Source organism: Dipteris shenzhenensis, chromosome 7 (assembly GCF_047967505.1).
Source record: "Dipteris shenzhenensis isolate YYH24624 ecotype China chromosome 7, Dip_SZ_1.0, whole genome shotgun sequence".
Lineage (NCBI taxonomy): Eukaryota > Viridiplantae > Streptophyta > Polypodiopsida > Gleicheniales > Dipteridaceae > Dipteris > Dipteris shenzhenensis.
The window spans coordinates 46743380-46815468 of NC_141602.1; the positions used below are offsets into that span (position 1 = coordinate 46743380).

General features: G+C 41.1%; 1 protein-coding gene across 1 annotated transcript; it reads left to right on the forward strand.

Annotated features, from left to right (window-relative positions):
- The first annotated feature begins 10828 nt into the window (after positions 1–10828).
- Positions 10829–41228, forward strand: LOC147900427 (uncharacterized). The gene is made up of 9 exons (XM_087376645.1): positions 10829–10897; positions 11280–12131; positions 12229–12348; positions 12471–12545; positions 12712–12813; positions 39978–40043; positions 40149–40191; positions 40474–40919; positions 41005–41228. Exons 1-9 carry the CDS (start codon positions 10829–10831, stop codon positions 41047–41049), a joined length of 1818 nt encoding a protein of 605 aa, XP_087232771.1. The 3' UTR covers positions 41050–41228.
- Positions 41229–72089: the final 30861 nt, after the last annotated feature.

Genomic DNA, 72089 nt, shown 5'->3' on the forward strand with positions numbered 1-72089 from the left:
TGGGTTTCTCTATAAAAAAATACTCTTCTTCATCTTCTTCAAGCTCGATAACCATGTTAACTCCTTTGGCCTCTGGAGTGGCTACAACGTTCTAGGGATTAAATGCTTGTGTACCAATGGAATCTTGTATTTCCTCTTACCTTTTTGGATTGTAATCTGATCTACTCCCCAGTCTTAGTAGCTTTGAGCCATGGTCGTCCGAGCAGCATTGGGTAGGGGCCGTCTTCTCCTTCTATTATGAGTACTACAAAACTTACTGGAAAAGTTAGTCTATGGACTGTGATTTCTTGATTTCTCACAATTCCAAAGGTTGGATCCTTTGCTGATTTGCCATTTTAACTTGAAATGGTGCTGGGACGAGTTCACGATAGCAAAATTTTTTGTATAAAGATTTAGATAAGATATTGACACCTGATCCCCCATCCAAAAGGACGTTGGGGATCTTCTCTCTCTTGTACTCCTCTTGGATAGTGGGCACTTTGTAATCCACCTCTTCTACCATGGAAACATAAGTCTCAGGATCTTTTTGCTCAAGTGAGCTGGCAGGCTGCTCATCAATTGTGAGAGGTACTGGTTTTTCCTGCAGCCTGGATATTAAATCATCTCTGAAGGCTGGTACCAAGTTGAGAAGTTGATCTAGCGTCATGCTAAGTTGGGATTCTAGCAAGGCTTGAAACAATGCATCAAATAAACCTTTGCTATTGTGGGAGTCATGTTTGGCCATGGTACCTTCAAGGTGTGCCTCAGTTTGAGAGGGTATGTCCAGCGCCCTTTTTGTTGCTTTTGGTATCCTAGTCAGATGGGGTTCCCATTTGTTCCAATCATCATCAACCTATGACTAGACATCAGCATTCTGGCTTGTTGGCTTGTTCATCAGGGCTGTACTTGTTGGTAGGAGTTAAGGGGTAAGGTATCTGCCATCTTTTCTTTTCCATGCATGGCTGCTTTGGCTGCATTAATCTCTTGGATGTGTCCAAGTGCTTGTTGTCAGACTTTCTACTGCTGTACCCAATCAATGGGGTGATTTGAATTGCTTGGGGGTTTATATTTTTGGTTAGGATCCTCTGGAACTTTTCCCTTTGATCGGGTCATGACCATAGCTTCGACCGTAGGTGGGTCGGTATGACCTATCATTGGTGGAGTTCTCATGTCTTCAGGCTCTTCCCGGATTGTTTTGAGGAGGATTGCATTGATTTTGGTTGTTGGTGGATCTTGCTGCTCCTGCCCTAGTCTTTGGTTGTATTGCACTATCGGTATACCCCGTTCTCCTCTGTGTTTTTCGCCACAATTCACATAGAGGTCCCTGCCGGCGTCCTGCAACTCCACAATAAGTGCAAGGCTCATTGGCATTGGGTCTTGCTGGTGGTCCCCAATTCTGATTTTGTGGTCTTCCTTTGTTATTGCAGCTAACAAGTCGGTGACATAAATGCACAATGGTCACCCTAGCATATCACGAGTGGAGCTCAATATCTCAACACTCCCCCGCGAGCTCAATCCCAATTCCTGCACACCAAGCAGGTCTCTGAACTTGCGCAGCTTCTCTGCGCCCAATGCCTTTGTGAATATGTTAGCCACCTGATCCTCTGTGCTGACATAAACTAGATCAATAAGACCTAGTAAAACCTTCTCCCACATAGTGATAATGCACCTCAATGTGTTTTGTTCTAGCATAATAGACTGGGTTATTTGCCAAGTGTATGCTGCTCATGTTGTCACAATAAATGACAACTGGCCCATCTGTAGACTAATGCATATCATAAAGTAGCTTATGCAACCAAGGTACCTCACATGCAGCCATTGCTGCACCCCTGTACTCAGCCTCTGTGCTCGACAAGGCAACTGTAGGCTGTTTATTACTGCTCCAAGTGACTGCAGCACTCCCAAAAGAGAACACATATCCACTGGTAGATCGTCTATTAGAAGTACTACCAGCCCAATCAACATCAATGTATCCATACAATTGTATCAGAACCCCAGTCTCATAAAACAGTCCATACTACAATGTGGACTTCACATACCTCAGTATGCATCTAGCCGCATCCAAATGCGGTTTCCTTGGAGCCTCATAAACTGACTTACCAATCCAACAGCATAGCTCAAATCTGGCTTGGTAATAGTAATATAAATCAAAACTTCCTACTATGCATCTGTACATAGTAGGCTCTTCCAGAAGCTCACCTGCATTTGCGCTCAGCTTCACATTCTACTCCAAAGAAACTGAAATAGGCTTACAGCCTGTCTTCCTATATTTGGATAACATGTCCAATCCATACTGCCTTTGCAAGAGCCATATCCCACTTGGTGATCTAATCACCTCAATGCCCAAGAAGTAATGCAGCTCTCCCAAATCCTTCATCTCAAACTTCTGCTTCAATAGCATTTTCACATGAAGGATATCTTCATCACTATCACCTGTGATGATCGAATCATCAACATAAATGACAAGCAGCATAATACCTTTCTCTGTTTTTCTCACATAAAGTGAGAAATCTGCCTTGAAAATCTGAAAGCCAATAGTGACAAGATACTATCCTATCTTGTCAGACCATGCTCTTGGTGCTTGTTTCAAGCATACAAGGCTTTCTTCAACCTGCAAACAAACTCAGGATGAACAACATGAACATAACCTGATGGCTGCTCCATATAGACCTCTTCTTGCAAATCACCATGCAAGAAAGCATTCTTTACATCCATATGATGTAAAGACCATCCCTTTGACGCAGCCATAGCAATGACTGCTCTTACGGTTGCCATCCTTGCAACCGGACTAAATGTTTCTTCATAATCAATGCCATATGTCTGTGCATACCCCTTGACAACTAATCTTGCCTTGTATCTGTTCACAGAACCATCTGCATTGTGCTTCACCTTATAAACCCACTTGCAGCCAATTGCATTCTTGTCTTTAGGCAAAGGCACCAATTCCCATGTATCATTTGCTTCCAAGGCATCCATTTCTTCATCCATGGCTTTCTCCCATTTTTCTTTTCCCATGGCTTGCTCAAAAGAAGTGGGTTCTAGTTCCTATATCACTTTGACCATATAGGCATGGTGAATGGCTGTAAATCCATCATATTTCAGCCTATCCACAGGATACCTAGCTCTAGTAGACCTACGCAAAATAGGCTCACTACCAGGTGCTCTTAAAACATCCCTTGTCTTCCTTACTCCAGGTGTAACAACAGAAGGAATACCCAACTCATCATCAATGCTCTGTTCTGAGCCACTGGATTCACCATCCACATAAGAGTGACCTGCATTCACATCAACCATGGGCTGATCTACTTTCTCTTTTCCTTTTGGTGATACCTTCATACCACTATCTGCATTGCTTTGAGGAGATTCTCCTGATCTCAATTTGCCTATCCATGGCGAAGTATGTGAACCACTCCTAGAGGACACTAAAGGTCCACTAATATTTTGTGATTGATGCTGTGAATTCTGTGCAGCATTACCACTTTGTGCATCTACATCATCAATCACATTTATTGGTTTATACCAACTGCTTATCTCATAAAAAACATCTCTGCTCACTGTAAACTCACGAGTAGAAGGGTTATAGAATCTATACCCTTTCTACTGCAGAGAATAACCAATAAAGATGCACTTCTCAGCTTTTGGATCCAACTTGGATCTCAACTCATCTAGCACATGAACATAGGCAATGCAACCAAAAACTTTCAAATGAGAAATATCTGGTTTCCTACCAGTATACCTCTCCTCTGGTGTCATGCCATGTATTGCTGTAGTGGGAGTCCTGTTCATTATGTAGACTACTGTAGCAATTGCTTCAACCCAATAATAATCTGGTAGGTCTTTTTCATTGAGCATGGCACGAGATACGTCTCCAATATGCCTGTTTTTCCTTTCTGCAAGTCCATTTTGTTGTGGGGTATGACTGCATGAATATTGCTGCTTTACGCCATGCTCCTACAGGAAACTTGCAAACTCATTTGAGAGGTGCTCTCCCCCTTCATCTGACCTTAGGCATTTTATTTGCAGGCCTATTTCTTTTTCAACCATAGCTTTAAAAGCTTTGAAATGCCCAAACATTTTCCTGGCTTGAGTTGCATTTTCCTGGCTTGCGTATTTGTGCTATCACTCCTCACATCAAATTTGCATTAATGCTCATACTCCTCACACCAAATCTGAAACAATGCTCTACCATCTTTATCATAAACCACAAACCCCAAATTGTAAACCATAAATCCTACCATAATCGCCTTTATCTCTTAATGCTCACACTCCTCACACCAAATCTAAAACAATGCTCTACCATCTTTATCCTAAACCACGCACCTAAATTTGAATTAATGCTCACACTCCTCACACTAAATCTGAAACAATGATTTACCATCTTTATCCTAAACCACATAGCCCAAATTGTAAACCCTAAATCCTACCATAATGGCCTTTATGTCTTAAATTTTCCTTAGCCATATTAATTTACATCTCCCATTTTCTAACTATAGATTATGTGGCAAGGTGACTCTTAACTCGATTCTTTAAACTATTATGAATGACTCTCAAGTCATTCACTATGGAAATTTTCATAATCTCTAATAGAGTTAGACATGTGAAGTTCACTTGCTGTCTCTTTGGACACCCTAGAACTTGGGTCCATTTGGTTGCTATTCCACTCTATATCATTGTTTTAGTTTTGCCTCATAGATTATATTTAGCCTAAATTTGGATGGTCACTTCTACAACATCAAATATCCATGTCTCTTGTTGTTTTGTCCTTATTGAGATCATCCTAGATCCTCCTAGAAATATTAATTCATTAGTTATAAGGTCATTAAGAATAATCTCCTCCCTTAGATCTTTGCAAGTACCATCAATCTTTAGATTAATAGATCCCAATACACACTATGCAACCTCATATAAGCAAATCACAATCTCATGCATTGCCATACTGCCTTCAAAATTTAACTTTTGTTCAAACATCAAAGAAACTAGAAAAATGAGTCTTAAATTTGATTTAAAAGTACATGAAACTCCTCTCTTTGACAAGAGCTTGATGATAAGGATAAGGTTAATGGATGATAAAAGGCATTGCCTTGTTGATTGTGTTGTGAACTTGTCTCCTTCAATGCGTGTGATGATCTAAAACAAGGAAAGGTATAGTGGACATTTAATCTTAATGATGTATTTATTGCTAATAGTGAGGGATGGTGCCAAAGATAGGTTTTTAATAGGAATATGTCAAGTGTGAGCCACGAGATCATGCTCCTATGTATTAAAAAAGGGTATGCAGGCCATGAATGATGGGCTATTAGCATAGAAAGTTGGGCGCTAAAGAAAAGAGTGACAAAGGTAAAGCAACAATGAATGGAAGAAGCTCTAGAGAATGATAAGTCTAGGTGGAAGAGTAAACATTACCAATGGCACGAAACAAGGAAGAGCTAAAATGGAGGTCATCACAACTTGCTTCTCTCTTCAACAACCAACTCCTCTTCTCCTATCTCCACTTGGACCATAGCATGGTGAGAGATTTAAATATATATATCCTTGACATTGATAAACGGGCCTTCAAAGGAAGCTTTTGGAGATCTCCAAGCAAGAGAAATATCTTAAGTCCATACCAATGAGGCTTGAGCTACATTTGCAAAGCATGAGGCATCCATGTTTTGCCATGAGGAAGCTTCCCAATTGTAAAAGTATGCTGGGATTTTTACAAACATCAAAGTTTCTTTCTCATCTTCAATAGTGCTAAACCTCTACCATTTCAAACCCCTTCCCCCCAAAATTGAGGATTACCAAAACGCAAAGCAAACAAAATTGAGGAAGGCTAAAAAGGTGACTGAAGAAAACTAAGCAAAGTTCTACTGGATCAAAATAATTTACTTTTATGTTATATATATTATACTTAAAATTCATTAATGTCATTAGATAGAGCATAAAAGATGACACTCTTTTGCTTTTTATAGCTCCTCAATCCATGCTACAAATCACAAATTATCACCATGTGGAGGGGTCGAATGTCTGAACCTTTTAAAATGTTGTCCCTTTTACTATTTAGAAGGCCCAATAATTTAATTTTACATACAGGTATCATACTTGGAATTCTTTAAAATGCTTTTGCTTTTTATAGCTCCTTGATCCAAGCTATAGATCACAAGTTATGGCCATGGGAAGGGCCAGATATGTGAAACACAAAACGTTTTGAAAAGCTATTCTAGTAGGTTAGACACGTGAAACACAAAACGTTTTAAAACACTACTCATGATAGGCCTTGTAAATAGTAAAAGGGACAACATTTTTAAAGTGATGTGTATTTCACACATTTGACCCCCTCCCCATGGCCATAAATTCTAATCTGTAGCTTGGGTTGAGGAGTTGTAAAAGCAAAAGTGTGTCTTTTTTATGATCTCCCAAATAGATCTATTTCATATTGGATTTATGAAACACTTAAATTTTAAAAACGAGGTCTCTTTTATTGTTTCTAAGGCCTAGATGGTAGGCTTGAAAAAATCCCCTTCCCATCGCAATAACTTGTGCTAGTGATTATAGCCGGGGAAAATCTTTTGGTGAGCTTTTTAATGTGAGCTTTTCTACCATTTCCTTTGTTTTTGCGAGCTTTTCTTAGAAATCCATACGTGTTTTTGTTATAAGAAAGATGGGGAGGTTAGAAAGAGGGGGAGAGGATGTAGGATATGTTCATTTTCATAGCATGTGGGAGGGGTGGAAGAGTGTATACTATGCACAAGGGGGGGCGAATATGAGTGGCAGTAGGAGGCAATAAATTATGGAAGATATGTCCATATTCAAAGTAGAAGGGAGGAACTATGGGAGATATGTTCATTTTAAAAGTGTATAATTTGAAACTTTTGACCTCAGATTTGGATTCCTCGTTGAATTCCGATCATTTTGAGTACCAACATGACTATATTCCGATAAAAATTGAAAAAATGGTGTTTTTGTCATTTTGGCCTGTTTTGGGCCTATTTTGAGTCTGCGCTAGAGCAGACTCAAAGTAGGCCCAAAACAGGCCAAAACTGAATTCATGACAAAAACATCATTTTTTCAATTTTTATCGGAATATGGTCATGTTGGTACTCAAAATGACCAGAATTCGACGAGGAATCCAAATATGAGGTCAAACCTGTCAAAGTATATACTTTTAAAATGAACATATCTCCCATAGTTCCTCCCTTCCCCTTTGCATTTAGTAGATGAACATAACTTTCACATTCCTCATCCTCTCTCTCCTCTTTACACTCCTCTTTGCATACCTTATAAGTTCCCCCTCTACGTTCTCCACTATGATAACAAATATATGTTCCAACTCCCCTCCCCTCCCTTCTCCATGCCACCTTACCCGCGTGCCCATCCCTCCCCCTTTCCTTTATCTCCCCTCCCCCCCCTCTCTCGTCTTAACTGCAACCACAACCCAAATTTTCAACCCACCCTACTCCATGAACCCCCCCCCCCCCCCCTCTCTCTCTCTCTCTCTCTCTCTCTCTCGTGAATGAAAAGCTCGCAATATTCATGAAAATTGAAAAAAAGCTCATGACAAAAAGCTCACCAAAAAATCACACCCATTATAGCCTAGATCACTATAACAAGGCAAATTGTATCATTTTTTATGTTCTACCCAATGGATCTATTTAATTTCAAAAAAAGTATTTGAATCCATATAAATATGTGTTCATATTACAATTTCCATCTACTAAGGTGTTTACTATCCTTATACAAATGATGTACTACTAAGTTGTCAACATAATGGTTATGAGGTGTATAAAAAATTATAGTCAAAATTTGTTTTCTTTAGAATCTAACCTCTCAATTTAACCATGTAGATGTAGGTATAAAATTATAAATTGGTTGTAAATTTAGGATGCCAATACAATTGCTAAAAGTATTAGTAGCTTGTGAATCCTCTTTTAGGACTCATAGAATTATATATTGGGAGAAAGCTAGACATCATGATACAACAAAAGCATGCTAGTATCACTTCTCCCTAGCTAATGTAGACCTAGATACTTTTCTCCTTTATCAATAAAATAATGCTTTTTGTAGCATTATCATTAAAATATAATAAATTTATTGATGATCTATTTCAAAAAGTTCTATCCTTGCACAATTTTCTTCACTTGCTTTCCTAGCTTTCTTGTTTTATTAACTCACCTTTTTTTCTCCCTCCCAGATCGTGCTTACTCCCTCACTTCTATATAATTTTAATATTAAAATAAAACAAGTTTAAACCCGATAAGTTCACTAACAATTATGTAAGATAGCACATGCAATCAACAGAAAGGGTATTATTTTCTTTTGGAGTTACACAAAATATACAAAATGTAGGGGTTGTAAGGGGTATATAAATATACCTTGAGTGATCACACATGCTACTACATGGTGAGCCCCTCAAGGGGTTTTCCCCTAATGTATTAACTTGTTTTCCCCTTCCAAAAAAACCCTCATGTATACTCTGATGTTACCATAAGCAAGTCATTGTGAATCACTCAAGAATTTATTTAAAACACATTCTTTTTTAATGTGTCATGATTGCAAAAAATTACCATGATATCTTTGAATTTGATTGTCGTGAGGGCACACATCTTATTAAGGCTGCCTTTCCATTATGATTTGGACTATGCCCTAAAGTGAATGGTTTTGAAATGCTACTTAGAGGCTTGTGTGTCTCTCACCCTCCATCTTGATTAGCTCATCCCTTCAATGATCTTGAGAATTTAAGTGCATGTGGACCCTCCCTGCAATGCACTCACTATTAGCACTATATGTCGATGTGTTGGAGACTCCCTTGCAACCTTGAGAATATCCAAGTGCGAAAGGCATCCTTAACTACATCTAAAAGCCATGCATATAATGAAAGGTACGACATAAAGTCCTTGACAATTTAACTATAAATGTAGCGAGTGAGAGAGAGAGAGAGAGAGAGAGAGAGAGAGAGTTTCTACATTTCTTATTCACCTAACATTGTATGTGCATTCTTTGTTTCATTTGCAGAGAGTGCATACTCTATGTAGTTTCAATGAGGGTGGACATTTTCAATTATGGTATTGTATTGTATGTAGTCTTGACGGTGATCAGCGTGTCATGGGGAAGTTCACCAATGTGCCAAGGGCACTCCCTCCTTCACTCTCATGGTAAGGAGCAATGTGAAGGCTCATCATCCACTTGTTCATGCAAGCAGCTTCTAGATTGTTACGGTGTGACTCCACGAGAGGAAGAGGGAGGGAGTGGCAATCACAAAGGCACTGTGACAGGCAACAAGAGAACACTCAAGACAACTCATGGAAGAGAAAGAGAGCTTGTATTCCCATATATGTGCATACAACAATGAAGACCAAAGTCAAACCTTTTGCCTTTTATACATTTCACCTTTTGAAGGGAGCACCAACTCTATTCTTTCTGACCTCTCTCTCTCTTTCTTATCAAGGCATTTGGGTCCATATGCCTCCAAGGTGGATTTCTATTATTTTCCTTTCATCCTCTCCCTATTCTCCACACTATCTTACAAACCATATCATTTTAAACCATGTGGCACATGCCCCTCTTCCTATACATGATCCATCTCTGGATTGGAAGCGGTGCATAATGTTAGACTTGAGGGCATTGTTCATTATCTTGTGGTGGTCGAAGAGTCCTTGGAAGCTGTGGAAAAACGGATTAAGAGGCAGCCAAAAGTGTGTGTCATACATGTTTTCGAGGGTCTGGAATTGGTGACCATGAAGAATTTTGATACGTAAGTATAGTGCATAACTTGGGGGAATTGAGGGCTGGTGTTGAGGTCAAAGACTATTTTTAAATGGAGGCATTAAAGTTTTTATTCCTTTGTGTGCTCATTTTTAGGGATGGACCATAGTAGCAAAATGATCAGCAACTGGAAAAAGTGCATGGTTGCCACGAGATGGCTAGCTCAAGCACTACAGCAAAAGTGGTATTGAACTCCTCCATCTATGTGACCAGAGTATAGGAGGTAGCCACCTTTGGAAAACATGGGGAGGTTGTAGACAATTTTAGGATCCAAGGCCTTCAGGTAAGATAAGTCATTCCAGATCTAGCATCTTTGAACAGGCATGTAAACAGGGTTGACTTGTTGGTCATGCCCCGCCAAAGCAGTACGTCCTCCAAAACACCTCGTGCTTAAAAAATGGGAGCCTCCATTAGGTTGGACCCCCGCTTTGTTGTCTATAATTGGCACCTTGCCAATATTCAGGATGATGTAGCCACCGTGTGTCTCCTGAGGGTTGGAGCTGCACCATTTGTGGAGGCTTTTTGTAGGATTTTGGTGAGGGTGGAGACTTCATTAAATCCTTCCTCTTGAGTTGGAAACTTTGCAGCTTTCCCTGCCACCTAATGACATCGGAGATGTCTTCAAACACCTGGAAGGACGTGATCGCCTAGTACCAAGTGTTGTGGTCAGGTGGGAGTTCGTGTGTTAAGGTGTCATCTTCTTCTATTGGATTCTTGTTCACCTCCTTGGTATCTTCTTTGTCATCGGGACCCTTAACATCCATGAAGAGCATGGGCTTTAAGGTCTAGTAGATCTTCTAAATCATTTGAACCAATAGACTCTTGTAGCGTCATGCCTTGTGAGTGTATTGATATGCAAACAATGGCCTTTGGAATGCTCCAAGAGGCATTTGTGCAGCAAAGAAAATGTGGGCCAGCTTCGCCATGCTGGGTTCTGGGCTCTCAGGGCTCTCAATGACTTGAGGGCAGACCAAATAATCTGATGTGGAGTCCACATCTTGCCCTCTCCAAGCCCTTTTCATGGGCAGCCAAGCTTGGCTACCCAACGATAATGGTTGAAATCCTCTTGGTCCCTCAGCTCCAATCAGAGCTTCATGTCCGGGCGACGATGGGCCCACTCTTTGCGGAAAAAGCCCATGTTCTCAAAGGACATGTTTGCGACACATATTGCAAACATGTAAGAAACTTCGCAGAATCGAGAAACGGATCTATGAGCTCGCATCAGTAGCAGAAATGGAGGACGTTGATCGAGCATTCGGGAGCAAACACAAAAATCTGAGGGGATTTGAGGGCAGAACCGCATTCATCTCGATCGAACCCGAGAAGAGCAGGATCGGAGAAGGACCAGAAGCTAACAAGTGAAGCACTTTTGGCTACCAGAAGACACCGATTCTGAAAAAAACAACTTGAGATCGCCCTTCGTTCGACCGTTTGCGGTTCGTGAGTCAAGCTTGAAACTTGGTCGGAGATGTCTTCCTGGGAAGATGAGCTCGATATCGACGACTCCGACATCCTTGGAGTGCTAAGAGGCCTTGCAATTTCCCTCAGCGGGCTCTCAGCCACGCCGCCCCATACCTGTGGCAAATCGCTTCCCCCTTGCGATACCGCAGCACGAACTAGCATCGGGCGTTCTCAGACGCTTTCAAAAGCCTCGACCGTCGCAGCTTGCATCTCGCCATCTGGAAGCCGACTTACCAGAGGCCTTTGAAGCGCTCGACGAGTTTGATCTTGACGCCGTGAGGAAGCGGAAAATCGACGGGATGACTAGTTTCTGCTCAAGTAAAGCAGCTCGCAGGGAATTAAGTACGCTCGGAGAGCTTCGTGATGTCCAGGAGGCAAGGGACGATATAGAGACACCCTCTACATCAGGACGTCGTCCATCTGAACGAGCAGCTGATCTTTTCCAGCAGAGCCAGGTCGCTCTTCATCGAATTGAGCCAAGCTCGAATCGATTCCCAGGGTTCGCAGGTGCTTCTTCTCGAATGGACGGTACACAACGTCTTGAGCAACCCTCTCAAATCCGCCCGGAACAGCCGTCTGGCAGGGATTTCATGAAAAGGGCTCAGTTGCCACTTTCACAGCGCGTTTCTCACGGAAATGAGGGCACAAGTTCGCTTCCACACGCCGAAGTTTCCCCCCCAGACCTGAACAACGAAGAGGAACGTGAAGGTCCCGAGTCTCATAACGCTCGGCCTATGTCGTTGCAGAAAGACCTACCTTATCAGATTCCTGGTCCTGCAGTAGCAATTCAGAGGGCTTTAGCTAAAACAGCTCGTCACTCTCTGGTAATGAACAGTGATAGAGGAGAGCAGTCAGCACCTCGAAATGGAGCTGAACCAAGAGGAGCCGTCCCAGACGATGCTGACTTACGGTGCGGGCCTTGGCTAAAAGCCATGGACTACGTTAAGAAGGTAGATCAAATTTACCAGTGTACTGTTGTATCTCGCCCCCTGGATGGGTAACCTTACTTAATGCGTGTCATGAATGTGGACCTGGCTCAGGAAATAGGTGTCTCTGAGTGCATTGAGATTAAAGACAAGTCTCTCGTTCTGTATAGGGCAGGCTTCTTTTTCAGTATCCAGTATAAGCGCGATAAAGACATCTAGGACTGATAACCGGATACCCAAGGTAACTTCCAAGTGTCATTTTCTTTTTTACTTATGTAGATGGATTTTGTGGAGCATTAAAGATGGCCTCTTTTTATCTTCTCTCTGAAGAATTTCTTATTTGTGTTTGTTTGTTTCATATAGCTTGTAGCTGTCATTAAAACCTGCACACCCAATGGTTGTGGAGACGTGTTCGTGAATCTAAAGGTTGGTTTTCGGGTTTATATTAAACTGACCTTCGCTAGCTATTCTCCAGTGACAGAAGAACTGTTAGCAGTTTGTATGTCTCATTAACACCGAAATGCTCTGTTAGAGTGACCAGTAGTTAGTTTGCCCTTACGGCCTTTTTTGGTATGTGCTTTTGCCACTGGGCTCGCTATTGCAGGATCATTCTGATGCGATTGGAGGTACCATAAATAGACGGGTGATGACAGAGACGGAGTTTGGAAGACATGTAGAACCTGGAGCTGTAATTTTGTTACACCAGGTAATTTTATTTTTCTGGGTCTGTATACTTCTAAGGGGAGTTTTTTTTGCTGAAGACTAATCTACAGAAATAGACTGGACCTATGTCATGGTCTGTGATATAGCCCTAAGCCACTGTCTCTCTTACTAAGCATTATGCTGGATTTCTGAATAATTTCAATGGTTTACTAACTTTGTAGCAGAATAGTTCTTCGAACACTTGAAAATAAGTGGTTGTCTTCTTTAGATTGACTGCAAAATGCACATATTCAGCAGCTTTTGATCGCTGTTAGCTGTGCAAGGGACTCCATAATAGGGCTTCCCTGTTGCAGTTTGGCTACAGTCTAATCCACATTCAGGGCATCAACGTGCATGTGACGTTGTGCATCAATTGATCATTTTAGTGAGCTGTGGGTGTGTCAAGGTTTTCAGAAAAAGAGACAGGGCCAAGGAAGGCTGCAAGTTTGGCCTAAGAATAATGTGACATCAAAAGGTCCTGTTTGTTAAGGAATTTACAAGAATTTTGACATAGATCGCCCTCATGGAAATCCATGAAATCTGAACTATTTGTTGCTTGGCCTTGCATCGCTCAATCTATACTGAGGGCCTGCATTTACTCATGGTCCTCACCTTTCTAAGCTAAGCTATGATAAAGCTTACGAATGTCAAACATGACTGGAAAAAATAGATGTACACCATGTACATTTTGGGTCTCTGTAGACAGTTTGTCATCTTGTGATATGAAAGTATGATAATTGGGGTGGAGCCTTTCTTATCTAGGGCTGAGGTAACAGAGGCTGCAGGCTGCTGCAGAGGACCCCTTATGGTTGGCTTGGATGAGGTCTGTTGCTGCTCCACAAGGTGCTCCAAGGTGGGCTGGACTGCACAAGGAGCATGTCATAGTAGCTAGTCCCTACTATGTGTGATGGAGTTTATGGTTTTCAATCTTATGAGTGACTATTGTGAGATTGAAACTGCACTATGTTGTGTTTTAAGAGGATGAGTTTGGGAATGTTCCTGGATTCATCTAGGTATATGTCCATGTGACACATGGCACCATTCTGTAGCATAATCGACCTCCCTTCCAAGTTCAAAAGCCCACCTGCATGTGCTGTAATACCAGTGTTCTGAACCCAAGTAAAAAATGTATTGAAACCACAACAATCCATTAACAATTAAAAATCAGGACCCCTGTGTCTTGCAAATTTGAAGATGCTTGTTGCCCTGAAATTCTGCATTTTCCGAATTCCATGCACCCAGTGGTCATAATGAAAGAGATAGCAAATAATGACGTTTTATGGTTGCACTGATGGAGAGATGGCCAGCATTGGCTATAAATGTGCTTCCTTTAGAATGTTCTGCTTCAAAGGCCATAACCCTATGTATTTCATGAATCCTGTCAACTGGTTTGTGTCTTACGGCTCCCTCCTTGACATGCATGATGTTTTTGCTGGAGAAATCATAGTCATAGAGTGTGTTCTAGTGTGTATTAGAAACTAGTTTTATGAGTCTTTGTGTGAGAGTGCCATGTGGCATATTGGGAGTTATCCCATATACATATGGTACTTGAGTGTGTTTCTCCACTCTATATGAGTGTTGTACCTTCACTTGTCACATCAATCAACTCAGTGGAGCTTTTGGTCATGTAAGTGATTTCATTTTGGTTCTTGCCTTTCCTTCCATTTCATTTCATTTCCAGTTCAAGTTACGCTTCCTTCCTTCTAGCTCCATTGTCTCCTTTCCTCCTCCTTCCAGTTCCTTCATGTGGTATCAGAGCCATGTGCCCTTTGTAGCTTTCCCTTCCTTGGGCAAACCTTAGGAGTGAGGTAGCCCGGAAATGGAAGCTATCTTCTCCCAAAGGGCAGCCCTTCCCTCTCTTCCCTTAGTGTCATGTGCACGGATCGGTATCTGACGTGTACTAGGTACACAGAACTAGCTCAGGTTAGCCTGGGGAGGCTTAGAGCTAGGCAGGCTTGATTCTCGGGTTGAGTGGCAAGGGTACGAACTATTTATAGGTCTTCGCTATTTTTGGCGCTCGGGGCCCGAGTCTATAAAAGGGGCCCAGGGGGTTTAGTTCTCAGTGTGCAGTTGGGAGCAAGTCTCGTTCCCAGGTGCTAGGTCTGATCCTGGATTGTGTCGCGGACGCGCGCCTGCATCTTAGCGTAGCCCAAGGCCCAGTGGCAGATCCAGGGCTTCACAGCGCCACCTGGTGGTATGGGACACCAGGCTGGTTGGGATCTGATTGGGAGTTCGTGCCAGTAGCTCAGCTCGTGGCTCGGGGGGACATCTTCTGATTCGGGATCACATCCCGTAGATGTCACGGTTGGGTGGTGAGCAGCCTGCTCAGTTCTGATGTTGTGTGTGGTTATTTTGCAGATCAGGGGTTTCAGGAGTGCTGGGATGTGTCAGTTGGTATCAACAGGCTGTGGACAGCCTGCGCCTAGGGCCTGCGCCTAGGGCTGCGTGCAGCCTGCGCAGGAGGAAGGGCAGGAGGAAGGTGCTTTTTTGCGAAAAAAGCACCCCTCCAAAGTTGGAGGGGCTCAGGTGCTTTTTTCGCAAAAGCACCCCTCCAAAGCTGGAGGGGCTCAGCCTTCTTTGGAAGCCTAGCTTCCAAATTAGGCCGCCCTGCACCCTATATAGGTGGGGGCTGGGTGCTAGGCAACCCACAAGCAGCCCCAGATTCGAGATCTTACCTCGAGATCTGTGCCAGCCGCCTCGCCCTTCAGCAGCGCCTCGTTCGAGCAGTTTCCCTGCATCCGCCTTGCTTGCGTCAGCCCTGCACAGCTCCCAAAGTTCCGTACCAGCCCGTACAGCTGCAGCGACAGCCGTACAGCCTGTACGGACTGTACCGACTGCTTCTGTACCTGCTGCTGCTCCGTACAGCAGCTGCGCCTACACCTGCAGCCACCGTACGGACTGCGTCAGCAGCCGTACAGGCCACGTCAGCAGTCCGTACAGCCTCTATCGTTGACTGCGCATCCGGTTGCAGATTCGGGGAGGCACTAGGGCTCGTGGTCTTCCAGATTTCAGCATCCTTTCTGTCAGATTTATCTGGGACGGTTTTCTTCTACTCCATCTCCCTCCGTGCTCCGTTTCAGTTATTTATTTCTCTCCGTTTGTAATCGAATCAGTATTCAGCCATGTCTGATGCTCCGAATCCCGAGTTCACTATGGGGGAGCAGGAATTAGACTACACTCCAGTGGGGGAGGATGATCAGGGTCTCTATGACGACCTGATCACTAAGAAAGCCTTCAGTGAGTTCACGACTGCTCTAGATGGTAAATTTGAGCAGGTCAACGCTAATCAATCGGGGTTGACACAGCAACTCCAAGGGATACAAGCTACTTTGACTCTTCTGGCTAGCACGGTTCAGGCACTCACGCATGTGGATGCCATGGCCTCCGTGCTAGGCCCGAATATCACTCCGGATCCCTTTCCAGGTGACCAGAAATCAAGAACAAAGGAGGTGGTTGACACTTGGTTGCACAAGTGGCAAGTACACTTCCAATTTCACCCCTATCCAGACGAGAAAAAGATTCAGCTAGCAGCAGGGTTTATGTCAGGTAAAGCCTTGCTTTGGTGGAAAGAACTCCAGCCTAAGCCTGACACTTGGACAGAATTTGAGGGTATCTTCAGGAAGGAGTTCCTGAAGAAGGAAGATGACTACGATATCGTCGGCAAGCTCAAAGCCCTCGATATGTCAAAATTGAACTTAACTTTTGAAGTCTATCTTCAGAGATTTAGGGATCTGCAAACCAGGGCCACCAAAATGGATCCTGTAACCTTGTTAGGTTTTTTCGTGGATGGTTTGCCAGACTCCTATAAGTTACAGATTAAAAATAACAAGTGCACAACATTGCAGGAGGCCATGACATATGCGCGCATATATGATGATACCATCGCCGGAACCAAGGCAACCACAGTTACCGAGACCAGCGGAAAGAACAAACGCAAGTTCTTTCAGCATGCAACTGGTATTGGGGAGACGAAGTCTACGGACAACGCCTCCAGGAAAAGCTTAACTCCTGCGAAGAATGGTAAGGCCCGTTTCCTTCGCACTCTCCGGCTCAAGAAAGAGGGCCGGTGTTTTTATTGCGAGGAGCGGGGCCACACGAAGAATGAGTGTCCTAACCGGAAGAACCAGAGATTGGTGCTAGGACCGAAGCTCCAGGCAAGTCCGCGTACCGCAGCCAAGGGAGCCAACCAGGTTACGATGACAGGTATTTCAGTAAATGTCATTACCTGCCCCCTTTCTTGTAATTGTACCTTTAATACTTCGTTGTTTGGTTCCCATGATCTTTTCCGAGTTTATGGAGAAGTTAGGGACCAACAGGTTCACATTCTCTTTGATCCGGGCAGCTCTCACAATTTTGTTAATTACAAATTTGTGCAGAAGATGGGGCTGTCCACAGTACCTAGCGACCACACCTACGAGGTGCAGCTTCCAGCCGGGAAGTAGTTTTGGGATCGCAAGGTTGAAGCGCTTCCCATCCGGATTCAAGCCTACACGGGAGCTCTCACATGTTATGTTATGCATTTAGAGCATGTAGACTTGCTGATCGGGATAGAGTGGTTTAAAACCCACAATATCCAGATTGGATGGACGGAGCATACGCTTTCTTTTGAAGACAAAGGCACCCAATTTTGTATTCAGTGTGATAAGATTACCCCTTCTCAGGGGCCTATTGTATCTGCGATGCAGCTTCGGAATATATTGACCACTTCTCATTATGATGTCTATCAGTGTGTTTTGATTCCACTTTCTTCATTTATTGTTTCGGTAATTAACAAAAATGAATTAAGTGTGTTTGAACACCGAGAATTGAGAACGTTGTTAGATAATTTTAAAGACGTATTTCCAGCTCAACTGCCGGAAGGTTTACCTCCAGAAAGGGCAGTAGATCATCGCATAGACTTAGTCCCAGGGGCTCAACCTATCAGTGTACCACCGTATAGGATGAGCCAGGTAGAGGAGGATGAGTTAGCTATCCAGCTTCAGGATTACCTGAATATGGGCTATATCCGCCCAAGTAAATCTCCTTGGGGTGCACCTGTCCTCTTAAGAAAGAAGAAGGATTCTTCCTGGAGGATGTGTATAGATTATAAACGACTAAATAAAGTTACAATTAAGAACCGCTATCCTTTACCTCGTTCTGATGATTTGATAGACCGTTTGGCTGGAGCGAAGTATTTCACTAAGATTGATTTGCGTACGGGTTATCACCAAATCCGTATCTATGCTAAACACATAGATAGGACCGCATTCCGGACTAGGTATGGTCATTACGAGTTCCTCGTATTACCCTTTGGTTTGACCAATGCTCCTGCTACTTTTCAGCAGATGATGAACGATTTGTTCAGAGATTATCTGGGCAAATTTGTTGTCGTGTTCTTAGATGATATCTTGGTATATAGTAAAACGCTTGAGGATCATATAGGACACCTCCGGGTTGTCTTATTTGTTCTAAGACAGCATAAGCTTTATGCCAAGATGAGTAAATGTGACTTCTTTATGAAGGAGATCATTTACTTAGGACACAAGATTTCTTCTGAAGGTATTAGCATTGATCTGGATCGTATCCAGAAGGTTTTAGAATGGCCTATCCCTCAGACTGTGAAACAACTTCGTTCTTTCCTAGGATTTACGGTATTTCTTCGGAAGTCAGTCCGTGATTATTCACAAATCACGGTACCCTTGACCAACATATTGAAAGGTCGTGGACGCAGGTCTACTCAACCGATCCCTTGGAATGATGCAATGAACAAGGCTTTTGAAACCTTGAAGTTATCTATCAAGGAAGCACCCGTTCTTGCATTACCCGATCCTACCCGGCCTTAGGTTTTAGAGGCCGATGCGAGTGATTATGCGATTGGGGCAGCTCTATTCCAAGAGGGCAGACCTGTAGCTTTTGAGAGTAAGAAACTAGACGACACTCAGTATCGTTGGCCCACACTCGAGAAGGAACTTTATGCGGTAGTGTATGCTCTCAAGGTTTGGAGACACTACTTGTATGGTTCAAAGTTCCTTGTATTGACTGATCACCAGTCAATCAAGTATGTGTGTGATGGATCAGAATTGAGAGGAAGGAAAGCTAGATGGGCAGAGCTAATGCAGGATTTTGATTTCGAAATACGTTATCGTAAGGGTTCGTTGAATAGTGTGGCGGATGCCTTAAGTCGAGTTAAGTTTGTAAATGCTTTGTCATTTACGGAAATATCCTCAGACCTATTTCAATCCTTGAGAGGGCTATACGCAACTGATAGTCATTTCAGTTCTTATTGGCAGAAAGTCCAGGATGGGAGCTCCATGGTTGACCAGGACTCAGGGATTGTGCCACCTAGGATACAGGCGGCGGGAGGTCAGTGGATGATTAGGATGGATGATTAGGAACGGCTTGCTGTTCCGGAATGAAAAGATTTGTGTGCCTGATGTTCTGGACCTAAAATCCAAGATTCTCTGGGAGTGTCATGATGCTCCTAGTGCGGGACATCCAGGTATACATAGGACTCTGTCTCTTGTGAAGCATACCTTTTATTGGCCTAAGATGCGTGCATTTGTCGAGAACTATGTGGTAGGTTGCCGAGTTTGTCAAGTTACTAAGGCTGAACGCCTTAGGAGCGCGGGCTTATTACAGCCTTTACAGATTCCAGGTAATAAGTGGGACAGTATTTCCATGGATTTTATTACTGGTTTACCCCGAACGCGCAAGGGTCATGACTCTATTTGGGTCATAGTTGACCGTTTGACAAAAATGGCTAGATTCTTACCTACAAGAACAACTATTTCAGCTGTTCAGTTGGCTCACGAGTTTGTGGACCACTTGTTCAAGCTGTATGGTTTGCCATCTGACATAGTCAGTGACAGGGACTCAAAGTTTACAAGTAACTTTTGGACACTTGTATTTGAGAAGTTGGAAACTACTCTAAGTATGAGTTCCTCGGATCATGCACAATCCGATGGCAGTACAGAGAAGGTCAACCAGTTGGTTGAAGACATGCTTCGGGCATATGTATCTAAGAGACAGTCTTCGTGGGAAGATTATCTACCCATGATTGAATTTGCTTACAACAGTGCAAAGCATTCTAGTACAGGTTATAGTCCTTTTATGCTTATGTACGGGTTTCAACCTAAGTCACCAGTTATGGTAGGATTAAAAGGGATTCAAAATGATGCTGCTAAGAACTTCTTGCAAGACATGCAGGAAATGTTGCAGTTTGCCAAGGAATCTATTAGAAGTGCCCAAGATCGGGACAGATTTTATGCTAATAGACATCGTTCACCTAGAGAGTTCTCTGAAGGAACGATGGTATATTTGAGAATTCCTAAGGAATCCAAGAGCCTAAGTACTGGTTTGGTTCTGAAATTATCCCCCAGATATTGTGGCCCATTCAAGGTCATTAAAAGAATTGGACCAGTTGCATATCGACTAGAATTGCCTCCTGATGTTAAAGTACATCCAGTCTTTCATGTCAGTAGACTGAAAGAAGTATTGGGTGCAGATGATCAAATTGTTTCTCCTCATGAGATTATAGAAGTTACAGATTTAACTTTTATTCCTCACGAACCTGAATCTATTCTTGAATTCCGTGAAAGACAGATTCGAAATCGTACTATCACGGAATACAAGATTAAGTGGAAGGATCGTGTTGAGGAGGATGCAACATGGGAGACATTACAAAACCTCCAAAGAACATTTCCCGATTTCTTAGCAAACTCAGGAGTGAGTTCTTAGAGGAGGGGGAGTATGTCATGTGCACGGATCGGTATCTGACGTGTACTAGGTACACAGAACTAGCTCAGGTTAGCCTGGGGAGGCTTAGAGCTAGGCAGGCTTGATTCTCGGGTTGAGTGGCAAGGGTACGAACTATTTATAGGTCTTCGCTATTTTTGGCGCTCGGGGCCCGAGTCTATAAAAGGGGTCCAGGGGGTTCAGTTCTCAGTGTGCAGTTGGGAGCAAGTCTCGTTCCCAGGTGCTAGGTCTGATCCTGGATTGTGTCGCGGACGCGCGCCTGCATCTTAGCGTAGCCCAAGGCCCAGTGGCAGATCCAGGGCTTCACAGCGCCACCTGGTGGTATGGGACACCAGGCTGGTTGGGATCTGATTGGGAGTTCGTGCCAGTAGCTCAGCTCGTGGCTCGGGGGGACATCTTCTGATTCGGGATCACATCCCGTAGATGTCACAGTTGGGTGGTGAGCAGCCTGCTCAGTTCTGATGTTGTGTGTGGTTATTTTGCAGATCAGGGGTTTCAGGAGTGCTGGGATGTGTCACTTAGCCTCTCCATGTGCTGCTGATTCGTGGAGCTGTTACTGCTGATTTGTGGAGCTGCTGCCTCGGAAATCCTGCCTCCTATTGCTGTTGATTCCGCCTCCTGCCGCTGCTCATTCTGCCTCCTACTGCTGCTGATCTCTCTCTCTTTCCTTGGATCTTAGTGGATGAAAAAACAGCCCTTTCACTCTTTTTTCTGATGAAAAAGCAAGCAAGGTGTTTGAATGTGAAAAAGTTGGAGATTTTCTGTTTGTTTGTTTCCTTTGGGTATCAGAGCCTTGTTGAGATCCAGATTTTTCAAAGCTTGTTGAAGGATTTGTGGTTTGCATTTGAGCTAAGCATGGCTCCAAAAAAGGCTACACAACAACAGCTAGATGAGTTGAAAGAGCAAATGAGCTCTAATATGTTAAAGATATAAGAGATGTTTGAACAGTTGATGGAAGCAAAGTTACAAGGTGAATCCTCTACAAATAGACTTGATGAATGGTTGGAACAAGAAAAGGAGTTGCAGAAATGGAGAGCACTTGAGTAAACTGTTGAAGTTGAGATGAATATTGCTAGTATGAGTATGAGAATGTGAGTATTGGTTCTCAAAATCCACAAGGCTTTTGGCAAGTTGTTTTGGTTGAGTGTTCTTGACTCAAGGCTAAGCTTTGTGTGAAGTTTGAGGTTGGAATTGGGCACCTTAGCCTATCATAGAACAGCATTTCTATCAAAGTTTGGGGATAATTGGAGCTATCCATGTGAAGTTATGCTCATTTTTCGGCTACAGGCTGCTAGTGAAGAACTGTTTATAACTTTTGTTCTACAAAGAGTTTTGAGGAATGCTTGCGGGGACAGAATAGAGCTCATTGAGGAGATTCTTGGATCAAGCTTTCAGCTTCTAAGATATTTAGATCAGAAAGTTCATCATTTTTCCAACCGCTTCTAAGTGCCATATCCTTTGTGGGAGCCTCCCCCCCCCCTTCTTGCTACTTAGTGGGAGGCAATGTGTTAAGCCAGGCAATCTCCAATTCTCCAGGACCAGATAAACAAGTACAAACACCACTGGTGCCTCTCCAAATCCTGTCATAGAAACCTCGCATCGGAGGCAAAAACCACAACCAAAGAAATGTCAAAAGCCCCGGTGCAGAGGAGAAACAAAAATAAAAAATTATTTAAAAAAATGTTTTTCTGGTCTGACCAGATCTGGCCGACCAGATTGACCTGGTCGGTCAACTCTGACCAGGTCGGTCAACCTGCAGGTTGACCGACTTTTTCTGCCCCTTCCTATTTAAAGGGGGGGGGGGCTAGGTATTTATACATCATCTCTTCTCCAGCTCCAGAGGTTCCTGCACACCCTGAGCCACTTCTGCCTCCTGGCTGCCTCCTCTGCTGCCTCAACTTCTGCCTCCTGGCTGCCTCCTCTGCTGCCCTCTTTTCTGCCCCAGATCTGCCCCTCCTTTCTGCTCAGATCTGTCCTCCTTTCTGCTCCAGATCTGTCCCCTTTTTCAGCTCCAGATCTGCCCACTTTTCTGCTCCAGAACAGCCTTCCTTTCTGCTTCAGTTCTGCTCTTCTTTCTGCATCAGATTACCTCCAACTTTCGCTCCAGATTCCGTTCTTTCTATTCCAAATCTGCAGCAACCCCTTCATCAGTTTGTTGTCTCAGATTTGGTTCAGTTCCAACTTGTGGAGCTAGTGCAGAAGTCCACTACAGTTGTCAGGACTGAAGTTTGTTTCAGAGCTTCTCTTCACTTGTACTAAGTTCCGTTTGTGATATATATATCTTCTTCAGCCATTGATTGTCTTCAGTATTGTTTTATTTGTCTCCAAGTATTTTCTTTATATGGTATCAGAGCCAGGTGTGCCAATCGACACCTGAGCCTTGATCTGGAAAGCTTGGAAGATAAATCATCACCTGAAGATGTCTTCTCCCTCTTCTCCGAAGCGATCTCAGCTTGAATCAACCTCTATTCAACCATCACCTTCGACATATGTCGAGAGAGAGTCTGCTAGGATTGAAGGTGATGAATACCTCTCCAAACTCTTTAAAGAATTTGCTGAATTCCAGAAATGGAAGGAACTTGAAGCAGGTACCCGCACACCTCGTGCCTCTACCTCTCCACGGTTCTCTCCAATACGTCAACAAGGACCTCTATTCAACTCAGAAGAAGCTGAGCAACATCTCAAGTTCGGTGCCAACGAAGAACAAGTATCCCCTGACGAAAGAGGACAGGCCGGCATGAGAACATTGGATTATTCGACAGTGTCTATTCCACAAGAATCAGTGCAAGGTATGATGCCCTATTCCCTTAGTGCAACTCCTTCTGTTATGCAAGGCATAGGAACAAGTAATCACGAGGACACAGATCCATACATGCATGTGAACACTCGCAGACGAGAAGGAAGAAATGCGTCTGACAATGAGTTTGCTTTCGGTTCACATCCCTCCCTCCCTCCCTCCCTTCCCTCTCATCTCTTCCGCTGCCATCTTTCCTCCAGTGGTTTCTCATCCTCCTCCTTCTCCCATGCCACTGGATTCCTATAGTTTATTTCCCTCTATCTCTCCCGCTGCCTCTTTTTCACCTCTCATGTCTTATCCCGCCTCTCATATTCATCCCTCCCCCTCAGGACCTTTTTCAAATTCCTTTATTCCTCCGGTGATGCCACCTCTCCCTTCTTCTCACTCTGCTACTATTCCCAATTCTCTTCTGCCTCCTCCGGTTGCTTCTCCCTATCATTCTATTTCTTCCCCTCACCTTGTCTCTGCAACAGCCAAACATGCTTTCACTGATATGACTCGTTTTAACGGGTCTAATTATACCACATGGTCCAATCTTATGCGCCATGTGCTTGATTCTCAAGACCTATGGGAACTCGTTCAAGGTACCGAATCGCCACCTGATCCTCATGTTTATCCTCCTCAGGTAGTTCGTTCGTGGCGACATCGTAATGCCACTGCCATTGTTGAAATTATGCAAGGTCTTTTACCTGAATTTCACTCTCAATTACAGCATTTTGATCTTGCCTCTGAGCGATGGGCACATCTCACTGACCGCTATGCAGCTCGAGATCGTACTCGTCGTATCAATCTTGACCATGATCTCCAACAATTCCAGATTCTTGCTGACGATGATCTCAAGGTTAAACTAGCCGATTACCGGCGGTTAGTTGCTGAATTTGCCACAACTGGTCCTCCCAAATCCGAGGATGACCAAGTTACTTTCTTTTTAAATAAACTTCCGCCCAAGTATTTCAGTTTTATGCAACAAATCATTTCTCAACCTTCTCTTCCTACTTTTTATGAGTTTGAATGTCAACTTTTGCGTTATGCTCGTCTTTACTCTCAGGTCCACCAAAAACATAGCATTCCTGCTTCAGAGGGGGCTCTTCTCTCCGGGATTCCAAAAGATCAACCTAGCTCCGGAAAGCCCTCTCCTACTCCTAACCCCTCTAGTAGTAAACCCGCCTGGCACTCCCTTCCCAAAAAGAATAGATTTTGTCAGCATTGCCAGAGAGTTGGGCATATTGACGATGAATGTCGCTCCAAAGCCAAAGGCCTTCTTCCTCAGCCTCCCACCATGACTCCTCAACCACCCCGTTGGACTCCTCAGCTCCCTACCACGACTCCTCAACCACCCCGTTGGACTCCACAGCCCCCTACCACGACTCCTCAGCCACCTCGTTGGCGTCCTAGGGGTGGTCCTCCTCCTCCTCCTTCGAACACTGGTCTCTGGAGACCCCAGGGCCATGTCACTAATCACTTCACTCCTTCTCCTCCCTTTATAACTCCTGAAGGTCTGTCTGACTGGTCCACCGGAGATTCTCTAGACTTCACTTCTCAAGCCTTGATCCATATCACCGAGCTTGACTCCTCCTCTTCCTTATCTGGGTCAGCTTTTCATACTCTTTCATGTGACTCTAAATCTTCTTGGATTGTGGATAGTGGAGCCACTCATCATATGACCCCTCATCCTGATCTCTTCATTTCTCGCCAACCGGCAACAGGGGGAGTTCGTTGTGGCAATAACTCTGTTGCTACTATTCATGGTGTTGGTTCAATAACTTTTGATACTGACAAAGGTCCCAAACTTGCTCAATTGGATCAAGTGTTTTATGTGCCCCAATTAGGGGTCAATCTTCTTTCTGTTCATCAACTTTGCCTCCTTGGTCGCACAGTGCTATTTACAAAGATGCATGTTGACATCATAGATGAGTCCTCGGGACTCCTTCTAGCTCGAGGTGATGCTCAACCTAATGGTCTGTACTTTATAAATCAATTTCTTGCGACTCCCTCCCCTTGCGGCTCTGAGTTTCATCGGCTTTACGGTAATGCTACCCTAAAAGATCCAACTGACACAGAACGATTATGGCATTATCGTCTGGGCCATTTGTCCTATGACTCTTTATATGAAATGTCTCGGGATCATCTAGTTGATGGCCTACCTAAATTATCGCGCGCTAAAGATATTTGTCATCCCTGTCAATTAGGTAAACAAAGCCGCACTCCTTTTCCTTCTCATTCCACTTCTCGAGCCAGTGAGATTTTGCGTCTAATTCATCTCGATATTAGTGGCAAATCTCCTGTTCCTTCCCTCAATGGTTCACATTATTTCTTTTTAATTGTGGATGATTACTCTCGCTATCAATGGGTGTTTTTCATGAAAGAGAAATCCGACACTTTTTCTTTTTTTGCTACTTGGGCTCGCTTGGTTATGAACCAAACAGGCAAGTCTATTGGGATTGCTCGTAGTGATAATGGTGGTGAATTCATTTCCCATGAATTCACTCAATTCCTTCAAGAGCATGGTATCCAACGCCATCTTACATCTCCAAATTCGCCTTCCCAAAATGCTCGTGTCGAACGGCGACAACGTTCTGTCATGAACATGGCCCGTTCCATGCTTTTTGCAGCGGAGTTGCCTGAACGTCTCTGGCCCGAAGCCGTCAATACTTCTGTCTATATCCTTAATCGCTGTCCTACTCAACCCATCCTGAACATGACGCCTTTTGAGGCCTTTTATGGCTATCGTCCTTCTATTTCTCATCTTCGAATCTTTGGTTGCCGCGCGTACACTCATACTCCCAATGATACTCGCGGTAAACTCGAACCTCGTGCTGAACTTTTTCTTCTAGTTGGCTACTCGGCAGAAGCCAAAGCTTATCGATTATTTGATCCTCGTACAAACAAAGTTTTGGTTCGCCGAGATGTGGTCTTCGATGAAAGAGCAGTGCTTAAAAATTCCTCTATTCTCTCTACTGATGACGTCTCCACTCCAGTTCCTTCCGACAATTCTCCACCCGAAATTCCTTCCTCTCCTCCCGAAACATCTCTCCCCCCACCCATTGCTTCTCCTCAGACCCACTGCCACGCTGGTATCGTCAAACTATGAAGGATTCCGGGATTATTCCTGTCGAACTTCCTCCTTCTGGTCCGCGCCGCTCTACTCGAATAACTTCTTCTACTGCCACTGCCTCTTTTTTTACCACGGCCTATATCATACATTCTGAACCTGCCACTTGGCAGGAAGCAGTTAAAAATCCAGCGTGGCATCGTGCTATGGAACAGGAGCTTGAAAGTATTGATCGCAATCAGACCTTGATCTTGGTCAATCGACCCACTCACAAAAAGGTCATCGGAACCAAGTGGATCTTCCGAACAAAACTCAAAGCCGATGGCACCCTGGACAAATACAAAGCCCGCTTAGTAGTGCAAGGATTCCGCCAAAAACATGGTATCGATTATGAGGAAACCTTTGCCCCTACTGCTCGGTTAACTTCCTTTCGTCTTCTTCTTGCCTTAGCTGCTCATCACCACTGGACTATCTATCAAATGGATGTCAAGAGTGCCTTTCTCAATGGCTACCTTGATGAAGAAGTCTATGTGACTCCCCCACCAGGTTTTTCTCCTCCTGGCCATGAAAATAAGGTTTTCCGTCTCCGCAAAGCTCTTTATGGTCTCAAACAAGCACCTCGATCATGGTTCCACCGAATAGACACCTTCCTCAAAACTAATGGTTTTCATTCTACTCCCTTTGATCCAAATTTATATATCCATCATTCGTCAGAGGGGGTCTGCTTTATTTTACTCTATGTCGATGATCTTTTGCTTTTAGGCTCCACTCCCACTACTCTTCAGTACATTAAAACTCAACTCAGCATCACTTTTGAAATGACTAATCTTGGTCGGCTCTCCTATTTTTTAGGCATGGAAGTTGTACAACATTCTGGTGGTACTTTTGTTTCTCAACAGAAATATGCTCTTCAACTCCTTGATCAAATCATTCCTCATGAGCCTAAGCTGGCTGCCACTCCCTTAGATCCCACCGTAAAGCTCTCAAAAGACTTGGAGTCTCCTCCCTTTGATGAACATCTCTATCGCCAGGTTGTTGGCAAACTCCTCTGGCTCCTTCACACTCGTCCTGATCTTGCTTACTCAGTCTCTATTCTCAGTCAATATTTTAATGAACCCAAGCTCACTCATTGGCATGCATGTATTCGTATCTTGCGGTTCATTCGTGGTACTTACTCTTATGGTTTACATTTCAGACCAGGACTAACCCTACAGGGATACACTGATTCTGACTGGGCTGGTGACCCGGACAATCGTCGTTCTCATGGCGGCTATATTTTCTCGTTTGGCTCGGCACCTGTTTCTTGGTCTAGCCGTAAACAAGAGACTGTTGCTGGTTCTTCTACTGAGGCTGAATACCGGGCCTTGTATGATTGTACCACAGAGGCCATATATCTCCGACAGTTTTTGGCAGAATTGCACTTTCCTTGTACTGAACCCACGATCCTCTACGTCGACAACAAAAGTGCCATTGCTCTCGCAGGCAATCCCATTTTTTCCAACCGCACCAAACATGTTGGTGTTCACTTTCATTTTACTCGCGAGCAAGTGGAACTAGGTACTATTCGGTTGATCTATGTTCCAGCTGCCGATAATCATGCTGATATTCTTACCAAGCTGGTTAATCGCCCTACTCTTGAGCATCTCTGCCCACGGTTGGGGATTGGTTTACCTCCTCCTCTTTAACAGTTTTTTTTTTTTCTCTTTGTGTACTTAAGGAAGTGAACAAATCCCCTGCGAGGGCACTCCTTCAAGTCTTTCTTTTTTGTACCATCATCTGGGCATTTAGTGAAGATGAAAACCTACTCTGTAGGCATCTCCATCTAAATGAAAACCCCAAAAAAAAAAAAAAAAAAAAAAAAGCTGATGAAGATGATAGATCACTCATGGAACACCTCTTTGCTTCTCCTGTGTGCATTGGACATTGAGAGGGGGTGTTAAGCCAGGCAATCTCCAATTCTCCAGGACCAGATAAACAAGTACAAACACCACTGGTGCCTCTCCAAATCCTGTCATAGAAACCTCGCATCGGAGGCAAAAACCACAACCAAAGAAATGTCAAAAGCCCCGGTGCAGAGGAGAAACAAAAATAAAAAATTATTTAAAAAAATGTTTTTCTGGTTTGACCAGATCTGGCCGACTAGATTGACCTGGTCGGTCAACTCTGACCAGGTCGGTCAACTCTGACCAGGTCGGTCAACCTGCAGGTTGACCGACTTTTTCTGCCCCTTCCTATTTAAAGGGGGGGGGGGCTAGGTATTTATACATCATCTCTTCTCCAGCTCCAGAGGTTCCTGCACACCCTGAGCCACTTCTGCCTCCTGGCTGCCTCCTCTGCTGCCTCAACTTCTGCCTCCTGGCTGCCTCCTCTGCTGCCCTCTTTTCTGCCCCAGATCTGCCCCTCCTTTCTGCTCAGATCTGTCCTCCTTTCTGCTCCAGATCTGTCCCCTTTTTCAGCTCCAGATCTGCCCACTTTTCTGCTCCAGAACAGCCTTCCTTTCTGCTTCAGTTCTGCTCTTCTTTCTGCATCCAGATTACCTCCAACTTCCGCTCCAGATTCCGTTCTTTCTATTCCAAATCTGCAGCAACCCCTTCATCAGTTTGTTGTCTCAGATTTGGTTCAGTTCCAACTTGTGGAGCTAGTGCAGAAGTCCACTACAGTTGTCAGGACTGAAGTTTGTTTCAGAGCTTCTCTTCACTTGTACTAAGTTCCGTTTGTGATATATATATCTTCTTCAGCCATTGATTGTCTTCAGTATTGTTTTATTTGTCTCCAAGTATTTTCTTTATACAATGCACCCATTCACTGTTTTTCCTCATGAAAAATTGAACTTTATAGCAAGCAAGGTGGTTGAATGTGGAAAAAATGGCCCTAGGCTTGTCAAACCGGCAAGTGAAGTGGCTGGCCAGCAGGTGAGCTGGCTAAGCCAGGCTGACTTGCCACATGACAGACCTGCCACCATCACCCAACTGCCTTATGTAGTCAGCTTGCCATTGCTGCATGTCAGCGATCGTATGTTGGCTAGGTCATCATGCTGGGTTTTCACATCAATGATCGGCCTGTTTTGTGGCTGAATAGACAGCATCCATACCTCAGCCTATCTATCTGACTGATAGAGGCTGAAACTGATGCCTTATGCATTTATCCACCTCCTATGTATTGTTCATTGCTTCTCCTAATTTGGGGGCATTTGAGGTGAGCATCTAATCTAAGTGGATGACGAGAGGGTGGAGCATTGATTCTCCAACACCCCTCCTCAATATTCAAACTCTAGATTATTGCTGAGATTTGTATCATGATGTTGTGACCTTTGTGATCTAGAGAGCATGTGTGCTAGACTTAAGATCTTCAAATGATGTACAAGAATCCTCCAAGGTGCACATGTATCATTTGGGGAGTCTCTCCTTTCTAGTTTGGAGGTGTTCGTCGAGGCGGTGTTGGGGCTCATGGAACCTTAGCCATTTCTTGTGGTTCTTCCCCCTTTTCTTCTTGTTTGTGTTTGGTATTTGTGATTGCCAGCATGTCCATCGGGGCTTCAACTTCTCAGGTGTCCTCTCTTGAAACACCTCGTCTTTGTTGACTAATATCTTCTCGGTGGTTGGGTTGTAAAGTCGTAACCTTTTAACTCTATACTTTTCCATTCAAGCTTGATTTGGAATGTCGTGAAACACTTAAAACCAAAAACCCTTCAAATGCTTAACAAAAGGCTTTTTACCTAAACAGGCATGTGGGGAGTTTTTGCCTTTATTATTGAACTCCCTTTGAGTAGATGCATTGCAGTATGGATAGCTCAGGTCAAAAATGTTTGGGAAGTCCCTTGCTATCTAGCATTGAGCTCGTCATGTCAAATATGGATCCATTCTCCCACTTTGCCATTCTGTGATAGAGTGAGAACCATCGTAAGTTGATGCTTGATCCCTCTTGAGGTGAGAACAGATTGAACTCTGTTGAAAGGAATTCACCTCCCTATTTGTCTTTTAGCTTATTCCTAGTTGCATTTCTCATTGTGGCGAGCCACCTTGTTCACCCTTTTTTGCAAAAAGTACACTCAGGTCTTCCTATTGAAGTGTCCAATGACGGCCAGAAAATACGTTGTCCCCAAGTGATTTGTGGACATCTACCAATCCTTTCTTCCACATGTCACACATGTTTATGTGTAAATTCACATATCTTTATGCCAGAACTTGCTACAGCCTATGTTGGCTTGAATTTTTAATTTAGTAATCTTGTAGAGATCTCATTTTAACACTCCTCTAGCAACCTGCATTTTGACACTCCTCTTTACCAAGGATACTCACTTCGAACCCCTATTTTGATGTTCCTTTATTCCTTGGCAATACTAAAATGTTGTTCAAGATGCAAAATTGAGAGCCTTGAAACCTCTCAACATGATGTCGTCAAGTGTTGCTCAAGTGCATGTGAAAACAAATGAAACTCATTGTAACAGAGGGTTACTTTTTGCTTAGGCTAAAAGTTAGTAGAAAGGCCTTTATTGGCTTGTAAGTGTTTTCTTCTTTTTTAGGGGATACCATAAGTTGCCACGTGGCATCCTAGGAGGTAATCCCATAAGCAATACTGCTTTGTACTACCCTGGGCCATACCTATATAAGGGCTCTAGTTGTACTTGGCAAGACAATTCATGACTTGTACTTCATTACTGAAATAGAACTTACAGCAAGAGTTCAATACTCAGCTGAATTTTAAAAAGGATTGATTTCCTCTTGTCCTTGTGCAGCCCCTCACAAGTCTCTGGTGCAGGTCCAGCCCATGACCTTCTACCCCTACCTTTTTCCTAAAACATAAGGTACTACTCTATTCTAACCTTCCTGCATATTCTACGAAATTTGGGTGTGTTTACTGTCAGTTAGGAGCAGTCCTGTTGCATTGGTATCAGAGCACTTTTCGTGGGAATTGGTGGGAAATTCTTTGTCCAATCACTTTGAAATTTGGAGCATCTACTCTTGAGCCTAGAGCCTACCTCTCTGCAAAAATTCAGCGCCAGAAGTGCTCTCTGTTGTGAGCTGCCACATGGCAGGCTCTGAGAAACCCTGATTTTCGAAATGCTCAGAATTTGGGGCTTCTTACATTAGTGGAAAGCCCTTGCTTCCTTGATCATTTCTATGCGTGAGATTCCTAAAAGGAAGGAGGATTGAGTCAACATTGACGTTTTTTTCTCTCTGGCGCAAGAAAGTGAAGGAAGCGACGATCTGCTGTTTTCCTGCACATTCTTGGCTTGTTCTGTTCGCCCTAACCTCATAAGGCTGCTCCCTAAGTCTTGTGGTGATCTGAGACTATTTGGAGGAGCTATGAGCAAATTCGACTGGCTGGAACAGAAGAAATGCGGCGAAAATTCAGATTTATAACTCCATTTTGGTCAGCCTTAGTGCATATGGTCGCCCAGCTCCATGGATGCAGCTGATAAAGTTTGATAGTGATCTGATTTTTTGTTACTGAGAAACTCGAAATTCAGTTGCAACAGTTAGCACAGGATAGTTATTTGTCAAATGTTCTAGCAATTTCTTGCAATCCAGGTGCAATGTTATGATTTTCTACTTCTTATTGGCTCTATGGTTCATTCTTAGCATAAGGATCGCCTCATCAAGTGGGAAATTTCAAGTTTTTTCTCAAAAATTTGACCTGCGAAATTAGGGCAAAACTAGCATTTGGGGCTTTTGGTACTGGTTTTTGATCAGGGCTTAAGACGGTGCATTTACTCTTGATTCGAGTCATTAAATATGCCTGTAAAGAGGTCTACAGGTCAAGCTAGTAAGCAGACAATGGGTATCCTTGATTCCATCTCAGAGAAGAAAGCAATTGATGATTTGACTGTAGTTTCTGAACCCAATGATCCTCATGTTGGCAATGTTCAAGGGGATTTGGCAGCAACTCCTCAAGTACAAACATCCCTTAACCAAGAGCAGATCATAAAGAATTGTATGGACCCAATGCTACAGATATTCAAGGAGCTAACTAATGTGATTAAGACCAATAATCAGAGGATTGACCAAAGGTTGTAGAACATGTCTGCCACTTTTAATAAAAGGTTGGACCAGTTCAAGAGAAGCCAAATTTATGATGGGAAGAGACCTGTGGATCCCCAAATTGATGGAGACTCAGGTTCAGATGATGATGATGATCATCCTATACATGTTACTGAACCGGTTGGTTTTATGGCTTCTGCCCGAAGGACCTATCACTCTAGTGGAGTTACAGCTCATATGAATAAGGATTCAGCACATGGTAAGACTCCTAATAGTAACAGTTCAGCAGCTGAAGAGTTGTGTCAAAAATTCCATGAATATAAGGTGCTACCAACAGACCTTAGGGCAGCAATGACATTCCAGCAATATATACAAACAGTTAAATCTATTGAACCAAAAGGACCTGTTCATCAAGACAAAGATATGAAAGACAAGATTATACTTCCAAAGTTCAAAGGTGATTCTACCTATCTTGAGGAATTGGAGGAATGGCTCAGCAAGATAGTTGACTACTTTCTTCTATATCCAAAGGGTGATCAAGGAAAAATCATATTTGCTGTTCTTCATCTGGAAGATTATGCCTACTCTTGGTGGAGGCATCTATAGCAAGAAGGGTTAACTTTTAATGCTTGGGATGAATTCAAGGCTGAAATGCTTAAAACTTTTATATCTCCTTTTACTAGGGATCAATATATTTGTAAGTGGTATGATCTTACTCAGCAAGGATCAGTGAAAAATTATATCAAACAGTTTTGGAAATTAGCTCTGTTTGTTCATGGTATTGATGAAAGTGTTAGAATGCTCAAGTTCATCCATGGTCTGCACCCTAGTATTGCTTCAGATGTTGCAGCTCAAAAGCCCAATTCTATTAAAGAGGCCATGCAGTTGGCAGAGCTTTATGAACCCAAATACAATGGGAAGGAGAAGACTTTGGGTATTGGTCACTTTGGAACTAAGCCTATGGTCAAAGGGGTTTCCAATGATGAAAGCAAACTTCCTGCACCTGCTACAACTTCTTCTATTTCTAGGTTCTCCACAGTGTATGGCAGTGGCATGGGACAACCTAAGGCTTACAAGGCTATAGATGTAAAGTCATCATTTAAACCCACTCCAAAGGATGATCTGAGTGATAAAAGAAACAAGTTGGCTAAGCAGTTATCTCAAGCAATTGTTGATGACAGGAAGAAGAAGAATTTGTGCTACCTTTGTGGTGAGAAGTGGACCCCTGAACATAGGAATGTGTGCAAAGCAAAAACAGAAGCAAAGTTGAGCTTGATTCTAGAGATTGATGAGGATTTATCTCCTAATACATCTGCAGCAGAATCTGAATTTCAGAAGGCCTTGATGATGATGAGGATCATAGTTCCAAAAAGGGGACCACCTTTCCCTTTGACACCATGCTTAGGGATGATAGTTTACCAAGGTGCTCAAATAGATCTAGACAATGGAACATTGAAGTTGTTGAAGATTATGAGGATGAGATCAGAAATTCTGATGAAAATGATGCTGCTGATGATGATGAAGTGTATTGGGATACACAATCAGTTGTGTACAGCATATCTCCTGATGTTTTTATGGGCTGCAAGGGCTCTCAAACCCTTAGGTTAAAAGGAACAATCAATAACAGACCAATCCACATTTTGGTTGACAGTGGGAGCACTCATAACTTCATTAATGCAAAGTCACTTCAAACAGTGAGGTTATGCCCATCCACTTTGGATCATGGGATCAAAGTTGAGGTGGCTAATGGTCAGCGTTCCTACAGTAAGCAATATTGTCAAGCTGCTCAAGTGCAACTTTCTCAAGACTATACTTTTCATGGAGATCTATTTGTCTTGGAAATGGGACCTATTGACATTGTCCTTGGTTGTGAATGGTTAAGAACCTTGGGAGAATTCTCTATGGACCTTAACAGGCTGTATATGAAGTTTGTGCATGAAGGTAAGCACATCACTTTGATGGGTCACCCATCTCCTAAATTGTCCTTAATTTCTGCAAGAAGAATGGCTAGAGACCTTAAAAGTGTTTGTGGAGTCTATGCTATTCAGTTGACCAAGTCTCAAGAAGGTAATGGGTTGCTAGTGGAGGATAAAGACATGCAGTCCCTATTACACACAGTCAGTCACCCTTTGCCTCTCTTGTGTTATTGGTCAAGAAGGATGGCTCATTTAGAATGTGTATTGATTACATGGATTTGAACAAAATGACAGTTAAGAATAGGTTTCCTATCCTTAGAATTGATGATCTACTGGATGAGCTTAGAGGGGCAAAGTACTTCACAAAGATTGACTTAAGGTCAGGCTATCATCAAATAAGGATGAAGGAGGGAGATGAACATAAAACTGCCTTCAGGACAGAACGTGGGCTTTATCAATTCAAAGTGATGGCATTTAGTCTAACCAATGCACCTGCAACTTTCCAGGCCCTAATGAACAAGGTATTGCAGCCTTTCCTCTATAAATTTGTGTTGGTATTCTTTGATGATATATTGATCTACAGCAAAACGAAAGAAGAGCATTTATTGCATGTCCAGCAAGTATTGGAAGTATTGAGGACACACCAGTTGTATGCCAAATCAAGTAAATGCACTTTTATGGCTAAAGAAGTGGAATATTTGGGCCATATTGTCAGCAGTACTGGCATTAAGGTGGATCCCAGCAAGGTGAAGTGTGTAAAGGATTGGCCTATACCTCAGAATATCACCCAGCTGAGAGGGTTCCTTGGTCTAGCATCATTTTATAGAAGGTTTATAAGGCATTTTGCCAAATTGGCAGCTCCTCTCACTGATCTTCTAAAAAAGAATGCATTCCAATGGTCTGACAGTGCCAATAAGAGCTTTGAAGCATTAAAGGAGGCATTAACTTCAGCGCCTATCTTGGTATGTCCTGATTTCTCTCAACCTTTTATAATTGAGGCTGATGCTAGTGGAAGGGGCATTGGAGCTGTCCTAAAAGTCGGAAATTGGATGACAAGGAGTCAAGTTTCCACATTTATGACCAAGAGATGTTGGCAATACTTCATGCAATCAAGAAGTGGCACTACTACATTTATGGCAGCCATTTCAAGGTCAAGACTGATCATAAGACTCTCATATATTTTCTATCTCAGTCTTCTCTATCACCCAAGCAAAGGAGATGGCTATCCATTGTGCAAAACTATGACTTTGACATAGATTACAAGATGGGCAAATAAAATATTGTGGCAGATTCTCTTTCCAGGACATGGGCTTGTACTTTATCATCTATTATTGAGGTTTATAAAGATTGGATCCATGGCATTCAAGAAGAGTATCTCAATGATCCTCAAGCAGCTGCTATGTTCCAAGACTTGCAAGATCCTGACTGTCAGCAATATCTCAATTTCAAGCTGCACAATGGGCTCTTGTGGTATAATGATAGAATATTTCTTACTGAAAATTCCTCCTATAAGCTGCTAATCTTACAGGAATTTCACTCATCTCCTATGGCTGGGCATATAGGCCTCAACAAGACGTATGATAAGGTAAAACAGAGTTTTTACTGGAAGGGACTTTGAAAGGATGTTCTTGCTTATGTTCAAAGCTGTAAGCCCTATCAACAAAACAGGGAGTTGAATTTGAGGCCAGCTGGTCTACTACAACCTCTACCTATACCTCAAGGTAAATGGACACATATCAGCATGGACTTCATTACAGGCCTACCAGTGACCTCTAAGGGTTGGAACAATATCTTTGTGGTTGTTGATAGACTTACCAAAGCTGCCCACTTCATTCCTACTAAGACCCAATTTACAGCTTCCAAGGTGGCTAAGCAATTCATGGAGAATGTGTTTAAATTACATGGACTCCCTCAGGAAATTGTGAGTGATCGTGATGCTAAGTTCATGGGGCATTTTTGGCAAGAGCTTTTCAGTTCTATGGGAACACTTCTTACCCCAAGTACAGCAGATCACCCTCAAACTGATGGGCAAACAGAGAGGGTTAACCGCTGGTTGGAAGAGTATCTAAGGCATTTTTGCTTTGATACCCAAGCATCGTTGAATCAATGGTTGCATCTAGCTGAATTTTGTTATAATACCACCAAGCATACTTCAATTGGTATGAGCCCTTTTGAAGCCATGTTTGGCTGTAAAGCTCATGTCCCATCAACCATTATTGATCAAGCATTGACAAGCCAGCAAGCCAAGGATGATTTGGCTCACATGACTGCTCTATTACAGCAATGTAAAGATAGTATGGTAAGGGCCCAAGCAAGGATGAAGGATTATGCTGATGAGCATAGGAGAGAGCTTCATTTTGAAGAAGGGGATTATGTATTTATCAGATTACATGAGTCTAGGCATGCTTCCTTGAAAGGTAATACCAATGTTAAACTTGCTCATAGGTATTATGGACCTTACAAGGTTTTGAGGAAAGTTTGGGAAGTGGCTTATGAGTTGGAGCTTCCACCGTCCTCTAGAATACACAAAGTATTCCATGTATCGCTGCTCAAGAAGTATTTGGGACCTAAGGAGCAAGTTATGGAAGAGCTGCCTTCCATGGATGAAGAGGGCCAAATTGAGTATATACCTGAGAAGATCCTTGGATTTAGAGATCATGTGTTGAGGAACAAGTCCTACATGGAATATCTTATCAAATGGAGAGGTCTACCTGATGAGGAGTCTTCTTGGCAGCCATCTACAATTGTGGAGCAGTACCCTCAATTGCTTAGCTGAATTCTATGGCCAAAATTGAGTCTTTATGAGCAGATTTGATTTTCTCTTGCTATATAGCATATATGGACATGCTGCAGCCAGCATTCACTATCCTTTCTCAGATCAGCATGTCTCTCACTGGATTATATGATCAGATCTGTTATATTGGACAGCATAGCTCTTCCACCCAGTTGCTTGATTTCTTGGGAATATAATATGATCCATTTACAGATCAGCATGCCTAAGGGAGGTATTTGACTGAGAAACTTCATTGTCAGTTGATATGACCAGAATTGAGCTGTTCAGGTTTACAAGGAGCATTGTATGTCCAGGTTACAGCCTTTTCAAATTTGAGGACAAATTTCTATTTGAGGAGGGAGGATTGTAACAGAGGGTTACTTTTTACTTAGGCTAAAAGTTAGTAGAAAGGCCTTTATTGGCTTGTAAGTGTTTTCTTCTTTTTTAGGGGATACCATAAGTTGCCACGTGGCATCCTAGGAGCTAATCCCATAAGCAATACTGCTTTGTACTACCCTGGGCCATACCTATATAAGGGCTCTAGTTGTACTTGGCAAGACAATTCATGACTTGTACGTCATTACTGAAATAGAACTTACAGCAAGAGTTCAATACTCAGCTGAATTCTAAAAAGGATTGATTTCCTCCTGTCCTTGTGCAGCCCCTCACAAGTCTCTGTTGCAGGTCCAGCCCATGACCTTCTACCCCTACCTTTTTCCTAAAACATAAGGTACTACTCTATTCTAACCTTCCTGCATATTCTACCAAATTTGGGTGTGTTTACTATCAGTTAGGAGCAGTCCTGCTGCACTCATGCCTTGCATTCTTGGTTCAAAATAGCCTTAGGATGTCCCCATTGCAAATCTTGTGATAATGCTCTTGAAATTTATCTGTGGGAACACCTATGCACCATTCATAGTTAATCTTTGGCATGAGCAAACACGACTGATGGTCATTGTGTTCAAAGGATCTCTAGCTTTGTTGTGCCATCATTTAGAAAGATTGGAGTGTAGAGATATATTGGCATACTTTTGATGCAGCTAAAGACCTTGACCTCTGGGACATAAGCTGTACTTACGATGTCATTCCAACAAATCGAATGACAAATCACGACAAATCATGACATCTAGGGCATAGTCAAATAAGCTATACCTAGGAAATGGCTGCCTCATAGTTCCGAGGTTGTGCAGTGGCTAGAAGAGCACGGGCCTCTCAATTCAAGTTTTCAGAGGGTTGAAAATTTTCTCCATACATGGCAATAAATGTAGATTGGCTGATGCATGTTACTTGTAAGAAGTGGTTTCCTTTCAAAGTACAATGTAGTCTTGAGCCATATGTGGTTTTTTGACTGTCGGAATCAAATAAAATTGCAACACAGTTGCCAATCCCAGAAATTGCTTCTATCCTGCTCATCCTTGATCTCTTTAAGACCACGAGCATCGGAGCTTATGTTGCTATGGATGGAAATATTTGAGGGACGGATCAATCCCTTAATTATTTAAGATTAAAATGTTGGAGCAACTCATGTTTTTGAAGTTGTGGGCAATCTTTTGCTACATGGCTGAGCTGATGTCAGTAGTAATAAAAGTTTGCCTTGTTGTACTTTTATGTCTAAATGTAGAGAGACCAAGCTAGCCTTCTTACTTTTCTTTTGATTCTTCTTTTCGTTAGGGTTGCTAGTTACTACCTCCCCTATCTTCTTGCTTGGAGACGAAGAACTCTATCCTTGGTTTCACTAAGGTTTCAAATGCACCGAAGCCTTCACAATGAGAAATCCTCTTCTATTTGTATGGAAGGCTTTCACCCTCCATTCTTCGTTTACGTAAGAACACATGTACAAACAGCTTCCCCAAAGCAAAGGAGAATACATACCTTGGAAACTCAGCTTGAAAGTTGAATGTTGCTTGCTGTTGCAGGCTGCAGCACAGGTACCTCCCGGAAGTACAATGTAATGGAGTGCATCGGTGTAGTTCTGAACTCATGCTCCCTTTGGTGACCTCAAACTCATCAAGCTTCACCTCGGAATGTCCACCTTTATCCTTTGTGGTACTTGCCTTGTCCTCAGATCCACTGACTGAGCAACATCTGCCATCTTATGTTGTAATGCTTTGAGTGTGAGTGCCCACTTTCTTGTTGAGGGAGGTTTTAAAGAGTAGGTTGATCTGCAAGGGTTCTTGGATTGATGATGTCGTGTCCTGTGAATTATGTATAAGGCTGTCTGAGTTAAGCAATTAGGAAACTGGGTGATTAGCAAAGTAGGCTTAGGAGTTTTTGGTACAAGTGGCAGCTTGTCATGTGGTTAGGGCATATATGCTATGCGACTGTCACGGCTCACACTGGATGCTCACCTCCAATGTACCTCATCTGAACATGTACTGTGCACGTTGTTTGCATTTTAGTGAAAAAACTTTTCTGTACAAATGTGGACCCTAGGCATGAAAAAATTAAGGGCATTGGAACGAAGTGTCATGCTTGTGCGCCAGCTCTAAGTTTTCAACTTCCAAGGTTGAAGTGTTATTTTGGGGAATATTGATGAATTAGGGGATTTCTCCTCTTAAGATCAATCTTAAGGTGGAAGTGAGTAATTATAAGGCTATTTTTGTGGCATGACGTTGAACCACTTTCTAGCACTGGTGTGGAAACAGATTTTGCCTTATCACATTCAGAAAGCTTAGGTGGCTGAGAATCGGTACATTTATCCTGTTTTCAAATCTTCTATGCTGGTTATTTTACTCATTGAATAAATTTTGAGACAGCTTGCTTATTTGACACACTACTTGTAGAGCAGGTAGCTTAAGATTTTCGTAAGTAAGGTTGTGATGAATTCAGTTAGATGCTCATTGGAATGTAAAGTCACTTATCCCAGTTGAGCTCTGACAACTTTTGAACTATGCTGTGATTTATATCACTGTCAGGTGGCTGTCTTCAGTCCTACACCATTTGCACACTATTTGAACATCACAATTAACAATGTGGAGCAGGTAGCTTTCGATTGTCCATGTGAAGCTTCAATAAATGGTTTTACTGCTTGTTATAATTTGAACTCAATACAATGGATGCTCTGATGAATTTGTAAAATATTCAAGGTATTTGGAAAAGGAATACAGTTTCCTAAAGAACAACCTTCAGGTGCAGCCACTTCAACATCCAAAGTTGGTTTCTCACGTGTTGTCTTCTCATAGTGCCTTAGAGATTGAGCTATATTTGTCAATTGGGGTGTTTCTTGGACATTTTGAACACTAGTGAAACCATTGTGGTCACACTCAAGGTGCATTTCCATTAGTTGATTACGCTTTACTCCAAAACACGTGATCGATTTGAAGCAAATGCATTGACAGATGTTTATCAATTTGTAATTCCTCATTTCTGGTTAACAACTGACAATTCAAAGATATACTTAAAATGTGACAGAAGGACGTCACAGGGATAGTCTGGATGGTGATTCGTTCCAGTTTGAGCAAAGGATGGAAGCATTGGGTGCACAAAGAATGCCTGCAAATCAAACAAACTCAAGACCCAGCCAAATTATAAAGAATTTCGGGGCAGATGATGACATAGAAATTTTGGATGTGCGAAACGGTCATGCTTGTACTGCAGAGGATGCTCAGCAAATAAATGGTGGACATGACAGAGAGGTTCTGCATGTCCTATCAAATGATAGTCATACAGATGGAGAGGTTTTGCACTACATGCATTCATCTAATACTGGGCAGGGTAATCTGTGCTCTGAAGCGAACCTTCTATATGTAGACCCGGATGCCAGAAATTGGAGGACCAATATTTGTTCAGCCCCGATGTTCCCAAATGATGGCTATGATCAGCTACTTGATGATACCGACTTATTTCAGTGTTTACAAGTAAGGTCTTCTGTATTGTGAATGCCAATAATTAACACATTAAAGTGCCTTTGGAAGGCTGAAACTGACTCATTGGGCCTCGTAGGGTGGGTGGCAGGTGGTAGAAATACTGTGCCATGACCTGTTGTAGTGGCAGATATTACTTGTGAAAGGCTGTAAATGACACCTGGGCCTACCAAGGTAGCTGGCAGGTGGTAGAAATGCTGTGCGACTACCTCTTGTAGTAGCGGAGTCAAATTAAACTCATTAAATGGATTTGTATATTGTAAGTAGATTTTCAAATGGTTTTTGCCACTTTAGCGGCGGCAGAGAGCGAGATTGCTTAAGAAGACAACAAGGTGAATGATATTTAATCATTCATAAGGCTTGCCTAAGATTAAAAAAAGCAAACAAAAAGGAATCCACTAGAAATGGTGCAGGAGATAAAGGGGAAAGAGAGAGAGAGAGAGAAGGAGAGGGGAGGGAGGGGGGGAGGGAGAAAAGACGGAGATGGTGTGTAGGAAGACTTCAGAAGATAAAGAAGGGGAGAGAGAGAGAGAGAGAGAAAGTCAACCACTTTAAAGTTTGCATTCAAGTCCAATGAAGAAGAGAAGCCACATATCAACATATTGTCGAATAGGCTAAAAAATAGCTTGAATATGGTGAAATGAATAGTTGCACCTAATACGAAGTAAATCTGATCTGCTTAATAGTGCAAAATAGATGTGATTTTCTCGATGCTTGGTACTTCACTTGTAGGTGAGCTTGTGATTTAGATTATCCAATCATCTTGAGATTTGGAGCATCACTTTAAGAATTCACAATAGTTTCAATATTTTGCCTGCGTCAATTCTCACCAAAATGTAGTTTTAGGCCGTAACTTTCACAACATTTTCTTAGGGCTTTGATGTAGAACTTGCGATCATATTGATGTAGAAGTTTGGTAGATCTAAAAAATTTAAAATTTGACTCCCTAATAGTTGTCAACATGTGGCATCAAAGATTGGAACAACTTTGATTGACCAAATTTTGTATAGAGGTGTGTCATAGGCTCAGAATTACTTGCTCCAAATCTTAATTGAAAAGGATAAGAGATTTTCACAATTTCCCATGAGTAGATGCTTTGATACTAATGCAACAAGACAATCTATTTCTTGCTAGTTGTAGCTAAAGTGACCATTAACTAAACTATTCCTTGACCAATTCCCAAGTAATGAATAGTAATTGACCCAAAAGTGGATTCGAAAATGCACAATTAGCAAAGGGGAGCTTGTCTAGGATAGCGTTTTAGGAAAAACAACGAGAAATAAAGTTAAAGGTTGGAGGTGAGTGCAGGTCATGGGAAGGGGACTTTACAATAGGGATTGTGAGGGGTTGCACAAGGATAGGAAGTATTGAATTCCTTCTTCGAATTCATCTTGATCAAGTACTTAGTTGTGAGTCACATTAATGACATATGAATGATCAAAGGTATGTAGTACAAGTATATTACAATAGTCTATTTATAGTTCCAGGGGTTGCTATAATTTGCCAGATTGATTATGGCATAAATCCACAAGTGCTACATGGAAACTTCTTAGCAGCCTACTAAAAGACTACTAACGAGCTAGCTAGATAGCTAACTAACTAGCTCGTTTGATATAGGTCTTATAGAAACTCTTTTGTGAACACCTCACAAAATTCAGCCTAAGCCTTGGGAGCAAAATTCTTTGCCTTCATCTCTTATCCCATGATGTGAAAGCCTTCCCTTGTAAATACATTTTAACAAGGGTTGGATGAATATTTTCAAGATAGTCAATGATGGTGAAGTGAGCTCCCCTCGTGTTTAACCAGGTACGCACATATTTTGGAGTCCTCTCTTATTGCTCAGCTGAGTGTATCTCAAGAGAAAAGGAGGGCATACCATAGTGTTTCTTATGGGCTTCTTGAGTTTGTTGCAAAACTAATATCCACTATTGTGTAGTTTGCACTTGGGTGAACTAACTTTGAAGAAAATTCACATCAATTTGAACCACTGGCATCTTTGGTGGAGCAAAGGTCCAACATCTTGATTGGGAGTTCCATTCCAAGATTTGGCTCCATGATAGAGAAAGAGGAGATGTAAGAAAGTGGGCTTGAAAAGAAACTTCTCTCTCTTGAAAAGAGAACCATAATTGCTTGAGGTTGGTGAGAAGAAAGCAAGGTAGAGCGATAGCAAATTAGTTAAGATCAAAGTAGAAGTGGACTCATTGGTGTGGGAAGGAGGCTAAAGTAGAGATTGGATGAGATGTATAAAGTGTGAAAAGTATATGAACCTAGAACATACCCAAACCCCTCCTAGGAACACCTGCATGTAGCCCAACACCATTGGCTTCCATTGCAAGAAGCAAACAGGCCATGAACAGCCCTAATATGACACAAAACACCCCCTAGCACATGTGCAAGGTCTTGGCTCAGCCTCCAGATAGCCAAACCTACTCCAGGATGGTTGGATCCACCACAAGGATCTGCTATCAATCACAAGGGCTTGGCTATCCATATGCAAAAGTATGCCCCTAACCTTATCCTACCCTATCCTGACAAGGGTGGGCACACCACAACAAAGTCTCACTCTCTTATCTAACCATGGTACATCAGGATAAGGTTTGATGGACCTACTTTGCGGTGCCCTTACTATTTTATGTAACTATTTAAATACTCCCTACTTGGTCTCTAACCACCTCTGCCACGACTACTATATCTGCCTCTATGCTCTACCTTTACTCCCTCTCTTCCTAAGCTCTGCCTCTAATCAATCCCCCTCTAAGCTCAACCAATGACTTAGCCTACTTCTACGTGATGGCATCGACTCAGGTGCCTGACCTTTTCTCTCTCTCTTTTCGATCGCCCTCGATATCCCCATGCTCTTTCTCCTACACAGTAATGACTCATTGTTTGAAGTTGGCAAGCATTTCCGCTTTATATCGATTATGGGTAGACGTTTTCTTTAAATGTAGTTCCGCGTGATTGTCTTTGGGTTCTCGGCTATGGTGACTTTGATTACTAGTGTTGCATTTTGCTTCAATTGTGTGCACGTAGCATTACAGTAGTGCATGTCTCACTTACATACTTGCTTGAAGACTTACCTACCTATAGTTGATCGTTGCTTGTTGCTACGTAGTTATGATTGGCGTGGATATATGTAGTTGGCTTTACTTATCTTTTGCCGCTTGGTTCCCGTCTCCTGATACTGGCGTTGTTGTGGGGGTTAAAGGTCACTGTGCCTTTACCCCGGTTATGTACAATACAATACTCAAATGCACATATAAATGAAGGAAAAAGAAGATTAGGGTGTTTTGCACCGACCAAAACTTGTGTGGCTCTCTGTTTCTCTCTCTCCCTCTTCCGTACTTGTGTGGCTCTCTGTTTCTCTCTCTCCCTCTTCCGTTCTTGCTTCCGTTGAGAGCACTCTTAACTGGTATCAGACCCCGGGTGATCTAGCTGAGCGTGCGTGAATGCTTGGAAGCTCAGCAGCTCTGTGGGAGGAAGGAGAAGCTCTGTGGAAGCTTTGTGGGTGACTTTACTTGCATCCGAGTGTGGAGAGACCTTGGAGGAACCTTTGGAAAAGTCACTTTGGCTTTGCGAAGTGGTTTTGAGAGCCTATTAAGTGTTTTCAAAGAAAAAGTCGTCTTTAAAGCTTTTCCCTGTTCCGTTCAATGTCCGTTCAATGACAGAGACTCCATATTGACTTGTAGAGGCAACTATTGCTTGCTTTTGGTGTCCACTTCACTTCAGGAGCTTGGAAACACCTTCATTCTTATTGAGAGCACTCTTAACTGGTATCAGACCCCGGGTGATCTAGCTGAGCGTGCGTGAATGCTTGGAAGCTCAGCAGCTCTGTGGGAGGAAGGAGAAGCTCTGTGGAAGCTTTGTGGGTGACTTTACTTGCATCCGAGTGTGGAGAGACCTTGGAGGAACCTTTGGAAAAGTCACTTTGGCTTTGCGAAGTGGTTTTGAGAGCCTATTAAGTGTTTTCAAAGAAAAAGTCGTCTTTAAAGCTTTTCCCTGTTCCGTTCGATGACAAAGACTCCATATTGACTTGTAGAGGCAACTATTGCTTGCTTTTGGTGTCCACTTCACTTCAGGAGCTTGGAAACACCTTCATTCTTGAATCTGGGATCATTTCATTGGATTTTTGACTCATTGTGTCAGTTCCTACGTTTTTTTGTCCGGGTGTTGAAATGCAAGTTTGGAGCAACCATTTGCAGATGTGTCAGTTTCGGTGGACTCAGGAGGTCCTAAAACTTCTATGTTACTCATCATTCGCACTCCGATGGAGTTTACAAACAGTTATGTTTCCAAAAACGTTTTTCAGTCCGTGTGCTGGACCCAGTGATTGAGACCACGGTTTCCAAAACCGTTTGTCCCATTGCGTTCTGGACGCCCAAAAACCCCTGTTTGTCAGTTCTTGCGCGATTCGGTGGAGTATTTTCAGATTTATAGATCTCTGTGTATTCGATTTTGTCTCTCTATTATGCATTTTTCATTCTAAGGTTTTGAAACCTTAGATTTATGCCACATGGAAGTGGATAAGTGTTGACTCCCATTTCTCACTCATCGGTTGGGATTTTGGAGTTTCGGCAGAAGAGAGATATTTGCAGATTTTCTTACTGAGTCCGATTATGGAATGGCGCCCATGTTTTGAGGCATCTCAGGTTCTATTTTCAGTAGCGGTCTTTTCTGTGGGACCATGATTTCTTGAGCGTACCTTATGCAGATCACTCTGGTTGCTGTTTGAGTCATGTGCGCTCATTCGTGGTGTGTATTGGGTTGCAGAGGATGATTTATAGGCCATTTGGATGCATTGCGATCCTTATTGGATGCGCTGATAGGCCCAGATTGCCTTGTGGGATGCTATTTTTATGGACGCTTTGCACATGGATGCTATTTTATGCTGAGGGACAGCTTTGACACATTGTAGGTGATGCACTGATAGTGTTATGCTCTCTTGGATGAGATATTATTGATGCATATGCCCATGGACGGTGTTTATGCTTGAGCCATTTGGCACCTATTGGCATTTTGGATTGCCATTGCAGTTGGCATTTTCTTTTGGGCTAGATTTGCTCATATGGATGCATAGTACATGCACATGAGTCAGCTGCATCTTTTGATGCTTTGAGCTTTGAGTTTTGGTGATATTCCAGTCTATTGTGGCATACACATTAGGGTGCACCTGGTATTTGGTGTGATTCTCTCTTACAGGCACTAGCATTTAGGATTTTGCTTTATTTGCATCATGGCATCCTCTTCCATAGTACATGCACATGAGTCAGCTGCATCTTTTGATGCTTTGAGCTTTGAGTTTTGGTGATATTCCAGTCTATTGTGGCATACACATTGGGGTGCACCTGGTATTTGGTGTGATTCTCTCTTACAGGCACTAGCATTTGGGATTTTGCTTTATTTGCATCATGGCATCCTCTTCCATGTCTGAAAAGGAGTTTTTCAACATTAAAAAGTTTGATGGGATAAACTTTTCTTTGTGGAAAGAACAGATAAGGGATGTGCTTATTCAAAAGACGCAGATTAAATCCTTGGCAGGGATTGAAGCTAAGCCTGCAAATATGTTTGAGGATGATTGGAATAAGTTAGATGCATTAGCAAAGTCTACTATTAGACTTCATCTTGCAGAGTCAGTTTATTTCACAGTAGTAAATGAGCAGACTACGGAAGATTTGTGGAAGAAACTGTGTGCCACTTATGAGAAGGAAGCTGCCTCTAATAAAGTTTACCTCATGAAGGGGTCTCCATTGCTTCTCACTTGAATGAATTCAATATTATTTTCAGCCAGCTTCAGGCTCAGCTTCAGGCTCAGAAGATGAATTTTGATGCAGAGACTAAGGCAATATTTCTCTTATGTTCATTGCCATCCTCATGGGATACCTTTCGTATAGCTATAAGTAACTGCATCTAGTGGAGTATTGAAATTTGATGATGTTATGGGTAGCTTGTTGGCCGAGGAGATTAAACGAAAGTCTATGGACGGCAACAAGCATGATGCAGCCTTACATGTGCAAAGGGACAGATCACAGTTCAGGGGGAAGTCCTAAGAAAGAGGGAAGTCTCGTAGCAAATCCAGGGCACGGAACATTGAGTGTTACTACTATGGCAAGAAGGGCCATATGAAAAAGGATTGCTACAAGCTGAAAAGAGAGCAAAATGATAAGAAAAAGAATGCAAATTGGGGTGCAAATCAAAAGGAAGAGAGTCCAAGGGAGGACAAAGGAAAAGTGAAGATCGAGGAGATCAATGCAGTCACACATGATAGTGACAATGACGTTTTCTTCATGTCTAGTTTATCTGTAGAGTTGCTTACCACTTCAGATGATGTATATTCCTAGGATTTGGATTCTGGTGCTTCATTCCATGTTACTCCCCATAGGGAATGGTTCTCCACTTATGACAGTGGAAAGACAGGTTGCTTACCACTTCAGATGATGTATATTCCTAGGATTTGGATTCTGGTGCTTCATTCCATGTTACTCCCCATAGGGAATGGTTCTCCACTTATGACAGTGGAAAGACAGGTTGTGTGCATCTTGAAAATGACTATGCATGTGACATAGTGGGAGTAGGTGACATAAAGTTTTCTTTTGCAAATGGGTCTGCATTTATTTTGAAACATGTGAGACATGTGCCTAAGTTGACCAAGAGTCTTATTTCAGTGGGTCAGCTGGGTGATGCTAGTTTTCACACCACTTTTGGCTTTCAGAGTTGGAAAATTCAAAAGGGCTCTATGCTTTTGGCCAGGGGTGCCAAGTGTGGGACTTTGTATCCCTTACATGTATCAGGGGTATTTGATCATGTTGTTGCAATAACCGAGCAGCCAAGCACTTCTTTGTGGCATTGCAGGTTGGGGCACATGAGCCAGAATGGAATGAAACTCTTATGCCGTTTGGGTTATGTACCGCATTTGAGTTTCTCTGATTTTGAATTTTGTGAGCACTGTCTCTATGGAAAGTAGACTAAATCAGCCCATAAAAGAAGGGGAAAGAAAGAGTTTGAAAAGCTTGATTTGGTGCATTCAGATGTCTCTGGGATCTAGAAGTAAAGAAAATCATATGCAGCCATGATGTAGTCTTCAATGAGAAGAAGATGCATAAGGCACCCATGAGGGATGTTGAAATGAGGAGAATCACTTTCCAGGATGTGAATCCACCTGCATATGTTGATAGACAGCAAGCTGTCCATGCACCAAATGTGCAAGAAATGGTACCACCAAATACTCCCACAGGTATATAATCAAGGGTAGATGATGGATCATCTATTGGCGGAAATGATGAGCCAAATGTGGCTGATATGCAGGTGGGACAGCAAGCTGAAATGCCCTTGAGAAGATAATCTAGAATGTTTAGACCGCTTGATAGTTTTGTTTCAGGGGTAAACTATGTAATGCTTACTGATTGCGGGGAGCCTTCTTGCTACAGAGAGGCTATCATGCGTGAGCATGAACGCAAGTGGGAGTATGCTATGCAATCAGAGATGAGTTCACTTATAAAGAATAAGACTTGGGACTTGGTTTCTTTGCTACATGGAAAGAAAGCATTGCCATGTAAATGGGTCTACAAGATGAAGGTCACAGGTGATGATGTGCCTAGGTACAAGGCTCGTTTGGTTGCTAAAGGGTTCAAGCAAGAGAAGGGTGTGGACTTTGATGAGATATTCTCTCCGGTTGTGAAGATGACCACACTTAGATGCATGCTTGGACTAGTGGCAGCAAAGGATATTGAGCTTATGCAGATGGATGTCAAGACAGCTTTCTTGCATGGGGATTTGCATGAGGAAATTTACATGGTGCAGCCGGAAGGCTTTGAAGAAAAGGGCAAAGAGCATTTAGTTTGTAAGTTAAAAAAGAGTCTCTATGGTCTTAAGCAAGTGCCTAGAGAATGGTATCAAAAGTTTGATGCTTTCATTCGGTCCCAGGGTTTTAGAAGGAGTGAAATTGATCACTGCCTCTATACTAAAAGGGCTAAGGATAATAGCATGATAATCCTGGCACTATATGTGGATGATATGCTATTGGCTAGCAAGAATACTTATGAGCTAGATGCATTAAAGGACAAGTCTTGGAAATATTTGATGATAGTACATATCTCTTCTTGACTAATTACTTAATCCCTCCTAATAATCTCATTTTCCAATAATGGTATGATAAACTGTGTGCAAGTTATTTAGTTACTAACTTTTGATTAGTCACTATATAATATGGCAATAATTTTCCTATTAACCTTTATTCTTTGTTTCATTAATTTATGTGTCTATCATGCTTCACCTTCTTCAAATTCTTTTAAGAATTTATCTAACTTCGATAACACTTTTCCTTACTTCTCAGTTATTTTCCTAACCATTATTTTAATTTTATTTTCTAATTTTATTTTTGCCTCCTATATGGAAGGCTAGCTAATTAATGTTTTACTTCCTGGATGGAAAGTTAGAAAATATTTTAATTTATTTTAAATCTTTAATTTTGCCTCCTTTATGGAAGGCTAGTCAATTAATTCTCTCTCTAACTCTTTTTTTGCCTCCTCTATGGAAGGCTAGTAAACCTCCCCTTTTTTTCAGAGTGAACTACCCCTTGTCTCTAAGTGGACCCTTTTTATCTCCCACCTTAAATATTCTAAACTGTTAACTTTTCCCTTTTAATTAATTTATTTTTTCTTAAACTTATATCTCTATGAACTATTTTTAAATTCTGTCTTTGTTTTTGCATCTTATATGGGTGACTAGCTAACTAATGTTGTGCCTCCTTGATGGAAGGCTAGGAAATACTTTAATTTTTGATCTTTCTTAATTCTGATTTTGCCTCATTTACCCCCCCTTTTTTTATATATTTCACCTAAAAGGTTCTAAACTTGTAACTTTTCCCTTTTAATTAGTTTATTTAGTTAACGTATATTAGCCTAGGTATTTGTGTATTTGCATGCTATTATTTGTGACAGCAATAACAAGCGTGGAAGGATCGCTTGGCTACCTGTCACCCATTCAATGATCATTTAAGTTCTAACTTTGATTATTGTCTGGTTGGTTGGCAGGTATAGTTCCTTTCTCCTCAAATAATTGATAGCAAGGACTCTTAATTAGCCTTTCGTCAAACTACTAGCATACATTTCTTTCAATAGTTAACTATTGCCCTTAATCTAATCTAACTTATTTCTTTGTGCATATTATTCTTCTAATCATCTCCTCTTGTGCAGACTCAATGGATTCCTTCTCTGATTAAGTTGGGATACTCTGCAACTAATGTCAATTTACCTATTCCTCCTATTGGCACTCAATGCATCCTTTCCTGTTTCAAGGGACATGATTTCCACAAAAAGCTTTTAGATTTTGAAAAAAGAGCCTCTCTTGAAAATATTCCCTCTTCCTTCACCATTGCATCTGTTAATGATTGGATTTCTTTGTTAATTATCCTAAAAACACGATCAGATAGATTTTTTGAAAGCATTCAATAAACTCCTTTCTTCTCTTCCTAGGATAGATTGCCAAGATTCATGTGAACTCAATTTCTATTTCTCAACCCTATCTTCTATTGTTAACAAACTCTTTCAATTAAATAGTTTCCCTCATATCCCTTTAGAAATAAGAAACACTCCTGACATTGTTAACCCTCTTGTTGACTTTGATCTTTTGGATAATGATGAAAAAGAGGCACTTGCTGTTGGGGATAAAGGCACAATGTGCTATTCCTTGTATAAGTGGTACTTATACTGCCACGTCATCACCTTATCTATTCTTTGTATAAAAGGCAATAAGGAAAGTCACACAATAGACTTTTTGCTTCCCACAAAACTTGTGCTCTCTCCTTCCATTCTCTCTCTCCCTCTTGCTTCCGCTCTTTGTTCCCATCAATTGGTATCAGAGCCTCCCTACCCACCAGCTCCTCCTCCTCGTTCCCTAGCCTCCCCTCGCACGGTGTGACCTTTCCATCGCGGGAAGTCACTTGTTCTTGCTGCCCACGCAGTCCAGCCTCTCTCCCTCGCTGCCCCCAGCTGTTTCGTGGAGTTTCATCGTGGGAATCACTTCTATTCTCGTGCTCCTAGCTGGAGACACCTTTTGGGTGAGTGTACTTGCTGTTTTTCAGCATTTTTGACTGGTTTTTGGGCTGTAGCAAGCAAAATACAGCGAGAAAGTGGTCAAGGACAGTTTCCAGTTGGAGCTCTTGGTATTGCTACACCTCCTACAGAAGAGCGACTTCATTTGTAGTACTTTACATTAGATCCGGTGCAGTTTAAGCAGGGCGACACCTTTCAGCCACATAGGAGTTGAATTTCGCCTATCTTTTTGGGGTTTTTTCTCCAATCTTTTGCACTAAAAGTGGTCGCCTACTCCTGGAGAGGAATCCTGCCAAGTTTGGTTGGATTCTGCTTGACCGTTGCGAAGTTCTTGCTGATTCTCAGTTTCCAGCCATAGGGCAAGTTGCAGATTTGTGGATTTTGCACATTTTACTGCTATTTTGACATCATAAAAGTGGTCGCCTACTTGAAGGGACACTGTCTGCCAAGTTTGGTTGACTTTCGCCTTCGTGGTGCTGAGATATCATCACTTTTAGGGTTCAGCCTGTCAAAAAGTGACACGTGGCAGTGGATAAGGCAGAGAAATTTGGGGCTTTTGCAATTTCATGCATTGGAAGGCTTGCTCTTGCACATTGAAGCAAGAAATTTTCTGTTTGGGACACATTGGAAGGGGGAATCTCAAAGAATTTAAAAATATTCCAAGAATATTCCTCGAGCTCGATGCCAGAGGTTATGCCTTTGTGAAACAGTGCTTGGAGCACTTGGATGCATTGACATTGTTGCAAAAGTGGTGCTGATTTGCTTTATGCTTGGATTGTGCACATTTGTGGTGGTCAAAGTTTGACTTTTGACCTCAAAAATTGGGCTTTTGATGCACAAGTGCTCAGCAACTCTTTATGACACTGGAATAGTATCTTGGATGTCAATTTGGATGCTTTTATGTTGAGAAAAACAAGAATACTGTTTGCTGCAGTTTTATGACTGTTTTGATTGTCATTTTGGGACAGTTTCTCTGAGTTTTGGATGCCTCTATCTCTGTCACAAGTTGGGACAGATTTTTGAGTGAGTTGCACTCAGTCTTGCAGGCATATTTGACTCAGTTTTGGAGTCGGTGCAAGAAATTTATTACAGTTTTGGGACTATTTATGCATTCAAAGGTGGAAGGTATATTGGCTGCAAGTTCTCTCCTGTAGAGAACAAATTTTGGTTGCTATTTTATTTGGCTTTTGCTATTTTTTATTTGCTCAGACATGGCTTCAAGTGGGAGTGAAGGTGGTTCACTTCTTAACATCAAGAAGTTAGAAGGAGCACACAACTTTGCCATTTGGCAAAAGCAGTGCTACAATGTGCTTCTTCAAAAGCACCAAGCCCGTCCTATCAAGGAAAAGGGGATGAAGCCAAATAATATGTCTGATGATGATTGGGAAAGTGTTGATGAATTGGCACGGTCCACAATTATGCTTTCTATTTCAGATGTGCTCTTGTTCAATGTTGAGAATGAGGACACTGCATGGGATATGTGGAGAAGGTTGGAAGATTTGTATGCTCAACAAAGTGCAGCAAGCAAGGTTTATTGGCTCAAGAAGCTCATGGATCTCAGGATGAAGGAGGGCATGACTATGAGTGTGCACCTAAATGAGTTTAACTCTATCATCAAGCAGTTAGCAAATCATAAATTCAACATTGATGATGAGTTTAAAGCAACTTTCTTGCTTTGTACTCTTCCTGAGAGTTGGGATATTTTCAAGACAGCTTTGAGCAATTCAAATCCTATTCTTGTGTATGCAGATGTTGAGAGCCAGCTCCTCATGGAGGAGATGAATAGGAAGAATAATGCTTCAAGTAAGTCTTCCACTGCCCTTAACACAAGGGGAAGACCTCAGCATAGAGGTAATGACAGCCAAATGAACAAATCCTGCAGTAAGTCACGTCCTAAGAAGGACATTGAGTGCTTTCATTGTGGAAAGAAGGGGCACATGAAGAAATATTGCTTTAAGTTGAAAAAGGAGCAAAAGAAGGGCAGCAACAACAATCAGGATGCCAAAAATGATAAAGGCAAGCAACATGCAGAGAGCAGTAACAGTGGTGTGAAGTTTGAAGAGATAAATGCAGTCACTCATGAGAGTGAGGATGACATTCTTTTTGTTTCATCACTTGATGCACATGCTCTGATCACTGATGATGATAGTGATATGACCACTTGGATCATTGATTCGGGTGCTTCTTTCCATGTGACACCACACAGGGAGTGGTTTTGCTCATATAATGGTGGTTCACAGGGTGTTCTGCATCTTGGAAACAATTATGCATGCTCTATTGAAGGGATTGGAGATGTGAAACTTGTATTTGCTGATGGCAAACATTTTATGCTACATGATGTTAGGCATGTGCCAAAGCTTAAAAAGAACTTGGTTAGTACTGGTCAATTGGATGATCAAGGCTACTACACTGTGTTTGGTGATAGTAGGTGGAAGATAACCAAGGGAGCCAGAGTCATTGCAAAGGGGTATAAGTGTGATACTTTGTATGCTTTGCATGTTTCTGATGTAAAGAATCATGTGGTTGCCATAACTGAGGTGCCAAAGGTTTCATTGTGGCATGGCCGGTTAGGACACATGAGTGTTAAAGGAATGCAAGCACTGTCTCAATTGGGTTATTTACCATCTCTGAAATTTTCAGAATTTAAGCATTGTGAGCATTGCATTTTTGGTAAGCATTCACAGTCACCACATAAAGTGACATTGCAACAAAGATTGACACCCTTAGATTTGGTACATAGTGATGTATGTCAAATGCCTCAGTTGTCTATGGGTGGTCATGAATACTTTGTTACATTTATAGATGATGCCACAAGGAAAGTGTGGGTCTATTTCATCAAGAGGAAGGATGAAGTTTTTAATGCATTTCAAAAGTTTGTTGCCTTGGTTGAAAATCAGACAGGCAAGAAGTTGAAATGCTTACGCTCTGATAATGGAGGAGAATATGTCTCCAAAATATTTCAGGAATTTTGTGACAAAAAGGGGATAAAGAGGGAATTCACAAGCCCTCATAATCCTCAACAGAATGGAGTTGCAGAGCGAACAAATCGGACTATTCAAGATAGAGTCCGTAGTATGCTGTCTCATGCTGCCTTACCCTATGGTTTTTGGGCAGAGGCTGTTCAAACAGCCATTCATGTCATCAATAGGTCACCAAATAAGCGGTTGGATGGTAAAGTACCTGAGGAACAGTGGTATGGCAAGCCACCCTCATATAAACACTTGAGAGTGTTTGGTTGTGATGCGTATGTGCACGTACGAAAAGATCAGTGCAACAAACTCCAACCAATGTCAAATAGATGCATCTTTATTGGATATGGTGATAGTGGTGAAATGGGGTATAGATTGTGGGATCCCGTTGGAAGGAAGATTATACGCAGCAATGACGTGATTTTTCATGAGGAAAGCATGCACAGGCAGCCCTCACAAAAATCAGAAAATAAGAAGGTTGTCTTTGAAGAAATCATTGTGAATAGACAGCAAAATATGCCCAATAATATGCAGCAAGGTGCTACTGCAAATGTCCCTAATGCACAGGGAATAGAGGCTGAGAATCAGCCTAATCAAATTGCCTTTGATATGCCACAGATAGAGCCACACCTTGGTGATGTAGCACAGCCAGAAGAGGTGGTACAACCACATAATATGGCTGATATGCAGGCTGAACAGCCAGCCAATCAAGATGTTTGGGTAAGGAGATCCACCAGAGTATCCAAACCTCCTGATAGGTTTGTTCCAGGACAGAACTATGTGGCTGATTTTGTCATGTTGACAGATTGTGGTGAGCCTTCATGCTATCAGGAAGCAATGAGAAGGCATGATAAGAGAAAGTGGGAGAAGGCCATGCATTCAGAAATGGATTCTCTTATCAAAAATAAGACATGGGATTTGGTGAAATTACCAACTGGAAAGAATGCCTTACCATGTAAATGGGTCTATAAGATCAAGGTCACTCCTAATGCTGAGAACAAATACAAGGCAAGATTGGTTGCCAAGGGGTTCAAGCAACAGAAGGGCATTGACTTTGATGAAATCTTTTCCCCTGTGGTGAAAATGACAACATTGAGGGCTGTTTTGGCATTGGTTGCACATGAGGACATGGACTTATGTCAGATGGATGTCAAAACTGCGTTTCTTCATGGTGATCTTCATAAGGAAGTTTTTATGGTACAGCCAGAAGGGTTTGTTAGTGAAGGCAAAGAAAAGTTGGTATGCAAGCTGAAAAAGAGCTTATATGGGTTGAAGCAGGCTCCAAGGGAGTGGTACTTCAAATTCCATACTTTCATGCAATCTCAGGGGTTTAGGAGAAGTGATGTTGATCACTGTCTCTATACCAAGAAAGCAAAGGATGGTAGTCTTATTTTGCTCATCATTTATGTTGATGACATGCTTATTGCAGGCAAATCTCGGTATGAGATTGATGCACTGAAAATGGGATTGCATAAAACCTTTGATATGAAGGATCTTGGTGATGCAAATCACATCTTAGGGATGCATATCATACGGGACAGAAATCAGAAATTGCTCTATTTGTCTCAGAAGGAATACATTGGCAAGGTTTTGCAGCGTTTCAATATGGAGAGAGGAAAGATTCTTAATACTCCTTTACCTCCATATGTGAAACTCAGTCAAAAAGACAGCCCACAGTCAGATGATGAGAGGGCTGAAATGGCCAAGACTCCTTATGCATCCGCAGTTGGTAGTCTCATGTATGCAATGGTGGCTACACATCCAGATATTGCCTTTGCAGTGGGAGTTGTCAGTAGATACATGGCAACACCTGGCAAGAAGCATTGGGAAGCCGTGAAAGGTATCATGAGATATCTTAAGGGCACAATGCATGTGTGCATTTGCTTTGGGAAGAAAGACTTGGTTCTTCATGGGTTCACAGACTCAGATTTTGCAGGATGTGTAGACCAAAAAAAGTCTACTACAGGATATGTTTTCACCTTAGGTGGTGGTGCTATTTCATGGATCTCTCGGCTGCAAAAATGCATTGCTTTATCTACCACAGAGGCAAAATATGTTGCAGCCACAGAGGCGTGCAAAGAATCCATATGGTTATCTCGTCTAGTGGGAGATATTGGTTTATCAGGAGAGGTTCCTATTTTGCATTGTGATAGTCAGAGTGCTATTCAGCTAGCACGGAATCCTGTGTTTCATGCCAAAACGAAACACATTGAGGTGAAATATCATTTTATCAGACAGGTACTTGAGGATAAGCGCATTCGGCTTGTCAAAGTGCACACTCATGACAATCCTGCAGATCTTTTGACCAAGAGTCTTAACCCGCAACGCTTTGCACATTGCAGAGTACAGATGGGTGTTGGCTGAGTTTCTCATGTTGAGATTCTCTTGTATTTTGTGTATATGTTTTTTATGTACACTTCTTCCTCTTTTTTGGGCACATTGCCTTTAAGTGGGAGATTGTTGGGGATAAAGGCACAATGTGCTATTCCTTGTATAAGTGGTACTTATACTGCCACATCATCACCTTATCTATTCTTTGTATAAAAGGCAATAAGGGAAGTCACACAATAGACTTTTTGCTTCCCACAAAACTTGTGCTCTCTCCTTCCATTCTCTCTCTCCCTCTTGCTTCCGCTCTTTGTTCCCATCACTTGCATCTCTGACTTCCCAACCACTCACTGCTTCTTCTCAAAAAGGTATTTCCCAAGCCTTTTCTGGTGCCATTCCTCTCCTCCCACCTCGTCAACTTGAGTTGGACTCAATTCATTTGGAGCATAAATTCTGGGGCTTTGAGGCTATTAATCATAGAGCCCCATTCTCTATCACCTCCCTTGCTTTAATTTGTAGTTTCCCCTCCGAGTTTGTTGATTATTGTAAATCAATTGCTATTCAAGCTAAACACCTTCTTTCTAATGATTTTTGCTTTGAGCTTAGACAGATTAAACTCTCAGATATTGACTCTTCAAATTGTTCTAGTTCTGCTCTCATTGCTAGAACCAAAGGACCAATCAATCAAGATAAAGTCCATGAACCCAAAAAGTTTCTCAAAAATTGTTGAAACACCTTTAGGCAGTCAGTGCAAAAAAACTAATCCCAATTCCTCATGCTTTGCCTCCATCATTTGGTTTGATCATCTCCTTTGGTACGTCTTTAAAAACCTCCCCCACTTTTTTTCATTCTCATCTGAACTAGCTCTTCTTTATGCATTTATTGGTTGGGTTGCTTCCTTCCCTTCTGAGATCCGTACAACACTCCTGGTATACTTCTAGTTCCATGAATATATGCTAGAGGCAGCCCGAAACCTTGCCTTGAATACCCCCAAATCCTCTCTACTCCCTCATCATCTCAACACACCAATCTCCAACACAAGCAAAGCAATTCTCAAGCCTACCAAGGGCAAAGAATCTAAAAGGATCTCCATTACCCCTAGCTCTATGGCATCTTCCTCCAAGAAGCCAAGGGTATTTCATGGGTCTGAAGAATTTAGCGACATGACCAAATCACTTGACTTCAACTCAGAGCATGTTCAGGTTAGATTTGTTATTGAAAAACCTAATGGTTTACTAGTCCTTAACAAAAAGAAAGTAAGAAGTAAAAGATTTATCCATGTTCTCTTTGTTAATAAATTGTTTGATTTTATTATACCAGAAAAAGTATTTTTAGAAGTCTTTGAAAGATTCTACATTGACAAAACGTTGTCTACTTTCAATGCTGGAAATACTCTAAAAACTTGTCATGTTTACTATATAAACCCTTTGACACTTTCTCTAATTATGAATCTGACCCCCTTTCTTGCATTTGCTCTACATAAAAAAGATTTAAACTATTTTTGTATGAAGTTACATGGTTTTGTTCTTGTCATTGCTCTTATTTCATGAGCTTAAATTCACGCCCTTATTTGCGTCTCTAGTTCGGGGCTCTTCATGGTCGTTCATGTCCTCCGTCATCCGACAACGACTTGTTCCTCTCATGCAACCTCACTTGCACTTCAGTTTTTGTTGTCTTGCCTCTTATGCTTCTACCACCTCGGTGCTCTTCTTACGCCACAATTTTGTTTGAGTTAGCCTTATCTACTTATCCAATGAATGGCTTCAATGTAGACAAAATGGTGGCTTTGTCTATCACTACCATGGCTCCCGTTCTCTAGCTCTCCACCTTCTAGTCAAGCATTGACGGTACTTGCATAGCAACATTGTAGCTAACACTCACCTGCACTATTCGAAGCGCTTGCTCCTCCAAGCCACTTTAAGCTAACCTTTGTTTCACAAGCCTCGCAAGCTTTTGTCGCCACACGACACTTTTTGCTCCATGTACCTTGTGTGCATAGCTTCTTGTTTGTTGCAACTTTGACCAGTCTCCCTTGCAACTCCCTCGCAACTCTTCAGTATCCAATAGCATATATTTAACCATCTCCCTGCACTGTTGCACTCTTTTTGCATGGTGTGCTCAATCCTCAAGGGTGTTATGTCACCTATTGTTTCGTGCAGTTGCTTGCTTTGTTCTTCCTTAGCCTGACTCTTTAGCTACTATAAATTATCTTCACATAATCTTATGCTATTCTATGGTTTATATATATGGACCATAATGTATATTCCTTAATCTTTGTTATAGCTTTCTTGGTTTTTGGAACTCTTAATGTTTACATGTTTTCTTTACTTTTTCTTTAATTAATATATGTATTTTTGCTTATATGTTTCTCTACACTTTATATATATATATATATATATATATATTTATATATTTATATCTATATGTTTACATATATATATATATATTCACTTATTCTATTTTCATTAGTGAATATATATATATGTTCCTTTATTTATGTACTTATATGTTATTATTCTTCCTATATCTTTGAATTATAATTTTATCTATCCCATCTTATTCCATGTGATGGATTGTTTTAAATTAGTTAATTAGCACTTTCTTGTCTTCTTCTTTTTCTTTAAATTTATTTTATATAGTGTCCTTCCTAGTACCAAGGCCTATGCAAAAGTATTTATATATACAGTTAGATCTATTCCACTTATCTACATATTTGTGGGCAATAATTTGTTCTACCTCCTCTATTTATCTACTTATACATTTTTATATACTTAGGTACATATATATTTTTATATATTTATAGATAGATAGACAATTTTGTTTGCCTTGTTTAAATCTTATCCACCATTTCATTGCTTGCCTTCTTGACTCAAAGCATGTAATTGACAATTGTACATGCTCCCTTTTAATGCACTTACATATTTATACCTTTATTTTTAATTAATTTTGTTTTGTGACCCATTAATTTTTTAAGTAATAATATCAAATTTTAAGTATTTTCTTGAACTTCTTTAAAATTTCTTAAAAATATATGTCTAAGGCATATCTTTTCAACTTTTCAATCAATAATTCTCTAACTTTTTCTAATAACATTTCCTCTTTGGGATATCAATTAGTCTTGCCTCTTTCATTTAAAATTAGGTCTTATTGTCACATGATTGAGGCTCTTGGGTGTGGATAACCCACTTCAGATTTGTGGCCATTAATTCTACATGGTGGGGAATACCTCCCTTAAAAATATTTCACTTTAATTGCTTGGTCATCCCTTGGGATATTTTAAATTAATAAATTTTATTTTTACAATTATTGCTACCATCCTTTTTCATAATCTTTATATTTTCGTACTTTATTATTTATCGATTTAGAATCTGTAGAGTAGTTTTTGTTCTTTGGTAAAAGCAATGACAAGCTGGGGTTAATAGGAATTACCTGTCTATCCACTTGAAGTTATGTTGTTCTAACAACTAGTTTCTCTTGGATGGTGGCAGGTAAGTGAACCCTGACCTTAGAGCCTGGACTACTGGATGGATTCTACACTTTTGTAAACCTACCTTGTTTGGCTGTAATACCTTTGAAATAAAATTATATCTCATTCTTTTAAATGTTTAAATCTCCATATTTGAATTATTTTTAAATTTTAATTGTTTAGTTTAAGGCCAATCTATGACTGAATCGATTGTATGGTTCAATTATTGAGGGGATAATGAATTCTAAACACACACACACACACACACACACACCTGTGTTGTTTCTCTCTCTCTCTCTCTTTATCTTCTTTCTCTCTCTCTCTCTCTCTCTCTCTCTCTCTCTCTCTCTCTCTCTCTCTCTCTCTCACACACACACACACACACACACACACACACACACACACTCTCTCTCTCTCTCTCTCTCTCTCTCTCACACACACACACACACACACACACACACACACACACACACAGTGTAACTACATCCCATCATATATTACACACACAGATATGCATATGCACATACTAATACTCTTTAGTTAGACTTGGGATAACTCCACAGTCTCAATATGTATTTTTTGGCACTATGATTTGTGATAGGACATACATGGGCTACTCCATACTTGTTATAATGTCCTTTTTTCCTTACCACATGATTAATTATGCCAGATTCCTAGTCATAAGTATTGGTTAAAATCTAAATCTCATGAAAAGCTTCCCCTAAGCCCTACCCTAGTCATACACACAGATGGGTTATTGCCTAACGATTTTCTTGCCTAATAAGTTTGAGGTATCCTCCCAGGGTCAAGATGTGATCTTCTTGATAATGAATAATTAAAAAATATTGCTAAAACTCATGACAATAACATATGTTGGAGGCTACTGTCCTACAATAATAATTGACAATCTATGGTCTTATGGATAAACATGTGGGCAAATAAGTGGAAATCTTCCCCTAGCCCTACTATAGTCGTACACACACACACACACTTATACTCACACATGTTAGCCCACTCTGAACTCCTCACACACATACACACAGATCTACAAGACACTAGCAAACCCAAAGTCTTTATGACACCTTGTGTTATGCTCTAATCTATCCCTTACTTGGAGATCATGAGCAAAAGTTTTTTCAAAATGTATGTGGTAGAAGGAGCTAAAAATGCCTGACTTCTTTTTCACTACCCCTTCCCCCTCAGTCACCGTCCCACAATAATATTTGACTCTTTGTGAACCTATGGGTGAACATTTGGGTAGCTAAGATCCAATAGATTTAGGCATTACTTAAGTAGGTCACGGCGATATGATTTGGTGGCATCCTAGGTCTACTGTGGAGTGCATATGAGGGGCATTTACTAGGAGGATGTTGCTCCCTATTTTTATGGTGCTCCCCCCTTCTAGATGTCAAATCCCTCCACTATCTTCAACTCATCCTGTACCGATTTGCCTCCTCCTCCTATGCTTTCTCTTGTGCTCATGGCCTCATCATCTTAGGTGGGGTTGAACTCATGTTCTCTCTCCTCTCTTCTAACCACCTACATGCTTATTACGTGATTAGCATGTTAACAGTCCTCTCATGCGCTCTTTCTATTGCTGCAACATCGTACGCGGCTCCCCTTGTTCTCCACACTACCTCAACGCTTGCAGCTTCTTCTACGTAGCTACCTGGACCATATGTTGTTGGTTATGCTGTCCACCCGCCCTCGCTGCCTTCTTGCATAGTATTGCGCCATGCCGCATTTGGGTTGTTGCCCCCAGAGATGGAATGGCTGTGATAATGCTAGATTTGTGACTACCTTTGCATGCTAGCCTTCTATTACTTAGGCATCTCTCTTGTCGTCTTAATGCATGTTGCCTCGGTCACCCGCTTTGGTCCTTTTCTCCTCGTCAGTTTTGGTATCCTGCTCGTCATCTCGCTGCCTGCCTACTCTTTGGGTTCTCTGGCCCTCCTTTTTTCTGCTACATGGGATCCAATCCGTTCAAATAATGGCGCAGGCTTATAAGCTGGTGCTGCTCTCCCTCTCCGTGAAGACCCTTCTCTCGTTGTGGATCGTCTCACACCAAACTCTGAATCTTTCTCTAACTTAATGATAGGCTTCATTTTGCAACATTGGTAGCGCTATGACTTGCCTTACTTACTTAAGAAGATTAATGCCTTTTGGATAATTAATAGCTCTTGTGACTTCCCAATTAATCTTCCTCCATCCATTTTTTCCATGCACACGTTTGATATTACTACATGTTATGAAGCTATACCACATACAGGGGAGGATAGCTTGATGTCTTCTTTGAGATTTTGACTTACTTCATAAAAAACGGTCTTCAGGGTTTGAAACACATAATCACAGGCTGGTGTTGACTAAGATTTAAAAACCTAAGGTTTCATTTGACAAATTCATCGAACTTAATCTTTATGTTTTGACTAATGCATTTGTGAAAATACATTGCTAAACAGGTACTTGGAATACCCATGGGGTATTCATGCTCCCCCTCATGGTGCAATTTATATCTTCTCAAGTTTGAGATAGCTTTTATTCGGAGACTTATGGGTCTTAAATCTTTGGGATATGGCAAAAGACTCTTTATATTCTTTTAGATGCATAGATTATGTTAATTTTTGCAATAATCGGTTTATTTTGAGATGCCTTGATCCATCCCAAGAAAGATCACCAAAAAACCCCTTATGGATTTATCTGCTTAACATCATTTCTGTAAAACCTACTTCCAATTATATTGGATCAGCTACTCTAGATACTAGCTTTCTCAATACCACCTTTCTATTACAAAAACCTTTTATTGGAAACTATATCTTATCAATTGCATGGAAAAAAGAAAACTACCTGTCCCTAATGTTGCTTTCATTCATCTTCATAGCAATAGACCCAAGAACAACTGCTACAAGGTATGTTTATCTCAGGTTGTCCCTATCATATATGTGGCATCCAATCATGAGATGGCCTGGCTAGACTTGACTAAACTCATAAAACTATTTTGTGATAATGGGTTTCTCCAACGTAAGATTAAAAAGATAATTACTAAATTCATATATGAGAATCACTTTCTGGGCTGTCATATCAATACTACATCCCTACTAACTCTTCTTGGTGGGAGGAAGGATACCATATGTCCTATCCCCATCATGCGGTGTCTCTCCGGGTCAGGGTGAGTACACACACACACACACACACACACAAACCCCTATGTTGTTTCTCTCTCTCTCTCTCTCCAGGGATGTTTTTATCGAAGGTATAGAAATATAGTATTATAATATATTGGCGAAATTTTTCATAAATTATTTTTAAAAGTTTTAAAGAATTCGCAAATTATGTCTTTTGTTATAATTTTTGTTTCAAAACTTGGCTAAATATTCTAGGGCATTTAAAAAACTTTCAATTTTCACAAATATACTAAAAACTAGTTATATTGAAAACTCTGTCTTTTCCGTTTTACATAATTTCAAAATACATGAAATAGCTAGCATTTAGGATACTGTAGAGTATGCAAAACATAAAATTGTTTAAGGATAATGAATATCCTTCAAATCCAATGGGGGAAGAAAATTCTCAAAGTCTAGTTTAAATAGTCCAAAAAAGCTAATTATAGCCTTTTCTTTTACAGCTTGACTTCCAGAGTGCTAATGCTCTATCATACGGAAAGCTACTAACATCATAAGAACACAACTATAATCTCAAGCTAAGATCTAAGTTATCATCTAGCTTATTACGAAGCTTATTCTTCAAGTAACCGAGAGTACTAAAACACCTTTCATCCTCAACTAAGCCAATAATAAAGGTTTGACATAAATTTACAAGCTTGAAGTACTCAGAAATGTTATCTTGTAGGAATGTATTGCGAGAGAGCTCGTTCCAAACCCAAACCGTCGAACCTTACATTTGAACATTTTCCATTAAATTACTTTGCTGGTGCATGACTTCTCCAAAAAGGGAAGACTGTGAATAAAGCTTTCCAAAATCCAACAAACCATTGTACTTTATATTGTGCATGTCAATGTCCCGTCCAAAGTGTTTTTTGAGAGCATCCAAATGATTCTTTAGACCTACTTTGATACTTTCATGAGATCCATTGACCCAAAAATGTGGAAATATGATGGTAAATGCTTCCATTAGGTCATTTTGTGGAAACCTACTTCTAATCTCATCTACCATTGCACTTGCAACTTCACTAAGGGCACTTTTCACTGTTTGTACTTTCTTTAAAAAAGCCTCTTTTTTAATGTATTGTAGTCTTTTGTGTCGTTTGTATTCTCTCGTCATCTTGAAAACTTGATTGTTTGCACGAAGGCAAACATATCCTTCCTGGTCACATGTTAAAAGTGAGGAATCCCGATCTAGGTCTATTAAACTTTTCCAATCTTTAAACAATTTCTCGTCTTGAAAACTAGACCTTGACTTCTTATCGTATGCTGTTGTTATACTCAAATTAGTGAGTTTTATTGCCTTGACATATTCATTGATATAAATATCCTTCGATTGCGACATTTTACTCAACATATTCATTTTGTCTAAAAGTGGAATAATTCCACACAATCCCAATATCGAATCTATGTTGGTCAATTTATGATACAAAATATTTGCCTTTTCAACCTCTTCTTCTGCCTCCATGTGCATTAAATAGACCAAAGTCTTGTATTCATCCCATAATCTTTTCACTGGCTGAACCAAAGATATCCATCTAGTATCCACATTCTTCAAAATCTTCCTCCCTTTTGTACCCAGTGCTTCTGCAATAACTCTAAATTGATTGTATCTTTTTGAACTCTTGCAAAAGTAAGAGTAGCTTTTTTTAACCAATGTCCCGATTCGTTGTACTGATGGAAATGTGGACACAACTTTGTAAGCTAGATTTGTGCGATGAGCCATACAATGTATCCCAACACAGTAAGGAGCATATTTTGTTTCTATTTGTATAGAGACACCATTCCGACAACCTTGCAAGATTGAAGCACCATCACATGCAAAACAAACAAGTTTCTTGACCAGACTCTGTCATGCCTCCATACTCTTTTAAAGCTTGGTCAAAACTTGCACTAACTTATTAGCATTGGATTCTAAATTAAGTTTGTGTACATCTAAAAAATATGGTTTTCTCTTATTGTTTTCTACCACGTACAAATGCATTCCCAACCACGATGTAGTATCTAGAGCTGTGTACTCATCCAATGACACAAAAAAAAAGTCTACAAGTTTTAAAGTCTCCTTTAAATCATCAATTATGACTTGGTTCATGTGGTTAGCCATATCTATTGCGTTACTCCTTGACCAATGCATGCTTGCCAAATTAGGAACATCCAAAAATTGAAGATATGATTGGTAACTCGAGAAGTCTATCAGTGAGTGGCCTTGCGTCAATATTTGCATGATAGTTGAGAATTGCACTATCTTTTCTCTATCAACCTGATCATCGATACATTCCCAATGCTTTTTCAATGATCCTTCACTTTTATTTCTGCTAGACTCTTGTGCAAGCAAGAACTTATTGTACTCAATCTCATTTTTTAAGTGGCGGTTATTTTCCTTGTCCCATTCTTTGATCACTTTCTTTTCATTACTTGTACCTTCTACAGTCTTGTAAACCTTTCGACAATGCTTCTCAATTGTATCAATCTTCAATTGTAACCGTGCCTCCTTTTTCCTTGCCCATGTGCATATTTTACAAATCGCCCACTTTGGTGCATCCCCAGTGTCCACTTGTTCTACGTCTAACCTAGGATATTTGGCTACCCAATCTTCTTGAAGATTCCTACGAATATCCCAAGCTCTCTTTCTCTTCTACTTACTTGAAGAGTTGCAATTTTGTGATGCATTCTCAATGGCTTCTTCAGTTGGTGTTGACATTGATGATACTGTTTCTGACATTTTTCCACTTTCCAATCCAGTTAAATCCACTACCTCATTATTTGTCAATGATGTGCCAGCTGATGAATTTTCAATTCCAATTGCATTCCCTTGATTACAGTTTTGTGATCCTGTCTTCCCTGCTTCCAAGACTTGAAAACTCAAATCCTTGTTAAAACTATCATCGTTAAGCAGTGATCTAGAACATTGATTTCTAGCATGATGCATTGTGCCCAAAGCATGTTCAAGAGTCCCATAAATTGCTTCATGATTCATGGATGATGAACTTGAGAGTAAATTCTCTGGTGTACTTGATGTTGTAAACATGTTTATATTAGTGCCCAATGATGTAGAATGTAATAAGAAAGATGTCATTTTTGTATTTTTCTCTAGAGCTTGAACTTTCTTCTTTCTTCCATGATAAGTACCTGTTTAAAAAATTATGTCTTTATTAGTTGAGCATAAAATAGAACATAATTTCTTTTCTCTAAACACATGCTAAAAAAATAGCATAATAATTCTTATCCTTATAAAATTATGTGCACTTCAAGTGCGTTGCAAATCAAGTATAACACATCTTCTAAGAGAAGAAATACTTTAATTTATTTTCATAAAAATCTACTATATGAATACAAAATGAATACAAGTCCACCACATGAATACAACAACAAGATATTGCTAGCTTCAAAGCAACATTAATCTCATCAAGGGGCCGCATTGCTAGACTTGCATTACATCCAAAGCAACATTCAAAGGTAGACTGAGTATAATTTCTATGTTGCTAGCTTCAAAGCAACATTCATCTCATCAAGGGACCGCATTGCTAGACTTGCATTACATCCAAATGTTGATAGGATACTATAGGTATCCATAAGTGCTATTCTCTCTATAGAATTCTTAGGCATGTTCTTTAATACACTTTAATATGCACTATCAGGCATGTGGCGAGACTGTTCAAAATACCCAACTGCATCTTCCCAAAACTGTATAATCTCTGTAATTATCCATCCTAATATATATATGTCTGACTGAGGGCTATACACACCTCTCCTAGAAAAACATTAAAGCTCAGGTGCAAACCTTTTCTTTCATGCATGCTCTTGCTCTTTCTTACGCTTCCTTTGTGTAAATTGTTGGTCAGTCTCTAGAGGTGTCTTCTTCATATCCTTAAAAGCTATTCTAGTCTCTCAAGAAACTAGTGCCATCTCCCAATAAATTATGCCAACTCTACATGCACCATTTGCTGTGAAATCTAACAGAATGTTACCAGGATGTAAGTCTGTATGAATCCATTAACCCTTATGTAACCTTGCTAATCCAGCAATGAGTGCATGTATAATGTGGTGCACATTTGAACTAAAGTAGTTAATTTGCTCTATTTTCTCCCTTGTGCATACATCTTCCAATGTTCCTTGTGCCCATGCCTTCGTTTCTTTGCCTCTTTTTAGAACTATGTAAACATAGTGCCTAAACCTGCCTTGCTCATATGGTAAAGTTCTCATGAAGTGCATCAAGCTACCACCGTTAAAATATGGTGTGATAGTCCACAAGGGCTCTTCTACAGTTGCTACAATAACATGAACAAGCACAAAATGCCGAATTTGGATTTGTCCCTCCTTCCTTGCCTCTCATGTACGATCCCCTATGTCACCCTTATATTGCTTTCTAGCATAGCATATATGCTGTAATAATCCTGGAGCACCTGTGAGTTGTACTTTGTAGACAAATCCATATGTGCCAGAACCTATCTTTTCACCAACTTGGATCTCATTTTCAGTTATGTACATCATGAAGGACACATTGCTTATATGACTTGCCCTGATCTGTAGCTTTTGAGAATCACTACCTTGCACTTCTCGCATTTTTCCATTCAAAATCCTTGCACTTTCTTCTCCTTTTGCTACTTCCTCCGCCCTTCCGAAAGCAATTGCTCACTTTTTCTCCCAACTTACAGCTACTATGGTTTTCACATCCGACCTTATAACCTTTGTCTTATTTTTAGCCCAGAAGGAATTCCATAAATGCATCTCTTCCTCATTAATATCATTTGCAAATGTTGGGTTCCTTGCGCATGCTTCATTAAACCGAGCCAAGACATTCCCAATGCTGCTCTCTACCCATAGCATAACATCAGTGTCCCATTTTGTGATCCCTATAAGGTGTTTCCTGTTAGGATCCAGTTCTACTTGACACCTTGTATTCAAAACAACTTTGCTCTTTAGAGTATGCAATCTAGAAGTGCTTTCTATGGTCATCTCCATCTCCTTTGTACTCATGTTATTTATCTTTGCAAAAAGCTCATCTCGAAGGACCTAATTGACATACTTCCGTTGTTCTTTAGATAACTCAAAATCAATAGCCTTACGCTTAGATCCTTCCATCCCTAAACCATATGTAGGATCAAAACAAAAGAGCATTCAAAAATAGTTCTAAATCTAAGAAATGGAACAACTTTATCATAGCCCAATATACATGAAATTGGTATCAACTTATTAAAAAAAGAAGGATCACATCACATCATGCATACCAAACAATAATGCATATGCATATTCATAACATAAACTTTTAAAAAATAAATAAGCATATATTTCTGCAGGTTGTCAGCTAGAACTAAGGAACTTGGTCCTAGGTCGTGGTGCCTCTTAGCCCCCTGCCTTGTGAGCATAGGAACCAGACACCACTTCCTGAACCAAGCCCTTCTTTCATGTTTGAAATCATAATACTACACTACATAAAGCATGCCAAACCAATTTCGACTTACTCTATACAATGCACCAATTAATACATTAAAAAAGAAAGAGCACATCACAGACAATGATGCATATGCATATTCACAACAGAAACTTTTAAAAAATAAATAAGCATACATTTTTTCAACTTGTCAACTAGATCTAAGAAACTTGGTCCTAGGTCGTGGTGCCTCTTAGCCCCCTGCCTTGTGAGCGCACGAACTAGACACCACTTCCTGAACCAAGCCCTTCTTTCATGTTTGAAATCATAATACTACACTACATAAAGCATGTCAAACCAATTTTAAGTTACTCTATACAATGGACCAATAAATACATTAAAAAAGAAAGAGCACATTACAGATAATGATGCATATGCATATTCACAACATAAACTTTTCAAAAATAAATAAGCATACATTTCTTCAGCTTGTCAACTAGATCTAAGAAACTTGGTCCTAGGTCGTGAAAATGAAGAGCACATCACAGACAATGATGCATATGCATATTCACAACAGAAACTTTTAAAAAATAAATAAGCATACATTTCTTTAGCTTGTCAACTAGATCATGTTTGAAATCATAATACTACACTACATAAAGCATGCCAAACCAATTTCAACTTACTCTATACAATGCACCAATAAATACATTAAAAAAGACTTGCTACCCATGTGGCAGCAGATCTGCTACCTACATGTCAGCCTTAATTCTTTCCCTACTGTAGTCAATCCTCTACAGCTACTGGCTATGGTGTATGAAAGACCAAATAGAGATTGCACATACCAGTTTTAGAAGCACCCAAGCTTTAAGGCATCTCCTTCTGGTACCATGGATGTTGGTGACGGACAAATTCCGCTACTTGTGCTGATGGTTGTGGAATTAGTTCACCTTGCTTCCCTATTCCTTGGCTAGATTGAGAGTGCAATAGATGGGGCATTGCCCACTATACGCCAACCTCTAGTCTTGTCTCTATCTTACACCTCAAAAATGATGGCCTAAATCAGACCAGTAGTAGATTCATTAGGTAAGCACCATACAAATGCATGGCCCAAAAGACAGCTCAAATATTACATGACAAATCAAGTAATCGATGTATTGTGCCGAAAGGCCAAATACGACACTATGTCGATCCTGAATAGTCACGACTCACACTCACAGACACACACACACACATGTATAACTAACAAAAGAAATTAAAAGTAAATATATGAGTTAAGCTTCTTAACAATATATGAGTTAAGCCTCATGACAATAAAGAAGTCACATAAAGTCCTTAAGCCACTAAAAGACAAGAATTAGTGCTTCCTATAGTATCTCTTCCTTGTACCTTCCAACCAATAACTACATGTCCAAAGAAAATACCTTCTTTAAATAAAAGAGATTAACTCTTGGCAATCTAATGTTGCCAAATGAATCCTTGTTTAGCTATTAACAATTAATGGAATTCTTATAAAATATTAGAGAAAATCCCAAGGGAGTATAACACACATCCAAGTAATACTTAAGACTCCAAAGGGAATACCGTCCTTTAGAGGGATATGATAGCATCCAATAATGCACTATGAGAAGCCCTGACAATGTAGTATACTTCCTAATGAGAGCATTGAGCTCATCTTTTCAAGTACGAAATAAAGTATGGCTCCAACACGAGAATGCGAATGAAAAATTAACTAAAACTAAATGCCAGTGAACGCATGAGCCGCTGTCCCCCCTAGAATACTTAAGAAAAAAGGTCGAGAGGGTGGAGATCTAAGGTCATTGCACACTCAGGAACGTTAAAAATCAACCAGGACATACAATTTGGTATTAACACACGGATCTAACCATAGACAATTTGGTACTAACCATATACGCAGGGATCTCAGGGAAAGGCATGCGCAGGTAACAAAGGGCATTAAGGGTAGAGAGTAACGGACTCAAGCGATGAGATGCGGCGATCGAGATGTGGAGGGGGAGCTTCTATGCATAGATTCAACACTAAATAGCAAGTTGCCACATATATTCTTGCAAGCATTTCCTTGCATTAGCCATGGTCTGATATATAATTCCAGAGCTTTGAAACTACTTGTTTTTCAGAATTGTCAAGTATAAATGGTTACATAGTTCGAATTTATGAGCTTCTATAATACAATTGAATGGACCCGAATCAGTTTCACTGGCAATGGATTCCGGGTGCTGTTACTACTATGTCCACGAAGATCCATGTACTTCAAATCTGTGTCCATGTATTCAAATACCAGGTTCAGAAGCCAGCTCGCCCTTCTTCTGAACATGCTCTATGCATAGCAGCCTGCAAACAATGGAAGGAAGCAGTAAAGCAGTGCTCTTTCCCATCTAGTCAATCTAAATGAAGAGGTTCACTCGAGCTCAACAAGAATGAGATTTTTCTCTCTGTTGATCCATTTACTATTCTTCTCCTAACGTCGAGAAACCCAGATTCGTAGAAAATTCACTCTTTTGTGCTCCAAGTGATAACGATTACATCCAACCCATTGGCTTACTTGTGAAAATGGAAGTAACAGGACACCACAGTTTGTGTGGGTAGGCATTTCAGTAAAAATATTGAGCTTGAGAACGGCCTCATATTCAACATCAGAGAACTACGAACACACTATTCAAAATTTTTGGACTTTCTCTCTTGGTTTGGACTTTTTTTTGGAGCATATCCTTTCCACTCAACTTCACTTAGTGAGCTAAAAAATTGGGTTTTTTGAGCACTTAATGGGTCACTTATATACAAATATGGCCTTATTAAGCTAGTAAAAAGTCAAGTGGTAACCTCTAATTTTTAAAAAAATGGCTCGCTGAAGCTATAATTCCCAAACTCATGCATGGTGCCCCCATCCAATAACTATAATAATAATAATAGTAGTCTCCTAACTCAAGTTCAATTTTAACACTATGAAGTGAAAATATGACACCATATGAAAAGAGTTTGTTGAATTCAACATATAAGTGGTGTATAGATACACCATTTTTTTGAAAAAAAAGAGTTTGTTGAATTCAATACATAAGTGGTGTATAGATACACCCTTTTTTAAAAAACAAACCATACAATAAATTATCTTATTGGTGGTGTATAGATACACCATTTGTATGGAAAAAAGCATACAAAACATTATCTTATGCATCTGAATCTCGTTATTGGTGGTGTATAGATACATCATTTGTATGGAAAAAAGCATACAAAACATTATCTTATGCATCTGAATCTCGTTCAGAGTCATCAGACTCATGTAATGTATTTGAGCTTGATGGGTCAAGTCTTGCCAAATGATGTTTAATATGGACACGACTTGGATCAGGGATTGTGATACATTTTTCAACATTGTATCCATGCTTCTTTTTAAAACTTCGTGTCCTTGATTTCCAGCAATGAATAATGCTACTGACTTCCACCTCTGTTAATCCCTCATTATTTGGAACCCATTCATGTTTCTTTTGCAAGCATCCCTCATAGAGTTGTTTTATTGTATATCTTCTCGGGAGATTTTTTAATGGCTTTGGTTCATACCATAAAGCTGTAAATGTTATAGGAGTTCCCTTGTCATCCCTTTCTATCTTAGTAACCTTTGCAACCCAAATTGGGCCACCTTGGTCATCCAACTCTGAACCCGGATCAACCCGGATCAGATGCCCAAACTGCAACAAATAGACCCTCTTCAATCTCATTACATGGTATAAACTCTGGTAAGGGTTTGTCTCCCTTCCTGCCACAATATTTTCGAGGTAAAAGGCATTCCTCTGCTTCCTCCATATCTACT

What these genes read in the sequence shown, in the direction of transcription:
- LOC147900427 (XM_087376645.1), top strand. Translation starts at nt 10,829, where the DNA reads ATGGGCCCACTCTTTGCGGAAAAAGCCCATGTTCTCAAAGGACATGTT. An exon ending in GCGACACATATTGCAAACAT is followed by an intron (nt 10,898 to 11,279) that starts GTAAGAAACTTC and finishes GCGGGCTCTCAG; the next exon opens with CCACGCCGCCCCATACCTGT. An exon ending in ATCTAAAGGTTGGTTTTCGG is followed by an intron (nt 12,546 to 12,711) that starts GTTTATATTAAA and finishes TCGCTATTGCAG; the next exon opens with GATCATTCTGATGCGATTGG.